Genomic DNA, 72,089 nt, shown 5'->3' on the forward strand with positions numbered 1-72,089 from the left:
TTTGAGATTGGGCAGCTATGAAGAAGTAGGTAAAACTTGACCCTTACTTGGCAAAAAGAAGGGATCTGGTGAAGAACTGAAAAACCCTATTAAACCCTATAAAAACAAAAAGCTCCCTTTAGCACCCAAAGAAAGATGATTTTGCCACCTAATGAACCGCGTGCTGCAAAGACTCGTGCTCAAAACATGCTCATAGCTGAGGGCTCCCTCCTGCTGTCGAGGTCATCTGTTTAATCTGATGATGGCCCACAGAAAATGCAGAGTATCATTTAAATGTTTTTATGAGTATTTTTATTTGCCTTGGAACACATACTATACTTCCCGCTGGTGTATTCCCCACATATACTCTCCATACAGCACAGTGATCTCTGTGCCTTTTCAATAATTCAGGCTGTGTACTCTGGCTATGTCATTGTGGGAAAGAAGCCCAATGCAGTATTAAAGAATTAAAGAGCTGCACTTCCTATAGGAAGGAGGAGAAGGTACATATTATGGGCTCTCCCGTGTTTGCCATATCTTTCGTGTAAGCTTGATTTTCAAGCATATTTGCATCAGAAAGGTCCAGTCCCTCAGACAAAGGTCAAATGTTCTTCAGGGAGAACTCTTCCTGAAAGCAGACTGCAGAATCAAACTTTCCTGTGTGAAAAATGGCATCTTTTCTCACTGAAATATTCAATATACAGAAGCAGGATATTTTTGCCCTTTGCAATATAGTGCAACTGAAGACATGCTGCCTCCAATATGAGGCAAAAAAAAGAGGGTTGCTTTATTTTATTCCCAAGTTTTTAAGCTCACAATGGTTCACGTTTAGAAATTCAGTCAGAAGAGAGGATTGCAAGTATAGACAACGCTTGATGAACAACGTCTCACCACTGGCATGACCCAGAGATTTACACGGACCCTTGGCCTGACTCTCGCAGGATGCTCCGCGGGGGCTTTTGTGCGGCTCCGCAGACCGAGGGTCCCCGTACCCCCTGGGCCGCTGCCCTCCTCTGCCCCTCGCCCTCCCCGCAGGGCCAACCACCATCTTGATCGGCGCAACCTCCGGCGCAACCCACCGCGGAGCGGCTCTGCGCAACGGCACCCACCCCCGGCGCGGAGATCCGCGATGCGCCCGCAGCCCCCCGCCCGCGGCTGCGGAGCGCAGCAGGGCCGCGGGGGCGGCTCCCGCGTGGCGTTTTGGCTCCGCGGCAGAGGGCAGGTGCCGCTGGGCGGGTGCGCGCCTGGGCGGGTGCATGTGCGTGTGCGTGTGTGAGTGTGCAAGGCGGGGCCGTGCAGCAGGCAGCTCCGCGCCGGCTGGTGCCATCTGGGAGCCGGGGCGTGGAGCGGAGGAGGGCGCAGGAGGGGGACGAGCATCCTCAAGGCCGAGGCTCAGTTTGTCTTTCCGGGCTCGGCGCCGGTGAGCGGGAGGCTCTTCGGTACCGGCGAAGTACCTGCGGATCGGCTTCCCTTCTCCTCGCTTTATATTTTTGCTTGTTGTTGTGTGGCTTTTTTTTTTTTTTTTTTTAACCCTCCCTGAAATCCAGGGAGACGCTTTCGAAGCGGGGCGAGCGCTCATCTTACGTAAATGGTGCTGCTCTGGGCAGGGCAGCCCCCCTGCCAGCCCCGGGCCGGGGGAGCGCCCCCGGGCGCGGCTCGCCCTGCCTAGCGGCCGGGCCCCTCGCTGCAGCCCGGCCTGAGATCCGCACCGGCACCGGCGGGGGCGGGCGGCGAGCGGTAGCCGTCAGCCCGCATCCCCGTCCCGGCAGGTTTCGGCGCCTCCACGGACCGACTGCGGGGATGATGCGGCGCGTCGGACCCCGTGGCGGGGAGGGCGCTATGTCAGAGAGATAACGCGCCTCCGCCAGCAGCCCGGGGGCCGTCTCGGTGCCAGCCCCCCCCCCGCCCGGGGACCCGGCTGCCTGGAAGCCGCTCCCTTCTCGACGGCCGGACTGGCAGCGGCGGCGGGGCCGGGGAGCGGCGGGGCGAGGTCCGGCGGGGCGGGGGAGCGGCGACCGGCCGCGCCGGGGCACCCCGCCTCCGGGGAGCAAGAGCCCGGGAGGCTGAGGAGCGCAGATAGCAGAAGCGGGGTGGAGGAGGAGGGCAGCGCCATGACTCATTTGCAGGCAGGTCTCTCCCCGGAGACTCTGGAAAAAGCCCGGCTGGAGCTGAACGAGAACCCCGACACCTTACACCAGGACATCCAGGAGGTGCGGGACATGGTGATCACTCGGCCAGACATCGGCTTCCTCCGCACCGACGACGCCTTCATCCTGCGGTTCCTGCGGGCCAGGAAGTTTCAGCACTTCGAGGCGTTTCGCCTCCTCGCCCAGTACTTTGAATATCGCCAGCAGAACCTGGACATGTTCAAGAGCTTCAAGGCCACAGACCCGGGTATCAAGCAGGCGCTGAAGGATGGGTTCCCTGGCGGGCTGGCCAACCTGGACCACTACGGCAGGAAGATCCTCGTGCTTTTTGCTGCCAACTGGGACCAGAGCAGGTAAATGCAGAGCCACTCACCGCCTTAACCCCTTCTTTTCCCGGGCAATGCGTGGGAAAAGCTATGCCAGAGCAGAGAGAGGGTGAGTGGGCAGCAGGAACACACCCAGCTCTGCCCACAAGGGGCTGGACAGCAGCCTGGAAGGTAGAGGGAGAAGAGAAAGAAGGAATGTATTTGTGACTTAGGGCCTTTTCAAGCTTCTTATCCTTTAGGGTCTGAATTTCAGGAAGAAAGTAGGAGCTGCTTGGGTGCTCTTCTCAGCTGGCTGATACGAGGTTTACAGCCTTTTGCCTCCTCTTAGCCAAAGTGAGCTGGCATGGTAGATGATGTGCTTACTCCTCTGACAAAGCCTGTTTGCGATCCCTGTGTTGGTCTTTCTGCTTCAGCACACACACAGTTGCTCAGGTGCACAGGAGAAAGTGGGAGATGCTGTGTGTAAAACAGGAGTATCCATCATGGCTTTTGAGCTGAAAAGTTTGCCTGTGCAGGAAGCTGAGGCCCCGAATTCTTTGTGCTAAAGACAGCTCTTCCTGAACCACCTGGAAATGCCAGGGTAGAAGTTACAGTAACCTCTTACCCACTCACAGTAATCTCTTCCCCACTCACACTGCTCTAAGTGTGAATTCTCTGCATAATAGGATCCAAGTACACAAAGCTTTGGGAGCAAATTCAAGGAGGCTAATGGAGTCCCCAGAACAATTTCTAATCCTTTTTGGGACTACCATAGCCTGAAGATGACTTAGCAGGCTGACCCAAGAGCTGTCTCCCATCAAGGCCCTTTCTTTTAGCAATCGACTTGATATTATGTGACACTATTTTGTTATTCTAAATAGCTCACTGGGTGTCATGCCCAATTTCTCCTGCAGTCTAAAATTACATCCACAAAAATTGCTTGATTTTCAGCATATGTAAATGAATGAATCCATTCAGAGTGAAGTCTAAAGGCTATTTCTGTGAACACTGCATCATATCCCTAGGCTCCTAACCTGAGAGCAGGTTTAGTATCTGGAGTGCTTCTTAGTGAGAAAAATTACAATCTTGCTAGTTACCTTCACATAAACTCAAACTGTCTTTTGTGCAGTCAGCTCAGGCTGGGGAAAGGCAGTGCTGAGTGCTCAGTGCAGATGTCCCAAGCTCAGCTATTTTGAAACATGAGGAGGTCATGAACAGCTAGCAGTGTGGATAAATGACAAAATCTTGGGAACTGACATACTTAAGCCGACCCTTTAAGTGCTTGTGTAGCTGTCCTCTTGCAGGTTGTGTTGATAACCATTGCAGGGAGTGATCCCACAGTTCCCTTCAGCAGTCGGTGTTACAGCAAGGAATGGGTCTTTGCCCAAAGCACCGCTGGCCCACCATGGCTTTTCCCTTCTCCAGACAGGGTGGCCACATCCACACTGCCTACAGGGAGAGTTTCATGGCCCTTGCTAACCCGTGAATCATGCCTGGGGACTGGAAGAAAGCTGTGTGGCACAAATCAAAACTGCATACGACCAAGCTAACAACTGGGGCCAGGTTCCTTTCCCTGCCTTGGTTTTCTGGCAGATGGATCCAAAGAAGCTGAGTGAGGAAGCAGTGGTGATGAGGCTAAGGACTGAGTGGGCTTCCTCTGCCATATAAAGACCTTCCTTATTTCCCATGTAATGACCAAGTCAACTTTTTATTTTTAAAAACAGCTCCACAGATTCTTAAAAATCTCCAAACAAGGAATTAGCAAAGAAATGGATGGTTAGGCCTTTTATTATGTCATACATCTACCATGAAGAAGTTACCTTGTTAAACATAGCGTGAAATGCTGTCATTTCTCATTAACGGAAAAGACCCCAAAGCTTTAGGTGACACTTTTCAGATCATTAGTTCCTAGTGAAAAAAATCACCAAGAATTCAAAATCAGAGGTAAATTATCATTAAAGAAATAATTGGCATGCGAGAAGGTGAGGTTTATTTTCTTCTTAATTGTGGATGTGCTGATATTTAAACTACATGAGGTCAGCCGACACAACAGTAAATTTATTATGATATTTTTCTTGAAGTCCCATTGGTAAAATTATTTTTTCTGATATAATAGGGAAGTGACTGGGGTACACAGGATTACCCAATGGCCATGTTTGCAGCTGGGCCCCTATTGGTCTTCAGCTCTGCTTGCCCATGGTACGATTGTCTTCCAGAGCGAGGGATTTGTTTTCAGAGGGATCACTCAGACAAAGGGGAGCGAGCTGTGGGGAGTGGCTTGCTCCAAGGCACATGACAAGTCAGTGACAGATCTGGGAATGGAGCTAGGTCACTCTCTTTTCTAATTAATTTAGTGTCTTCCATTATCTGATGTTCAGCAGCTGAACCCGGGGAGCATTGTCTCTGGAACATATACTAGAACTGCTACGCAATATGTCTCAAGCTTATGCCTTAACTGACTTGAGACCTTTCTTACAATACGTAAACCCGTGCTCCTCTTACAGCAACCCTGGGAGGATTACTTTTTGAAGTGTGTCTTGTTAGGACTTCTTTATGTGCTTCAAAAACTAAGTTAATAGAGCACAGCAAGTCTCCAAATTTATAATGTGTGTATGACTTATTACAGCTAGCATGTAACAATTAGAAAGTTCCAATTTGTTATTTAAATGAATAGCAGACATACTATAGATGATTTATATAGCATCAGCAGCCTATGATTTTCATAGTTCCAATTAGAAAGAGAAGGGTGGGAGGCAGAAAATTCCTATGGTAAAACAAGCCTGTGTACTAGATATTAAATCACTAAATTTAAGCAGGGCCTGAAAACTGTACCAAATGTCCTGCCATCTGAACAACTAAATCAGACATGTATTTAAAACAAACAAACAAAAGAGGAAAGGTGAAGGATAATGTATTGAGTGGCCCAGCAGCTTTTCAATGGGACCCTGCCGAACTCTCCATCCTGTCTCTGATGTGGGGAAAGTGAACACAGGTGGCATTCCTGCCAGGAGGCTGAAGAGCACTTGAGGAGGCATCAGCCCTCCCTATTAGCTTCTAGATTGTTTATTTGTAACTGCATTTGGCTTGTAGGTGTGTATGTGCATTTGAAGACTCCCTTTTCTTAATGTGTCCAGCTGGTGGAGGTTTTTTCCAGTTAACAGCAGAATTAACTTCAGCTCTCAGCAGCAAGTGATCTGTTGTCATGCATGTTCTTCTATATTCTTCATGGCACCCGTACACAAATTCCCTAGGAAAATCAGTCTGTTTTGATGATACTTATTTGAAATCTTTCTCTGCAGTTATTTTCCTAGAAAGTGCATTAGAAAAGCTCAGTAGAAAATTGCAGTAGTGCCTAGTTCCTGTCTGTGTCACGGTGACCCAGTCAGCTCACACCATCCTCAGTGAATATGGAAATCCTCTGCGCTCCTTACTGTTAGCTTTGCTGTTGCATCAGATGATTTACAGCAGGGCAAAGATGGAATCTACTGTTTTGCTTTCAAAACTCTGCTTTCATGTGCAGAAGTGCTAGAAACTTTTCCTTCCATTAAATGAAAATTTAAATTCTGTATCTATTAGGAGGCTGGTCTGCTCGTCAGCTAACTGTTAAACGCAGGTGAGTTGACAGGGTATTTTTCAAGCTCTGACAGAGACAGTGTGACAAAATAAATAGCAATTCTAACAATAATAACATATTAACAATAACATAACACTTGGTTAATAGAGTCAATTTTTGTTTCAAAGTAGTATCTTTCAAATAATAATTATTAACTACTGCAACCACTATCATTTTTTCTACAGTTTCTCCTGATGACTGATGCTATCTTATTGTTTCTCAGATTTCCCACACGTATCCATATCTGTCTGTTAGCACTTGTATTTAGACTGTGAGTGTTTTGGCTAGGGATCTTTCTGATCAATATTAATGTAAAATTTAGATCAGTTGAATCTTCATCTGTGGCTGTGACAGTTAGACACCACATTAACATAAGGAGTAATGAACAGTATTACATCTGAATCTAAAAGCTAATCTGGTAAAATATTTGAAGCAGTTTCTATTTCTCTATCATTTTTGTAACACTGGTAGTGCTTTTTCTTTTTAGAATAAGGGCCCCCAGGGCATACTACCACTGTTTAAGCAGAATACCTGTAAAAGAAGTTTCGATCTCAGTCTTTTCAGCATTCAAATCTGTACCCAATCTGATGAACAAAGGAGATCTGAGGCATCATTTCTAGGTACTACTTTGTGTATCTTTAGGGCTCTTGTTTCACTGAAATTCAAAAGATATTAAGCCAAAGCAGTAGGTTAGAAATGGGATGATGGCTCAGAGACTTGACCAGTTTTCTCTTTTAAACCACAGTGGCACAAGAGCTCATTTGACAGAAACCTTTACTTGTCCAAAGAGTGATGGGCTTAAAATACAGATTGTGCATTCCTTACATGTTTGGGACCTTCAGGAGACAAGTAGTTTAAATTTAAGCAAAGGAGACTTACCATTTATCTCTTCTAGTTAAGAGTTTGCATCCTGAGAGGCAGACTCATGCCACACCATTTTAAGTCTCAAAATAACTTGAAATTTCTTCATATCGAGGAGGAGATGACAAATAGCAATGGAGATAGTAGGGTAACTCTGCCAAATCAGATTATTTGTTATTCAGTGCAAATGTGAATTGACTGGAACCAGAATCCGGTTAAACAAATGATGCGGTGGGTGCCACCTATTGTCAAGAACATAAAATATGGAAAACAGCTGACATGGCTGGATTTGACTTGAGACATCTGTACCCTGCATTCTTCCTGTCTCTTTCTGTTGGCCTGGTGGAAATCACAGTGGCCTCTGGGAATGAACAGGATGCATAGACCACATAACCAAGAGGTGAAGGTGAAAGATCATGGTGAAGTATTACCAAGAGTTGATAGCAGTGTCTGCCAGACTGTTTTTACCAGAAATCCTTGGAAATACTTTGAATCTGCTCATGTCCCATAGAAAATTCTCAAATAACTTTTCTGTAAAGGGGGAATTGCTGCCATGGTTAAATTACAAGAGACTGGGATACTCAGTTAATTGTTTGAGCTGTTCTGTTATTGACAAGTCAAGACCTCATTGAGGCATTAGCCTAGAAAGCTCTGTTGCTGTCATCATAGAAATGGTAGCAATCCCAAAGCATTTGAAATAATCATTGTCAGTGTGGCTATTAACTTGTCAGACCTTCCCAGGCTCATTGCTTTAAAGTCAACCCGAATGAAGAATTTCAAGAGGTAGCAGAGTGTGTCTGCACACCAGTCCCCACCTCCTTTGAACTCAAGCTGGGAGTCGCATAGGAGAGGAACATTAAGAGTGCATTATATATGTGATAACATATTTCCAGAATTTGTTATTCACGTTAACAACTGAGCTAAAAAAGTTGCCTAAGCTCTCAATTGAATTAAGCATGGTCCTATAAATAGAGGGCATTAAATACATTTAAATTAACTGTGAGTTCTCGATTATCCTAGCAATTAGTAATACCTTGCTGGCTACAATATGGCCTGTAAAAGTCTGTTTAAACAAGTGAATGCAACTGAATTTAGCCATAAATAAATAAGGATTTATTTTTACACAACCTAACTCCAGGTTACTATAGCTACTGCATCAAATCAGGCCTGGTGTACCCTACATACCTGACAGCACTGGAACAGTCATTGTAAAACTGGGGCCAGGCCAAAATGGGTAGCTTGTTGTCCCCTAACATGATGTTACTTAGCACAGAGTGGTAAGAATAGAACAATACCATCTTCCCCTCAGGCTGAACACCATGGTCTCTTAAAATTTAACGCTAATGTGTTGAAATTTTTTTTTTCCTCATTAAAGTAGAAAGACGGTCAAAGCCATCTTGGATCAAATTTATTTCAAACTCACTAGCTTATCTGTTTTTTCTCACTTTTGCTTGGTTATATTTCTGTATCTATATGGAAAGTAATTTCAGCATGGAATAAAAATTTCAGCAACACAATCTGAAGTAATTTTCCCCGTCTTCTTTTTACATATTTTCATCTCCCGAAAGTCCAGCCAAGGATGAAGCATGTTATGGCAGAGCCTGTGCATCCTAATGCTGATGTGAACAGCAGTAGCAGTGAAGTGAAATGTTGGACAACATGGAGATGGAGTGAATTGAAGATGAATCTTTATGCAAATAACTCTGTGCTTTGTGAAAGCTTCAGTATAGTTTCTCTAATCATGTTTCGTTTGCTTGGGCTGTTCAGCTGATACTTTCAGTACTCAGCTTGCCATTCACAGCACCTAAGATTACATCCATCACACCAGATTTACATTTCTGGCTTGCCTCAGCATGTCCCCAGAGGAAAAGCTGCTTTAAATATCCACTAATGGATTTGTCTTGCTTGCCTGGTTTTCTGTTCTATACTTAAGTAAGGTATCAAAACCAAGAGAAGAGGTCCATTACAAAATGAAGAATAGCTCTTATCTTCAACTAATTGCCCCAAAGGGTATTTGAGGGGGTAAGCCTGGTTGTTAGTGACATGTCCTTGTAGACTCCTGATATAGTTTTTAGACTTAAAGAGGACTTCAGTTACCTTCCTCTGACAGAAGGTGTTCGTGCCTGCTTTTATCTAGATGTGTGTTCTTCAGGACTTGTTTTCATAGAGAGGACAACCTTGTGTCTTTTTCAGTGAGTAAACACAGAATATAATCATTGGTGTTGGGAATTATTTCTTACACTAAGCAAAGCTGCAATGAGAGTTACAGTGATGTTGAATATGCCATAGACCATTGGTTACTCTTTGTGGTGGCTGAAATCCTGTTCTCAGTGATGCCTGACAGTTTTCCTGTTGACTTGAATGGATCCAGAACATAATTCGGTGTATTTGTGCTTACATGTACACATTTATATACGTATCAGGTATATATAAAAGCATTTTATGGCCAGTCTTAGAGACTTGATCTGCCTCATAAACAAATAATTTTTATGTCTAATGCACCAGATTTCTGTCAGTTTTGTGCCAATAGGGAGCTGTTAATCCAAGGCATGTGATGTCGTCTTAACTCCCTAGAGAGGACATTAGAGATCTACATCAGCAACTTGGGACCCATCTTCTTGGACTGGATGTAGGGTGCTTGCAGCAGCTTTCTGCTTCATGGACCTCTTCTCCTGGAGAACGAGATCCTCTGAATGGGGCAGCATAAATATCAAGTGAGTTTGAGGCTAATTTTAGGATTTGAGTATTTCTGATGTCTGTTTCTTGCATGAAGTCTGATAGATTATTTTCACACTGAAGCATTAGCTGCTCTCCCAGTGTCTCAGCTGATGTAATTGCCTTCCCAGTGTGACGTTTCCCATGGAAAGGCTTCTTACAGGGTGTATCTCCATCTAATTTCATGAAGCGATTAAAAATCAGTACTTCTGAGACCTCCACCACCTTGTGGAGGTAACTAGGGTTTAAAGGCAGTTGGCCACTCTCTGAGCTCAACCCTGACCCTCAACATGGCTCTGTAAACCTCCTTGCCTCAGGCTAAGCACCTGTTTTAATCTTGGTGCTGACAGTTGTGCAAAATGCATCTTGTACAGGGGATTTTTAGTTCCCATGTTGATTATGTGCCTTCCACTGTCCATGCACCAGTGTTGCACTGGATACGTAGACTGGTCTGCATATACACTAGGCAAAATAAGGCCTTTTTAGTGCCTGTATAACTGTCTATAGTCTTCACTTTGCCCAACACTCCCCACATGTCCCATTATTCATGTGCAAACTTGCTTGGGAAAGAGCTGATGAATGATTTCATTTTTTCTCAGGTCATTCCTTGCACTGTGGCCCTGGAGATGTTTGTTTGCTTATCCAGAGGCCTCAGCAGCAATGGTGGCATTTTCCCCACATGTCCAGCAGTTGGACTGGGGGGAGCTGCTCTGCCTGGGGACCGGGGGAGCATCAGCCACACTGTGCCGGAGATGTTGGCTCTGCCACGCCAGCCCTGTGCCCCTGGGCAGGTTTGCTCAGGACAGGTGGGATGCTCCAGGTTTGCTTCACTGTGCCTACAACAAAAACGCGATCCTGGCCTAACAGTTCTTTGATTATCAAATCGCACTAACAGGGATCCAGGTTTTGAATCAACATAGTTCTTAAAATCCTGAGTCTTCACCATGCTGCATATGTAGCAAAGATCATGTGTACCTATTTAGAAATTATATTAAATTATACTGAATTCTACTTGCTTTAATACAATGAGTACACCGTTCCGCTGTGTATATAACTACGTTTTGAAAGTGTCTACAAAAGGGAATAACACAAATGAAATTAATCTGCTCTAGCTGACTTCTCACATCTTTCCATATTTTTTTTTCAGCCAACTAAAACTCAATGAACTTCCCAAATATGTATTCCTAGAAAAGGGACTAGAAAAGGACTCTCTTAATGTCAGTCTAACACAAGTGAACAAGAGAAAAGGTCTTTTCCCCAGAAAACATTTGGGGAAAAATTGTTTTGTAAGATTCTTCTCTTCATTTTGGAGATCCTTATTTTGCTTTTAATTTTTGGTTTTGTTGATTGGCATAAAAGTTCTTTTATTCACTCCTCTCCTTTTCACTTTTCTGAGATTAAATTTTTTTCTGAGGTCAAAGGTTTACAGGAAGTTTGGTATGCTTCCTCTTTTTTGTTCAAGTTTTTTCAACTGGGAGAGGAAACAGAGCAAGAAAAATTCTTGTCTGTGATTTTCCTATGGAAATCCTCAAAATGCTGAAATTCTCTATTTCCTTTTGGCAGAAAGGAAAAAAAGAAGACCATTGGAATTTTGTCCATGGGGGAAAAAAGGACACACCTTTAAACCCATTTGAAGACTTTTAAAGGGTCGTATTTAAAAATATCTGCACAAACACTGAAGACTTAACTCTTTCTTTTGTTCCTGGAATATTTTCTTCTCTGATATTTTTTCTGGTATAACATTCTAATGCCACACCTGAAACGGTGGTGTGGACTGGAAAATTGACATCTATTTCTGTAACCATTTATCTTACTTTTAAAAAGGATTTTTAGGTATAAAACATAGTTAGCCTGGAAAACATAAACAGTTAAACTGCTACTTTCATATATCTTAAAAAAACCCCACCCCCCACATAATTCAAATGTTTCAACTTTTTTTTTTAAATTTATTTTTTTCTTTTTAATGCAACAAGCTAAACTGCAGGGTGATTAATAACTATATTATATGACAGTCTAAAGATGACATTGTGGTATATATTTAAGCTATTCAGCTGCTGTATTAGGTGCTTTAGCTTCAACAAAAGAAAGGTTATATTCAACAGGGCTTGGCAATATGGAATTATGTCTTCTTCAATCTAAGAAAAGATTATGTGCATATGTGTAAAACACATAATTACATATTGTAGGTGGCATCTTTCTAAATCCAAATTTAACACAGAAAATTCTAGGACTGTTGAGTACTTACTCTTGAAACCACATAATTTGTGTATACAAAGTACTCAGTACTCAGAAGGCAGTTAACTAACTCTTAAAAATTTGCTATTGCTCTTAACTAGAAGCACCTCAAAGCCTTAGTGTGTGTTACTTTCTGCTTTCAAGATACTTTAGTAATCAGCCTTCTGTAAACCTTTTGTAGATGTAAGAGAAAACGTTACCCAGGGAGAGGGACAAGGGGAACATGTGGAAATCTCCTTTTTCGGTGAAAATTTTGTAGAAGCTGTTATTTCAATACTTTGGAAAAATATAGGAGGAAATTTTGTATCTAGGCTTCTGGTGTTAAGGTTGAGGTTTTGGTATTGTTATGGTTTTAGAAAAATACAATTTTCATAGATATGTTTTGTACAGACATTTAAGAAAATGCATAGATATTAAAGCAGATTAGGAGACTACAGAAGATTTCAAATTTGCTTTGGTGTGTTAATATTGTAGTTTGTTCTGGCTGGCTGATGGTCTAGAAGTACATAATCCTGCTCAAGAGGATGAGTTCAACTAACTGAGCTCTTGAGACTTTCCCAGCTTTACATACCCACATGACTTCTGAGGATATGTTTGCACTCCTTTGATTTAAACTTTTAACGCACAGTACAAAGGAAGAACGCTCAGAACTTCTCCATGTCTGTGGTCATTGCTCCTTTCCTAACCAAATCTCTCCTTAACTTTCACAGGTACACGCTGGTGGATATTTTGCGCGCCATACTTCTTTCTTTAGAAGCCATGATAGAAGACCCTGAGCTTCAAGTGAATGGATTTGTTTTGATTATAGACTGGAGCAACTTCACCTTCAAGCAGGCCTCCAAACTCACACCAAGCATGCTTAGATTAGCCATAGAGGGTCTTCAGGTAACCTTCTTTTCTTTCTTTTACTAATTTACCTTTACTTTACAGTTCGTTACAAATCTGGGTGGTTAAAAAAAACCCAAACGGAACAAAAATTCAAGAACTTCTGAGCAGCAAGGTTATTGACACCTTAAAGTATGAGTGAACAGGCAAGCTGCAGTGGCACAAGCTTAATGCATGGGCTCAGTCAGCCAGCTGCAGTAACTCCTCACATGGAGGCTCCTTCTTTGCCATAAATAAGAGGTAACTTTTCTGTCTTCATTCCAAAGCGGCTGTCTTACTGTAAATTCAGACTGTAGCTTCTGCAGCAGCAAGTTAGAAGTAATCAGTTTATCTTGTCATTTTGCACAGGGCTAATGAAATATGGATTGCTCCTGCCATGCCAAGTTGTTTTTTTGGTTGATTCCATTGGAGACAGGCTCTACATCATTTGTCCTGAAAAAGCATGGGGCACTGTGACTAGACAGTTAGCTGGGGCTGTTTACTTACTCGAAGTTCAGCATGTGCTTGGCTTTTTTGCTGGGTCAGGATTAATTTGAGCAGCAGCTTCTGGGACTGAGTGCACAGTGTTCTAAATGTCTTTCTGTTTATTGTGAATGCACTTTGCATGGCATAGGCACATTGGTGGAAAGCATACTACATAACTCTTTACTGTCTCCTATGATCTTTAATGCTTATTAAAATGAAAAACTAGAATCTCTAAAGTAGTTGTTTGCCGTGTAAGCTTGAGTCGCTATGTTAAATATACTAGTAATTCACTCCCGTGGCAGTGTGCCTTGGTTTTACAAGGACATATATTCCTTTCCTGTGATGTTTTTATCATTTATACATTTTTATTATTCATAAACCAAAATAACAGCCTTATCTTTGAACTTCTTCAGTTTGATATTGCTATTTTTGAAGAAACTTGTATAGCAGTACTATGGAGTTTTGATCTAAATCTTTAAATGGCTTAGCCAGTATTCAGTCTGCTGTTGCACACAGAAGGGTAGTGGCAGTCCTGAGACAAAGATCTCTGTTTTCATTTTGTTGTGTTTCCTTATGCAACGGCATGATTCCATGGTCTTGAGAACTATACCAGAAGGCAGCAGTGGGATCTGTACTCTAATAGTGCTACATTTCTTTTTGATGCTTTAAAAGTGGTTCTTTTTGTGTGCTGTTTTTCAAAGTTAGCCATTGTTTACTTGTTTAGAACACTAATAAATACTTTAGTAGTCTTTATTTTTAAATGGTGATGTTTCTTCTTGGACATTAATCAGATATGGTTGTTTTGAGGAAAGCTGCAGTGGATAATTGCATCTGAAAATATGATGGATGACCTACCTAACTTCAGATTGTCTCTGAGACTCTGTTTTCTCCTGACATTGGTTGGTTTATTATTGAGTTGAGGTGAAGTCAATTGGCTTAATTTCTGCATGGCCCCAGCTTTGTATGTTTGAATATCCTGAATCAGATGGTGGCCAGCACCCAGGGTACCATTTTTTCCCCACTGTCTTCAGTCTTCTTGACTCCAGAGGTGTAAAACAGGGCATGAAATGCTTCAGAAGAGGGAATGAGAAAGCACTAAAATGACAAATGTGTGATAAAACTCTCCCAACGCTTGAGGAATCTGTCGTAATCCATGACAGGTATTGTAATCCATAAGCAGTAACTTTTTCAAGGCCTTTCAGCACAAATCTTTTGAAGAAATCAATTAGTTGGGCTCTCATAATACAATGTTTAATTTTCTGTGGAGAACCACTGAGGGAATGAGGGCTAAAATTCTTATACTAGCAAAACTGACTGACTCTCTAGTGATATTTTCCCAGTAGTTATGCTACTTGGGGGGCTGTTAATATTTAATTTCCTCTTTTTTTTTTTTTCCTGTTTTCTTTACTTAGACATTTTTCTGTGTAAAAATATATTAGAATCAATGGAAAGGACTAAAGACAACTGTACTGAGCATCTTGGAGGGAGAAGCTCACTTCAAAAACAGTTGTGATCAGGAAGGACATAAGAGGAAGGCATGGTGGAAAGGTGGTACAGAGACACCCTAGGCAAGGCATGGGTTTATTTGCACCTTCTTGAAAGATTTCATGCCTGAAATCCCTTACCCTCAACAAGGACTGCCTTTTATTTTGGACAGAAGTGTGTAGCAGAAGCATAATTCTAAATGATGTCAAAGTAAAAAGTGCTTAGTCAGGTAGTATGAAGAACAACTCACATACACTGTTTATTTATGATCGTTGCAAATACTCTCTGTTTAATCAGAGAAATGGAATTTACTTTGGCTTATAAGATTTAACAGGTCTCAAGATACTGAACCTTACCATTTGGGGAATTCAAATATTTGTGTTACTTGGGTGGAAAGGGAGCGGGAAGGTGGGATTAGTGACCACTGAATTTGATGTTAACCAAATCCCTTTGCTTCCTGAATAAAATCTACTAAATTTGCATTATATTTGCTTAGCTTCCATGGTGAGCAGAATATTCAATATGGTAACTACCAAAAAGAGTTGATTCCAAGCTGTGGTGTTTCTGGGCTCTTCACAACTGCTTATTTTTTACAAAATTCCTTTTGATAGTAAGATAAGTAAATGTATACTGAAGACAAGTTCTGCTATACAGTTCGTCTGCATATATATGTTAAATGGGAGTATGGAAAGAATCATACCTCTGACTGACTGGTATACATTAGAAAAACCTCATAGGTAGCTGTTTTCAGGAAAAGAGCCTTTTGACCATGGAATTTTTAATGTTAAAGCACAGTGCTTTACTGTAAACTAAAGTGAATTTCCAGCATATCCATCCCAACAGTGCTGTCCCAACCAATTTATGCAGTGTAGGTCAGTGCTGAATTTTAAATCAGATGGTTTTGCTAGCCAAAAAGTAAAATCCTTCAGTGGAGGTTAAGGCACTCAGCTGGGACTCTTGATGCTCCAGTCCTAACTCATACACTGGCCTTACATTTTTTGAAAAAAAAGAGCAATACTCTTCCCTGTGGATGCTGCTCGCTACAGCATTTATGTTACTCTTCATTAGTGAGAAGGAGGATTTGCACTTAGAGCCCCTGTACCTTGTCTAGTGAAGAATAAGAGCATGAGCAAATGCAACACACGATACTCTTTATTTTCTGAGCAGGGTCTGTCTGGATTAGGTGCCTAAGACTACTTAAGAGCTCAGAGCTGTGAAACATGAGCAGAAGGAAAACATTATTTGAGACATGAGAATGAAACCCCTGCCCTGACTTTGGCACCTTGTGTTGGCTCTTCCCAGTGTATTCAATGCGTGGGTGTTTGTGAATCCCAGTCTTTAGGTGCCCAGTTCTCCCCATTCATTGATTTCTGTAAGCCAAGCACTGATTTGGGGCTTGTGAAGGAGCTTATGTTACTCTAGCAGCTGAGTTCCTGAAAGCAGGGAGTGTTACAGCATGGTGTGCTACAACACCTAAGTGACTTGTATAAGTCCCTCTCCTACAAAATTTTACCTCTTTCACCAGCAGAGGGTTACAATCTGCATGCTTCAGCTACTTTTCCCATAGAAAGGAGAACTCTTGATTACTCAGAAAACCAGTCCTAACGTTCCACAGACAGTGATGAACTCTAAGCTCTTACCACACAAGAATGACAACTCAATGTTATGGCCTGATAAATATACATGTGAAAATATTATCTCAATACATAATATTGGTCAAGAAAACAAATCAAATGTTAGGATCTTTAAAGAAGGGAAGGGAGAGCAGGGACATGGTGAAGCCACCACAAAAATCTGTCCTATTGCTTCAATCTTCTATATTGTGAATGCTTCTGATTTTCTGTCTCAGAAAGACTACTGCAGGACTGGAGAAGGGCAAAACAAGCCAAAAGGTATGGGCTGGTTTCTGTATAAGGAACAACTAAGTTGGCTGGAATTCTTCTTGGTGGAAGAAGAAAAACTGTGGAGGGAAACTACAAGAATCTATAAAGCCATAAGATCACAGGATAATTCAGGTTGGAAGAGACCTCAGGAGATCAGCAAGTCCGACCTCTTGCATAAAGCAGGATCCTTTATGAGGTCAGACCAGGATACAAACAAAGTCATGCTTGGCTGGAGAGAGTGGACAAGCTGCAGATGTTCTTGGTTACCTCCATTTTAAGAAATGGGCATCATCAGATGATACTAGCAATATGCCTGGCTCTTTATGTGACACAGTGATTCTTTGTACAATATCTGGCTAAACTGTTGAACTCCTTGCCATGGGAAATTCTGGGTGCTAAAAGTTGATAATTATCTTCAGGGAAAATGAATATATTTGTGTAAGAGAAATGAACTGAGGATTACTAAATATGTAAAAACTACAACAAAGTTCAGAATTCCTCATGCTGTACATAGTTGGAGATGAGGTGAATGCTAAGTGAAAAGATCATATATGCTGTCTGCATTGTATCTGCTTTAGGCTCTCATTTTTGGCCTCTGTTAATGACAGGATATTGGGTTAGATGGATTTCTGGTGGGAGATAATTAAGTCAATTGTATATTCTATGCCCTCCTTCCCCCATTTTTAATAACCTTTCATTTTGCTGCTCCTGACACTCTCATGGCCCCTTCTGCCCAAACACTGATCTGGAAACACTTCAGCAGAAGGAGGGAGGAGATTCTGGGTATGATTCTTTTCTTGGTGGTAATCCTTCTATAGCTACATATATATATATATGTATCAAGAGAGCATTGTTTTCACAAAGCAGGTAAAAACAGTTTCAAGGACTGAAAATTCAATTTGAAAATTATAATGAAAGTTAATGTTTAGTATTAACTCTGATGGACAGCTTTGGTGATAATTATAGGTGAGCTTTGCAAAATGGAAGGTCGTGGGTATGCATAAAACACTAAGTGGTTAACTGATATTTAGGATTCTAAAATCTAGAACACTAAATCCTTCCTAAATACTCCATTTCTATTTAGCTCATCATAGTACTTGCATACATGACAGATTTGTTTTCCATGTTGCCATTCAGGCAGGCTGGACCTCCAAAAGCTTTGCAAAACTGTGTAGTTTTTGGTGGCTGAATATTAATGCTTGTCCTTTAGGTAAAAAACTGGGGAAAAAGAGATGATACACATTTAAACTGGGAGCCGAACATATGTGAACCATCAGCATTGTTGCAGAAGACAGAAGACTCTTGCTTTCGGGTTGAGGATGTTTACAGGCAGAGAAAGCGACAGTGTTGTGGGGGACAAGGCAGGTCTTTCAATTGATTGTGACATTTTTTATAACAAAGAAAGTCTTCATAAGCTAAAACAAACTTGCTACTGTGAACAGGAAAGCAAAATAGAAAGAACACAAAGACAGCATGCTTGCAGCTGCTATTGCTATCCAAAACATCTTTCAAACAGCTTTCTTGTGAGCTGTAAGGACAATATCCTCAATCAGATTTGCTGCAGCAGTGTGAGGTGAAAGTAATAGAGACCAGAGCATGTACAATCTGGTGATGAAAGGGACAGGACTTCCTACTCCCCTTTTCTTTAAGAATTAACTTATCTTACAGGGAATCTTATCTGAACATTGTTGTTGGCTCACCTTTCTATTTAGACATCCACAGACCGTGCTTAAATTTCGCTGTCTAGTTCTGGACTACATCTATACAACCAGCAGGTTGCAGTGTCAAGAACTCATAAGTTGGGAACTTCCAGAACTAATGATGCCTCTGAAAACAATGTTCTGACTTCATATAATTACATGGTCACAGGCTCTGTGCAGCGCATAAGATTGTTGATAATGAGCTTAAGGAACAGTTACTCAGTACTAGCAATGAGTAACAGTGAGCAGCAAACCACAAAAAAGCAAGACTTAAATGCCTTTGCATCCAAACTTAAAACCATAAAAACACTAATTTGGTGCTTGAATTTTTGCCAGTTTTTGAGAATAGGATCCTGACACTCCACATAGTGCTTGGGAGGCTATTAAAAAGTAGCAGGCTCAAGCTTTTAATGGAAGCATCTTTGCTTTCAGGCGGGCTAGTAAGTCGCATAGCTGCTTTCATTCAGTCTTTTATCAAAGAATTAAGCTGTATGTAAATGGTAGAGCCCCCTGAGCCCAGGACCAGCACAGAAAGTGGAGGAATGTGCTTGTAAACAGCACAGTTTTGTACCAGTCCAATGCATGTTCTGTAGCAGCAGCAAAATGGGATATTTTTCCTAAGAGCTTGCTATTTTACAAGAGTTTCCATATATTTCATCTCTAGTTGTAAAAAGTCCATCAAAAAAGGTTACTAGCAATTTGCTGTGGAAACAGGGTGGATTGGAAGTGATTGTTAGTTCTATTATAGCTCCTCACCTGCTGTCTGGATGGGCTTAACCTGCCAGATGAGAAAGGACTTGTTGGCCGGAGCTCGAATTCAGTTGCTTACAGGCATGTCTGTGTAGATATAGCCATTATTCAGTGCGGTCTCAGCTGCTAACCTATTTTCTGAAGACAGACTAATTAATTTTCTTGCCAGATTCTTTTATGATGCTCATCAATAAAAAATCCTTGAATGCCTTTCCAATGGTAATTTATTTATTCTCTCCCACACACACTTTTAAGACAGGGGGATGCTATTATCTCTTCTTTTTTTTTTTTTTTTCCTAGCCAAGAGCTGTTCCACTGGAAGATTACTATTTAAAGTGTCTGTTAATTTGGGGTGCCCACTGTGACAGGCCATGGTCTGATTTTCACTCACCTTTTATGTGTTTGGAGTCCAGCTGCCATTAATTTTTGATCAGGAGGATTTAAGACTTCTGAAGTCTTGATGCTGAACCTCCATGCCAGGAGCCCGAATTCTCGCATGGCCTAAATTTAGAGCTTCTTATTAGATGCTCTTTGAATGCATGTAACACTGTGTGGGCTGCCATCTCTTTGAGATAAATGGCAAATAGCAGGAAACTGAACTCCCCTTTCAACCCCAGAAACTCTGCCGTGTGGCATTGTATTGAAAATGCTTAATGGAGTTAAATATCCACCACCCAAACACTGCCACTGCAGCTAGTGGAGTAACTGGCAGCAGTAGATTGTCACCTCCATGTGTACCCACACAAGAAAGAGAGTGGGCACTTTGCCAGGGTTTGGCAGATGCGTGCCATAAGCAAGGCGGGATTAGTTGTGAGGATCTTGGCTTTCATTCAGGTGCTTTGACCTAAGCGGCACAGACTCTTCTGCCCGTTCCTCCTGCCCTCTGAGCAGCCTTTGCCCCAGTCTACCACTTTCACAGTTCCTCATCCCACTCCTGTTCACATTGCCTTACTTTGTATTAGTCTTCAGTGATGTGGATTTTTTTTTGTCTCAGTGTCCTGATGTCACGCTCCAAAACAATCACCATGGGTGATTGCATGGCATGTTAAGTTAATCTTAGACCTCTTCAGAGATCTCAGCCTCACTATCCAAATGCCCTCCACATCTGGCATCTAATCAGCTTCACATCTGCCAACTTCAAATCTCCTCTTAACCGATGTTCCCATTACTCTTTGTACCACTCTGGAAAGCAGCACTAGAGGGTTGGGTTCTGATCTGTTCACATATCAAGTCCTCTGGCCACCAGGCTGTTATGGAATCAGTCCTTGTAGTTCCTCAGACTGGAGCTGGTCTGCTTGTTGTATATGACTCGGTGCTCATGGGTGTGGATAGATGTTAGAAGCTTCTGGGGATGTAGTGGAATGACGTGGCATGATTTTTGTATCTATCTGAAGTTTTATTTCAATAGATTAGCCATGGTTAGTGTAGAACCCAATGAAAATGCTCATAGTTGACATTTTTCCATCAGTTCTGCCAACAGAGAAAAGCATCCAATTAAAATTATTGTAGCTTGAGAGAAAGAAAATAGAAGAGTTTCTTCTTGTGCATGCAGACTGCATCTTTCATAAGCTTTTGCTAAATGCTAACCACTTTTCTGTTTTATTTCTTTTTACTGGGAAATGGAATCTATCTGTGTTAAACAAAGACAGTGAGTGAATTGCCTGAATAAGCTGAGAAACTATTATTATGCTAAAGTGAGGGACACCAGTATGAGAAAAGAAGGGCTTGTAGTACAAACTCAGTGTAGGGAATTAACTCCTGGCACTGTGATTGACTTGCTGTTGTCTCTGGTAGGCTACAGTTCAACAACTGTATGGTTATAACCATTCCTCAGCTTCAAAATATATAATTATTTTTTGATGTGTTTTTGTCAGTCAAGATCTAGATATTTCTTTTTACTTCAAGACCATGAAAGGAAAAAATAGTATTCTTCCTTGTAAGGTCACTCGGAAATAAAACTAATTTGTTCTAAATCATAATGTCAGAGACAGTAGACATGTTTTAAGATCATAGTTCACCTTCCTGCTAAGGCAAGATTATCTCGTGCATTATATTTCCTTATATTTCACACAGTTTAATTTAAAATCTCAAAGGCAGGTCTGGCACTTTCTTTGGAAACCTTTCTAGACTGCTTGCTCTTCAGATTTCCTCTTGGTATTAATCCTAATTTCTGTATTTCAAAATGTCACCTCCTATAAGAACCTTTGCTATTTCACCATGCGCTGTTGAGTCCAAAGCAGGAATTGGTGTTTGACCCTCAGTATCCCAAAGAAAAAATTGTTTGATGGAATATCTATCTGCACCAGCAAGGAGCTGGAATTAGGACCTGGAGATGTTCTTCCTGTCTTGTTCGCCACTGGGGATACTGTGATAGGAAAATCGGTGGGATCCTCTTTGTTTGGGGAGCTTACGTTTACTTTTTTGCCATTTCCTGTGTTATCAATCCATTTTATATACACAACTTTCAGGTTTATCTCATAAGGTTATGCTGGATCATTTTTGGAACTATTTTCTGAAATCAGTCTAACCTTTGCGGTCTGTGATGCTTATAAATTCTCCGTGATCTTATTAGGCTATGCACAGTTGGCTTTGTGTTATTGTCTTCAATACATTCTACCTTTGCACATAGTCCCTGTGATACCAGCTAAGCCTTCAGTGCCCATTCCCCAAAACAAGAGTGTATTTTTTGGTGATTTTTGTTTATATTCCTTAGCAAGTGTTCAGCTCCTATAACAATTATTTTTATGAATCTAATTTGACTTTGGTTATAAGCAAAATTTTGACTTTGGTTACAAGTAATTGCTGTATAGGAAAAACACTTCTAGGATATTTGATTAGTGTTGAAAAACAGAAATAAGAAACTCCTCTAGGGGGAAGCACCATAAAAATGTGAAAACATATGTCTGGTGATGATTTCTCTCATTTCATGTTTCATGATCGTAAAAAAATTAAGAAAATGCGGTTCTCATGTTTTGATGGGTATAACTATGTTTAAAGAAGTGCTACTCTGGTGATGTAAAGTACTGCAGGAACTTAAAGTTTAGGTGTATAACACATAAAGAAAATTAAATTTCTTAAGAAAAATTCAGTATGAACTTTTTCTAAAACATATTCCAACTTGTATAATATATTTATTTCAAAATACTCCACCCCAAAACCTCAGGCAAAATGCATTTCTCCAGTCATTTCCTGCATATTTTGCAAAGATCAGTGTACGTTCTTAGAAAACATTTCTAACTTATTATATGGAAGGGGAAAATAGTGCTTGCAATCTTTTCCACTGTCTTCTGTAATAAAAAAGATAGAGCACCAATATTTTGTTTATATGTGATGAATATACAAACATGGATATCAGCTGAAATCTGAGGTGGCTGCACATATCAGCCTATTAGTGGAAAATTAGATATACATTCAGTCCAAAAAACAGAATATAACTCCAGCACCTGACAATGAGAAAGTCTCCTGTCAGCATCTTACCCACAATAGTTCTGGCTATGTTGGAGTGCTTGCTGGTTCTCATGGGTCACATTTTATGTTGTCCCTCACAGTACAGGCTTGAATTCTGACTAAAAAAATGTGGTTTGAGCCCCCATATTTTATGGGACTGACTCCAATACCTCACGGTGGCATTGGAAAAGGCAATCTTTAATCACAGATCAAAGATTGTGTTTTCAAATGTATTTGTTAATTTCTTGTGCTTTTAAGTTGGTTCTTAAGGATCTGTTACATCTGTTAGAATCATTTTGGGGAGGGCTTTTTGTTGAAGAAAAACTCGATTTCAACCCTTTGCACTTCTCTAATTGAAAACATTGTCTGGAAGGAGAAAGTGGTTCTGCTGTGATTCAGGAGAGAGCATCCACAGGTATGTTTAAACTGCAGTTGTCGTCCTTACCTGATGTTGCGTTGAATGTGCCTTATTACCAACAAAATCTTCTGAGTTTGTTGGGAGGTGCCTTCATCCTGCACTACGCTATTTGACTGACGGTATCATTTAGAGCACTGCACTTTCTGGCTGAAGGCCACCATGCTAAATCCAAAGGATCCAGGATAAATCATCAAGGACTGGTAGTTCTCCAGCATTCTTGCACATTTTTTGCAAGGTACAGCCAGTCCTGTGTGGTCTGCAGCAGATCTTTCACACCTTTATACAAAAGAAGCCATAGAGTATACTCCAGATACCAGTGAGTGCATACAGAAAAGTGGACACATTCACTAATTCAAATGCAGTAATTAAAAACTTCAGGAGGGATTTTCAACCTACAGGAGAGTATATGGTGAAAATGTAGCTTCATTTTGAGAGGAAGATGGAAAAGATTTTGAAGGGTAGTGCTTAGCAGAGGAGAAGAGGACAGAAAGGATGTTAAGAGAAGACAGAGTAATTATGAAGGATAGGGCAGGATATAGGGCAGAGTGGAGAACCAAAAACAGCCCTTCTGATTAGATTTTGAACTGTTTCAAAGTAGACAATTCCATTTCCTATTTTATGGCTGTTCCCAATCTCATTGAGTAAGTTGTCATTTCTAAAATTAATTTTTAAAAGCTGTACTGTGATACCATTACAAAATAAAGATTAACATTTTTGGAATTGTAGCTAACATATACCTGCAAAAATTAGCCTGTGTCATGCTGCTGATCTTATCAGTCCCCTCTAATTCTAGTCTGTAAGCAGAGTGCCATTACATGGTGACTTTGACAAACCAAATGTGCCTTGCAACTCTGTTCTTCCTTGAATCCTTACTCCGCTTTCCAGAAGAACTATACAGGTTGCCTGTATACCTCCAGCAATGGATATCCATTATGAGCAGATGCAGTTAAATCGTTATGATTGATGAGGGATTATATATCAGTCAGGAACTGGCTGAGCCCCTTAACCACTTATTTTCCCATCCTTTATCTTTGGGGGTTTTAGAGATACAGAATTGCAAGCAAGGTTTGATGTATGTTTTGGGCATTAGCTGAGCTCCATTGGCTTATACTTTTCAAAGCTTTTTGTTAGGAATATTGAGCAACTGATTTTCACTAGAAAACCTGAGGCCATTTTCATACTATTGCTACCAGTATGATCCAATTCTGTTCTCCACAGAAATTCAGCAGGGGTGCAATTTAATGAGACCAGTGAAAGGAATCTGACCGCTCTATTTATAGCACACTAATTGATCAGGGTAGCCATGATAGGAGGAAACTTCAGAGAAAATCAATGCAGTATCAAATGAAAGTAGCACTCAAGCCTTTAAAGAGAGCTGCATGGAAAGCCAATTAAGAATGAATCCATTAGACAAACCATGGGAACAGCTTGGACCATGTGTGTTCTTACTTTAAGTTGTAGAAATGAAATCACACCGAGCAGCATCTTACTTGCAAGGTGAGCCTTACTTTATATTTTCTTCTTCATTCTGTTGATATTCTGTCCCATTAAATCTTCTTGATGAATTGCTTTACTTTCATATGGCTACTGTAAACATCATCTTTTAAGAGCTCTGCTTTGACAACCTTATGCTTTTTTTGTTATGAGCTCTGAGGATGGTAGCCCCACTGTGTAGCAGAACTGGGCAGCCTTTTGGCTGTGTGTCCAACAGTCAGACACAGTCCTAGGTCTCATGGCTTTCACTTAAATGCAGGAGAAGGTGGTCTGTCTACCTCCATTCTCATTCCTGTCATCCAATTACTTGTAATCATAGCAGATACACAAAGCATAACTATTTGTACTCATTTCCATGGTTTCTTAAATCTATGTAATGGATCTTTGCTTCCTTTTCTAATTGCATTTTTTCCTCATGATATCTGCTAAAGTCCTGAGCAATCCCCTGTGCTCCATCCTCGAGTATTTTGGTTTTGTGGCAGGTATTTGCCTTTACTCAGTGTATCTCCATGCCATAGGGCTGACTGCCTTTCAGAACATTGCTTTTGGGTTGCTCTAGAAGGATAGAGCAAGCAATAAACTATCATAAAGGCATTTTAGCAGTAACTTACCTCAGAAAGAGCCAAAAGGGGAATGCACATATCCTTTGGTGACTTCAAATGTGCTTTTTGTTCTTGTGTTTGTACATACACAAAACTTTTATCTCTTCTAAAAAAGATGACAAACACAGTGAGGTGGAGAATCACTACTTGTGCCTTACAGACAAACCTGTCCAAGCTAGTAATTTGTGTCTCCTTCCCTTCAATGATTAAATGTGCTTGCAATTAAATTGATAAAACCCTTCCTTCATTTTATGGCATGTGGGATACAGTGCTTAGGTTCATTTTCTGAGGAAGAATGCACATTTTTTTAGTAGGATAATCAAAAAGTAGCTGCATGAATAATTCTGGTTTTCTGCTGCTGAATGGAAAAAAGAGTAAATAATCTCTACCTTCCATCAACAGTTAATTTATGTGGGCTAAATTTATATAATACCAATAGTTAAGCATCTTAATAGTGCTACATTTTCTGTTGATTCAGTTTTGAGCATATGTAATAGTGTGGAGTTGTGGCTTAATTAGCTAGATGAATAATGTCAGAAATATTGCCAATTATCAATATGATCTTCATCTTTCATTAAGCCCTAGTTGGGAATCCAGTTCCAAATGACATCAGCAGTTGCCGTGGTGAACTTTCACAAGCTAGTCTTTAATCTTTCATTAAATCACAGGCTAGGAAAGCAGACATGAGGACTGAGATGAAAAAAACATGCGTTAGCAGCACTAATGTCTTCTCAGAACAGAACAAAAAAAGAAGACATGCCTCTGTGGGTTGTTTTTTGGGTTTTGTTTTTTTTGTTTTTTTTTTTTTTTTTGGTGACGGAAAAAAAGTTTCCTGCATTGGTGACCACACTCTCTTGGCCATGTGTATCATCTAAGCAACACCAGGAAAGTAGAATTTTCAGGTTGTAAAGAGAGCTAACATGTGTGGGCCTCAAGAGAGGTCAAAATCAAATATGCCACTAGGGCCTGAATATGATGAATGACTCAGCTCCAGCAGTGTTTGAGAATGGAGGTAAGGGTGCCAAGTTTAGCAGCTCATCTTCTTGCTACATGAGGCTTACAAGGTGGACATTTTCCAGAGAACAGGCTGTGATTTTAAATTGTATAGGAGGGGCTGGAGAAGTGAAGTCCCCATATGAGCTACCAGCAGAGAGATGATGCTTGAGCTCACACTTGAGGAGGTGGGTGCCCTGGCTGACACATGGGGAGGAGAGAGAGAGAGCAGAATGCTTTGGAGCCCTTGTGGGTTTAGGGGTTCTTCTGGGAAACAACTCAGAGTTGAGAGGGCAAATAGAAACTGGGTTGTGACTGACGAGTTCCTGAGCATTTGGTGCACTGAGCTGAGGCTGGAAGAGTGGAAGTATGTGTGTCACTACTGCAGGCCAAAAAGGTGCCACCTATAACTGTCATTTTAGAACACCTCCTCCAAATAGCAGTTTGGGTCAATATGTAACTGTCTCATTCCATGCTATTTGGTCTACTGAGAGAAAATTCATCTTCCCCACGAATCTAAAATGCTGATGTCATTGCAGCATTATGGCTCTAAGAATAGCATCACTGTAGCTGTTGTTGGCACAGGTTGTCTCAGCAGTTTGTTTCCACCCAGGTCTTGGTCTACCAGTGCAAAGCTCTGCCCCCTGTTTCCTTGTCCTTGATGAGTCCTGGCCCCTGACTGGGACCAAATGTTGAGCCAGCGCTTCCATGCGTTCATGTTTTCTGTGGTATGGCTTCTATTTGGGAAAAGAAGTGGAATTGCAATTTCATATTTGTTTTCCTACACTAGAAATGGGAAAGCCATAATTTTACACTTTGAAAATGGAAAAGACTTTAAAGAAGCAGTAGGGAATAGAGACACAACTGCTTTGTTTTATTTTGCAAATACATTAATTGAAAAAAATCCCAGGAAACAGAAAAGCAGAATCTGGAGGGATTTCCCCCCCCCGCCCCGCCCCGACTTTTAAGTTGGGATTGATTTTCTTTAAAGTTATGCTCGCAAAGCTTTTATGCCTTCCCTGAAGCTTTTCCTTCCTGGAAAATATTTTCACAATTTTAACTTAGTCAAAAGTAGTGCACTAAGCTATAATTTATGTTGCCAAGCATTATTTCCCAAGGTCCTGCCTTCTTACATGTAGCAGCACACTGGTGAAGTTACAGAACAGAATATCTTTGCCCAAGTTGCAAAATGAGAAGTTGTCCGTGAGAGCACTCTGTCATGTTTTCCTACCAGCACCAAGTTTGCACTTATGTTCCTGAGAAATAGCATTTGCATGGATGACAGACTGTCACAAAGCTGGGACATAGGTTATTGCTGTGAGATGGGAGCCTTTTGGAGTTCTTCTGAGTCACTGACACCATCTGTCCCCCTTCCTGAGGTACGGCTGGATGGAGCCAGTGGAGCTCTGGCATGCCATTCGGCTTTTTATTTGGCATTCCTGAGCTTGCACCAGTCTCAGGCTGATAGGGAGGTTGATTTATGAAAACTTGATTTGTTCCATGCAATGCAGCAAGTGCCAGGCATAATCTCCTTTGATCCATGTATTGTATTGCAGGAGTCATGTCTTGCTGCAAAGCAGATGTTTTCAAAATGATTGTTTTTGCTATTAGTGCATCACATTGGTCTAGGTGTTGCTTGCTTGTCACCCCTCCTTGTTCAGAAATCTGATTGTTTTTGAACATACAATAAAAACTAAAAAGGGGATTCAGTCAGATTCAGTCAGGATTCATGTGGATTGCAATTCTGGTTGCCCAAAAAGTGTCAGCCTGGTTTCCTTTTCTGCTTTTCCTGGTGGAAGACATGTTCTTGTGCTTTCTCTCTTGGGTTTGACCCCTTCCACACACAGTGAAATTCACAGCCCTGGCCTCATCAAAAACAAATTGATCAAACCACCCCAACCCTTAAATTGAATAATTTTTAGACAACAAAAAGTGTGGCAGTAGACTAGTAAAGACAAAGGAGTCAGATTCCCCACACCACTCTGTGTGTGGGCGGTTAGTCTTGCAGCAGGAGCTGTGGTTTTAGAGGAGAATGTGACTTTACAGATATTCCCAAGGATGTGAGTTTACTGTCTGAGTGCTTTGTAGGGATTGCTGTAGCACTACAGAAAATAAAAACAGAGAGAATTTGAGCTCAGTGCGGCTGGTGAGCTTTTAGCCATGTAACATGATGAGTGAGGCTTGGCTGTGGTAGACAGAACAAGTGGAGGGGTGTGCATTTGGGTACAGGGATGACAGTGAAAAGCACGTGAGTGAAGGGAGCTGTCCTGATGTTCAGTGGGAAGACAACAGGGGAAATGAGGGCTGAAGTCTTTGGGATGGTATAAGTTGACCTACAGCATTGAAACCTGGGGAGGACAGTTTGCACAGAATGGGGAGACTGGGGAGGAGGTAGAGAAAATGGGTGGTACAGCAACTAAGAGCATCTCATTTCTTGAGCATTAACAATAAAAAAGAGACAGGATGAAGAGTGAGTTATTTCACAGTGGAAGATACTGTAGTGCATTTATATGCTAAAGAAAAGGAGGAGTGAAAATAGGAGCCATCAGTGCAAGAAAATGTCATCAAGAGTACAATTAGAGGAGTTGGTGCTGAAAAATCAAATCTCTGAGTTTCTTTTCAGATAACAGGCGAGTATGTTGGGGGCAGATGAGGCCCAGGCCATGGAGTGTGACTCAGGGGTAGAGGTTCATGTTTGGGTGTGCTGTTTGTTTTGCCCTCATTTTTAGAGTCCTAAAATAGATCTCACTTCCCTTAGTATTATATAACGGTGAGTCAAACCCAGCTTTTAAACATTGCTAATTAGTTTTAACAATCACATTTCTAGTCAACACGTTTAATGTAATGAATGCTGCTCTCCATCCTTGCCGAAAAGGCTCAAAGGTTTCCTGCAGTGAGGGTGCAGGTACCTTTCACCAAAAGTGACCCAAGCCTCTGCCACCCTTTTCCATCCTCTTGAGCTAGGCAAGATGCTCCAGTGCAGGAGGTCAGAACTTTCCCATCTGTAATGCTTATGCCTTTCTGTGTCTTTACACTTTCTCTTCCCCTATGCCCATCTGCAGGCTCCTGCAAGCTCTGGTGTAGCCTCTTGTGCTCCTGAAGCCCTGCGGCTTCGGAGAGCTGGCGGTGGTCACTTGTCCAGAGAGATCACCAGAGATGGTGTCAATTTGATGTGCATTTAAACAAAGCTAGGCACCACAGGTTGGACATGGAGTTACTTGCTTGTATTTCAAAATGTTGGCTTTTGGTCTGATTCTTGCTTCAGGCATTATTTCAGATCTCACATCTGAAGAGGAAATATCTTCTCTACCTGGCTGGGAGCCATGTCTTGGGCAATGCAGTATGATCTTCACTGGGAATACTTTTCATCTGCAGAAATGGTAGATGATGCACTTAGCTGCCCACATGCTTTGATAGCAAATAGCATCTGTAATTTTTAACGGTTTGTGTAGTAGTGAAAAACACACCCTGGTATGATGGATATGGATCAGGCAGGAATCCTGTTTTATGTGGACTATATAAAACTGTATACAGTCTGCTTATCGCCCCACAGTACTTTTATTTTATAAACTTGGTGCTCTAGTGAAATGCACATTACATGCTTTTTGCATTGATGCTGGGTTATATTAATCTGTCACCACTCGTTTAACAATAGCACTTTAGAGAAGATAATTTAATTTTTTGTGAACGCATCTACATCTATATTTACTTATGTGTCAAAAAAACATGACGAGAAAGAACTTTATTCCAAAAAACACTTGTAAATTGATTTTTCTTCTTTGAAACAGAAGACCATGAAAAGTTCATGATCACATTATTTATTTACTATGCATTCATCTTCTCTGTTAGCCTAGCCCCTATTCCAATTGAGGCTGTGCAGTTCATCCTGCTGATGATAGGGGATACATTGTTTTAATTATTGTTCTTATTAAGCCTGTTATACAGAAAAAGCCTTTGATACATACTCAATAGTGGAGAACTGTTTCCAGACAGGTACATTGTTTTGAAAAAGGAAAATTTCAGAGCCCAGATGAGTTACTCTTTAAGACCATCAGAAATAACTATTAGTGTCAACTTTTACAACCCTACACCTTAATTGTTATTTACTTTGGATTTGTTAATTGTGTAATCAGATGGACCTGATTCTCATCTGATGCAGAGTCTAGCTCTTCAGAAGCAGCTGTGTTGCTGTAGCTGAGGTTCTCCAAAACCCCTCCATGCTCTCACCAGATCTGCTGGTCAGTAAGCGCTAGTGTGTCTCACTTGCAGCTTATGTTAAGGGCTGGGCTCTTTCTGCTCCTTCACTTTCCCCAAGTACCAATTTCATTATTGATCCCAGTCTTTTAAGGTTGAAATCTTTGAGTTACCTACCGAGTTAATGGGAATAAGGACAGAATTTACTTAGCACTTAAATATATGGTACATTGCTCAATCCTGTAGGAAAGGAACTGGCATGTGAAGACCTGGTGGATAAGAGAGTATTATTAAGTATTTTTCTTGGAGTATTGTTATATCTTTCAGCCATTTCTAGTCTGCATTTCAGACTATACAAAATAAGAAGCATGTGTGTGATACTAATTTTCTTAAGAAAAAGCTAATCAGTAGAGGTCACTGCAGTGGATGCAAAGAGCTCCCAGGACTCCTTAATATGTATTTACACAATAGACCTCATAGTGCTTGAGTAGCCACTCTGTTTAATTAGTGGTATTTAACAGATTTAATCTGTGTAACTGATAGATTTTAAAAGGTCTATAGCTTACATTTAAAAGTTAATAAGTTTGCTTGGTATGAAACATAAAATTTTAAATTACTTCATATTTTCATGAGTTTCTTGCTGTTTTATAATGGGCAGCTGCCAGTGAATGTCTCTGAGAGAGTGTAACTATGTCTATAGTTATAAAATAGACATGCCCATGGCTGCTCCCTGCTGCTGGTGTGGCTGTGTCCTGGCTATTAATGTTTTTGTTAACCTAAACAGATAGCTACATCCAAAGAGCATTTTGGAAATGGTGTCTGACTTCTGCTTGTCTTCCAAATTGTTTGGAAAGTGCTAGGTGGCTTTGACTTCAACTGTTTAACAGTATATATGAGTTTTTCCTCTGTTAGTGCTTCTGGATGCTGTTAAATGCCCAGTATAAATGCTGCTTGGGTTTTGTAAAATTTTTTGTGTGTATCTTGGTATTTTTTGTGATACATTTTTTGTGGTGTGGCAAAGCCCGTATCTGTAGTCAGAGATTATGGAATATACCTCATGCAGTCAAATTGGTGCAAGTCTCTGGTGAGTTCAAGTCAGTGAGCTGTATGTGAAGAACATTGCTTTGGAGATCTTTGCACTTACCCCTGAAGGCTGGTGGAGCAGGACTGGAATGTCAGACCCACTTGCTATTAACTTTTATGGATCTTCTCAGGGTTAAGTGTTTGTAGTGATGACACAGTCACATCTTGCATTGAATAAATTGTCATGTCAGGTGTTTTTCAATGCTTGGTGACACTTTGAGGCAGCTGGATGCTGCACTAAAAATGCTGGAGTTAGCTCAAAGTATAGAGAGAATTAAGACAGGCAGAATGAGATTATTCGAGTTGTTATTTGACCAAGACATTGGTGTTAATACTTCTGCTACACAATAGCACCATGGGACTTTATACACCCAGAAGTGGTCAAGACCTCAGCTGCCTTTTTTCTGCTGGAAGCTGTTGACTCCGGCAAGCACAACAATTCTGTCCAACTGTGCTGGAGCTCTGGGGCAGAGCTGAGTCCAAAGGAGAGGAATGAGTTACTGAAATGCCACCACCATTGTGCAGCACTGTGGCTTCCACCTGGAGGTTAACCTGCATGGCCTCGCTTCACAGTTGAGGTCTGTCACAGTCACAGAACTGGGTGATGAAGTTTCCAGCAGTGTAACAGCTCAAAATAACAAAGCAATCTGTTTGAATACTGAGGGTGTCTTGGGACACATGGATAGTGCTTGTCTGTAATTTATTTCGTCATGTAACTCTCCATATCAGGTCTGCATGAAATTCCATTTCTGATCCTGGTGTAATCTTATATTTTGTATCATCATCGCAAATAAGAGAGCGGAATCTGTTAGTATAGCTCCAAGGTGCTGCATTCATATGCACAAAAACAAGGTCACTATAGTTCTTTTAAATTAAGTTTAAGCAGAAACATTGTAACCTTTGACACTACAGCTTTTCTAAGAAGAGTTGCAAATATTCCATCAAGACTAAATGAAAATGTTTATGTAAAATGTTTCCCTTGTAGAGATTTTTTCTTACCGTAGACAAATATCAAATGGGTCAAAACTGAAACGTTTCAGTTTGGGAAGGCTGCCAGTATTGAGTGGAACATTCAGGCACCTCACGTCCCCATTTACCTCTAGGCTGCATCGTGTTCCTGTCTCCAGGAGAGAATACTGTGCACCGTAGGAAAAATATTTCAACTGAATAATGTTGTCTTTGTAAGGAAATGGAAGCTTTGAGCACTCAAACTACAGCTCCTAGGGCAGTAGTAATAGCTAGCAAGCATTTTAAGATTATTCCCCCCTGCACTTCTTTTTTTTTTTAATGTCTTCCTTCCTCGCCTCCATTCTGTATTTCTGTGAACTCAAATTCTAAGGTTGCCTTTGCCTTTTGTATACTGTCAGTTTTAGCTACTGCATTCTTATCACAAACCACTTAAATATTGATGCTGCTTTTAATTTTAGTGCTGAAAGGCTGTAGTGGATATGATGATGCAGGAATTTGTGATCAGAAAATGGAAGACTTTTTAACACTTTGGCTATGTGTGAAGGTTTATCAGCCGGGTGCCAAAATGAGCAAAGCTGACTGGAGTACTGCCTTAAATTATCTATTTCAGTAAATACACAACCAGGATCTTTAAATGGTTAAGCATACAGCTGGTATCTGATACCTAGAATGTGGCTCTAAATGTTGTTCATTCAGGATGAAAGCAGGTATTATAGATCTGTAGTACTATAATGCACAAATATTTACCCATCAGCAGATTTCTTTGCCTGAGTTAAAAAAAAGAAGAGTAACAATGCAACATAATAAAAATAATCTTGTGGTTATTCCAAGTGGTACTTTTTACATTTAAGGGAGTTTAAATGAATTATCTGTCCATTTCTTATTTCCATGTGTGCTGGCAGTAGGGAGCTTGCCTGCATTTGGCTGATTAATTGGCCCTTGCTTGATCTGTTTTCCATTTTTTTTTTTTTTTCTGTGCAGTTTATTCTAGTGCTTTCCCTTTTTAATATGGTAACATCAAATTTGCTCAAGGTCTGTGAATAATGTAGATTAAAAGTCAAGCAGCAGCAGCTCTAATGCATAATTGATCTACCAGTTGGACACAAAGAACCGATTCTGGTTCCTAGATAGGAAATGCCTTCCTTTTTTGTTGTCTTGTGCTGATAGTTTGAGCTTTTAAATCTGTTTTAAATTAAAATGAATAGTCTACTGGAAACTGACAAATTATCCATGGTAATAAATTATTTAAGAGATTAATTTGATGTTTGAGGTGTCATGATTTTTATACACAGACACACAGACACAGTTTGACACATTCTTTTTAGATTTCAGTGCAGTTCTGGTTACTGGTACTTGAAAATACCATATGTCTAGCAAATATTGTGCACTTTGGGTCTGTATTTGTCTCTTGCTGTGACCCTACACCTGTTAGTACCTAACACGAAATTTTGCTTGCTTAAACTATTTTTTGTAGAGGTGAAAGAGCTTTGTGACATACTCTCCAGATACTCTCAACAACTGCATCCCCTTGTGAATGGACAGGTTGGAAAAGGCCATTTCTACTTACATTAACCTTGGCTCTGATTTTGCTTCAGCTTGTCATATGTCACTTTTCTTAGTTGCTGAGGAATGACTCTTGGCTGTTCAGTTAAGTGGGGGCAGAAGCTTGTTTAAGTTTAAGGTTTAATGATACTCTCACTGAAGTGAGGAGTTGTGTATTTTCGGGCTCTGAGGTACACGTGGTGGTCACAGCAGGGTTATTTGCAGCTGTAGCCTGAATGACAAGTGGATGATGGTTGCACTGTTGTGTGACTAATAGCATGTATGTGTCGGGTGGCATGGCATGATGCAGTGTGTGGTGCTAATGGGTTGGAGGCAAGCGACAGCCATCAGGGTGTCCCTCTCTTCCATTAAGTCCGTTCAGGCATGCCACATGTCATCGTTCCTCTACTGGGGATTTAATTCTCTTGTTAGCGTCAACCACTAATGTTGGAGCGATAGCAATATAAGAAAGCAGAAAATTTAAGCCATGCTGTGAAAGAGGACTGCAAATCAGAAGGTGACCAAGTCAGAACAGTAGAAAGGAAAGAGGAAAAAGTAGGGTCTTTTTGTGCACATTCTTAAGCTGTCTGTAAAAAATAGGTTACACTGTTTTGGTATACTGCATTGGACTTAAGATGCTACAATTTGAATAACATTTTAAGAGTAGAGCAATAAATATTTTACAAACTAGTTATAAACATTTTAAGATATTACATATGCAACAGCAGTATCTTTTGTTACATGATGCTATATTTGCAAAAAGACATAATTTCAGATGCAACTGTCCTTTATTAGGTTGGTAGACCTAAGAGCGTAGCAGTAAACAGTCAGTCTCAAAATGGAAATTGAACTTATTTCCTAGAGGTTTTGTTAATGAATGGACTTAATCTGAGTGTTTCAGGCTTTTCCTGGTCTGTGAGCTGCCTGTGTTGCCCTCTGTGACATTTCCAAAAAGCTGGGCTCACAGGTAGTTGTTGAGGCAGAATTGGGGGAGCAGTGCATTCCCAGCCTGTGGAAGCTGTTCATGTTGTGCAGACAGCTTGGCTGTAGCTGCATTTTGTAAATCCTGGTTCAGAGAGTGTGATGCATGAAGCTTCTGAGTTTTCAAGTGAGGTAAGCCTTCGTTTAGGTGGAGTAAGCTGTGCACATTTTCAGCAGTCACTTGTGATGAAAAGTTGAGTGATCTTAAGCAACCCAAGCAGCTTGATTACATTACATAAGGTAAATATTAACTTCTACCCACAAATCAGTTTTTATTGAGTTTCAGAAGTCTGTCATCACATTGATTACTTTGGCTGACAATGAACTTCAAAAAGTAGCACAGCTCTGGGAAGTGAACTGTTTTTGGAAAATACTAGCTAAAAAGACCTCGTGTAACCTCAGTGATTTTATATTTTTCATCAGTGTCTCACTTGTTCACTACTGTGCACTGCTACATGGTTTCCTTAGGTTCAGAAGGACCCTCTTGTGTGTTGATTTGCACCCATTGCCTCTCGTCCCATCACTGGGCACCACTGATAAAAGCCTCGTGCTGGCTTCTTATACCCTCCCTTCAGGTATTATATATGTTGATAAGTTCTGCCCTGAGTTTTGTGTCCTCTGTGCTGGACATTCCCAACTCTCAGCCTCTGCTGACATGAGAGGTGCTCCAATCGCTTAGTCATAATCATGGCCTTTTGCTGGACTCTTTCCTGTATATCCCTGATTGCTTTGTGCTGCGAAGCCCAGCACTGGACCTGGTGCTCCAGATGGTTTCAGAGTTGAGTTCTTTTTCTCTGTGAGTATCTGTGTAATGTAGACTGAGACTACTGTTATTTTCTCTTGCTGAGGATAGATTCACATGCATTCCACTTTTATCTTAGCAGGAAGAGATCTGCATGTCTGATTTTGATCTTGCAACTCCTTGAACATGAATTTTCAAGGGTTCTGAAGTGTGAGTTTGGAATAGCCTACCATCACATTCCTTCATTACTGGCACATCCTGATAGTATAGCACAATAAACATATTAGCTTTGTCATAGATATGCACGACAAAAAAAAAATATTTACGTGCCCTTTGTTTTTTTTACTGGCAGAGTTTCCTCTGTAGCAGCTAACACAGAAACAGCCATGCTTATATGGCTTTAAAAAGACAGAGAATTAATGTCTGAAGTTAGAATTCAACAACAGTGATTTACGATCCTCTAGAGTAATAACCAGAATGACAGTTCTCCTCCAAACAATATTGAAATTCCCTGGGCTCCCAGGAGCATTTTACGTGTGTACCACCAGCAGTTGTTCAGGAGTGTGGAAGAAGAGGGAAGCTGAGGTGGAGTTTATCTCGTAGGAAACCATGTCTTTTCAAGCACCTTTGTAAAGATGAAGCGTAGCTGAACAGTTCAGACTGTGGCTTTCTTGAAGATGAAAGGCTGAAATAAATCTCTGTATTGTGTATTGTGGCAAAGACATTTGAACTGTTTTTTTGGAACTGGAAATAGTTTTGTACTGCCGGGAACTGACCTCCTGAAAATTTGTATGCTGCATAATTCATGGTACCTCTACTTTTAATTAAATATAATACTTATTAATGGATCTCAAGTCAGTTATTCAATTTCCTCAGTAATTTACAGCTTAATTATGCAGCATTCTAGATCTCGGTGGCTGTCCTCAGCTGATTTTTCTTAAATCACTGTCCCTCCAATTTTACAGTTCAGTTTAATTCTCAGGACTCTCATTTTCATAGAGTGACAGATTAAAATTGGATGGCTAAAATGATTACTGTTCTTAGTGCCTACCGCAGTGATAGAAATTGACTTCTTATAGTATGAGGAAACATATGGCTCATGAAATAACTCTTGAATCACTACAGTTTTTAGTCTATTGTATTATTGTAAAATGAAATTGCTAAAGTGGTAATCCAATTTTAGTGCATCCTGTCTGAAACTGAGAATTGCATTTTTGGAGGAGATTTAGATAATAAAATTTGTAGGCAACGGTTTAGAAGTTTTCCATTTCCAGGGGAAAAACCTGAATATTCTGGTTGGAGAGTTGGTATTTTAACTCAGTAACTTGTTGACACTGCAATACTACACAGTGTTGTTTGAAAGCTGCCGTAACAAGGAAACTTGCATTTTTGCTTCTCTGTTCACCCTGTCCATCCACAGATCTGTGCACCCTGACGCCTGTACAGGTATACTGGTATACCATTAAGGATAGTCAGTTCACTGTAGCTTCTTGCAAATTTTAGCAGAAGCAAATCCACAATGAAAAATCCATAGGGTGGCTATGGTTCTGCTGGGAAATTGTCAGTTGGGATGATCTGCAGAAATTATGTGGAAGGCACAAGATTTGGTATTTACTTCTGCTATTTGAGTTTAGGTCTGCAAAATCAGTCTTGACTTGTGACTATAAAACATGGATCCTCCATGTAGGAATAATTTACATTTCTCTTTCTTTGCCTTTCACTGCAAGTTTTGAGGAGGAACCAGAAAAGGAACACGGTGAATATATTTTTCTCTTGTGTCTCATAGTATTTTGTCTATATCCCTCCCTGAATTAATTTTAATTTAGTCTCTCCTGTTTTCCTCTGCTCCTTGCTTTTATCTTATTTCTATGGCTTCTGCCTGGTCATTGTTTCTTTCAGTCCTTGTCTTAACATTATCCTAAGGTTTCCCTTCCTTCTGCAATGAAGGAAATGTGAGATAGCACAAGAGATTGCATTTTGATTCAATAAAACAGAGTGAATAAGTGTGGCTCCCCTAAGGCAGTTCTAGATAAGGTGCTATTTAATCTACTCACATTTGGAAGTGGTCAGGCACAAGGGGAGAAGGGGCTATCTGATAACTACTGATGCCCCTCTTTGAAATGGCCTCAGGGCTGTGAGAAGCTTTGTGCATGATGAAAAGCAACATGACAGTAATCCTGTGGTCAGTGGTCTTGGCAGAGACCATGGGCTCTTTGGGCATCAGGGTAGGCTCACTGACTAAAAGAGGGTGACTTCAGGAAGAGGGTGGCACAAGGTGAGATGCTGGTGTGGCATTTCATCTCCACCTGTACTGGCTAAAGACTTTTGACTTCAGAAATTTAAGTATGACATTTTTATGAACAATAATTCCCGGCATTATTTTTTTTTTTCCACCAGCATTATGAAAGTATTGTTACTATATTTATGTACAACAGTTTGTAGTATAGTAGGTTTTTTTCCATTTGTCTATAATCTTAATCTGATAAGACATTCACAAGCTGTCTGGAAAATGTTTTTTTCTTTTTTCCCCTTATGGGAATTTCCATAGAGGAAATCACCATCTGATAATTGCCTATTGTAAAGGATGATTTTCATCACGGGAAAAGAAAACAGTATAGAAGAGCCTACTTCTACCATCTTTCCTTCTGTTTTTCTGGCAATGCCGATTTGGAAATGCTGTGAAAAAGTTTTTGTTTTTTTCCTCCCTTTTTAATATCTCACAGTCCAAATAAAGTGTTACTTAGAATTAAAAAAGAGACAGAGTTTGTAGATAAAAATAAAATTGTCCTTGGAAAACAGCATTTTTCATTTCCTCTTTAAAAAGAAAGCCTTCCTTTTTCCAGGTTCAAACTAAACAAATGAGCCAAGGGAAAAAATATCTAAAACTCCAAGCCTCTGTCAAAACAAGCAAAAATTGCTAGAAGAGTTTCACACGATGGCTAATTAAAACTTTAAAAAAATCAGACCAAAACCTCTTGAAGTTAATTTGCAAAAATAAAGTATTTCCAAAGAAAATAAGAGGTTTTATACAAAATATTTTCTTTATTAAGCCCATCTAATTAAAAAAAAAAAGAGAGGGATCTGAGCCCTTTATCCAAATAGTAGAAGCACAAAATCTATATAGACTTTTAATTTTATTATATTTATATATAAACTTGCAGACACATGTGGTCAGATGGCTTTTAAATCCCTATCCACCTAATTAATTTAACCAATATTTAGTTTTTATGGGTAGCATAGTGAAATGAAAGATGGAAGATTATTTGAAATTAAAAGAGAAACTGCAGTAAAAAGAGCAATATTCTCACTGGATGGATACCATCTCCTCATCTCATTCAATTTAACATATTTCTCTGTGAGCTGTAAGATAAGTGACTAATAGAAATGAAAAGGAGGATTGCCAAAAGTCAAATTGCTTCACTGGAAGCTTCTTAAAAAACGACAACATCCAGTTCTAGATAATTAAATCTTGTTTTGTAGGAATGTCACTGAATGATGTTAATTTGCTTTTAGGTAGTGCTCTTTTGGTTAAACACAGTAACAAAAATTTATTTGGGCACTTTTTGTCTGAGGAATGGTTCAACATTGTTTAATAAAAATGAAAACCTCAATTTGCGAGAGAGCAACATCATAGCCTTACAGAAGGATATCACTAATGCAGCAATTCCAGGGATCAAGCCAAATTTTGCCACCATTGAAAACTGAAACATTTTTTGATCTGAACCATAAGAAGCTTTAACACAGAGGGGCAGAGGTGAGATCTCCTGTTGTTACAGACAACCTGACTGTCAGCTTCCTCATAATTTAATAATCTTTGTCTCAAAATGAGCTATGTTGCTTTGTCTCCCCCGAACTTGAGGATGTTTAGTGATTCAAAGCTGTCTAGCGCTTTCCAGTCTGACTTGTTCATGCTGAGCTTTTTCTCACTTGTTTGGGTGTCAGCATTGTCCTTTGTTTTGAAAGGGTTTTTCCTCACCTCTTGCTATTCTCCCTAGCGTGTTTATAGATAGCATCTGCCTTTCAGTATTGGTTTTCATAAACAAAACAATTCACATTATTTTAGACTCCACAAATACACTTTTCAGTTTCTTTATCATCCACTGGATACGGTCCCAGTCTAAGGTCATGCGTTTGGCACAGATGATCAGTCTTGACAAACAAGTTACTTTGTTTTGAGACATTGCAATTACCCTTGTTGGATACCTGCAGGAATTTTGGTATTAGAAATGCCTTGTTCTTTCATACCTTCAGTGAAAGTTACAGTTCAAGAACAAGACTTGGATTTCCTTTCCTGATGTGGATGGCTCTGGTAATTCAACTCTTGTAGTACTAAGTAAAATATTCCTTCTAATCAGAGCTTTTCTTTCTCTGATTTCACATATTTCCTCTTTAACATACTAAAAATTAAGTTTAGTTGTGCTGCATCTTGCATCAGACAGAATATTTTTGTATCTTTCTAGTGGAACTTTCCATTATGAAGAATATTTTGGTTCATCGTAGTGATTATTTTTTTCTCCCTGAAGAGCCTGACTTTTTTTGAACAGCTGGAGGAGACCTGAGATAATTACCTTCAGGCATAACTCTTAAGTGACATTTAAGATACTAATAATTTAATGTGCTATCATCTTTGAACTTATAATTTTTGTTATGAAGATACAGTTTGCACAGTCTTGACCCTCTAGTTTCTTGTTGCCTGCAGATGCTACAGCCTGAATTAAACACAGGACTCATGCACAGTCTTAAGTACAGTGTGTGAGGTGTTAATGATATTTCTCTAGCCAGTCCTTTGAAGGATGCCTCTAAACTGTCCACAAAGGTGGTTTCACTGCCCGTAAGGACAGCAAAACCTCAAACAAACATGACCTCAGAGAATACGTGCGCAAGCACTCTCACAGTGTTAGTATGTGGCAAGGTGTGTCCAGACGGGCCATGTGCAGGTGATGTGCAGCACACTTGTGAGGGCTTGATGTGGCTGGGCTGCCAGTGCATCTATGGGCACACAGTGACCCCAGCAGATTTTAAGACTGCACTTCTAAGAGCTGTGCAGACACAGCTGACTTCGATACTGATGTCAGCTAGGGGAGCTAAGTCTTTAAAATTAGACTTCAGAGGTTTAAATGTAGACATGGTACCCGAGGAGGGAAGAATACTGTGAGCTTTAAGAAGTTCTTTAAGATTTTGCATTTGGTAATGATGAAAAAGATGAGGCACTTTTATTATCTCTATGCTAACAGTTCTGTCACCACTAAGAAGACTCACACTGATTTTTGGTAGGGGTTTGGCACTTTCCTCTCTTAGATACTGTTGAAAATGTCATATACTGGTTTTGCTGTTACTACATGTGCTGTAAGAATTTTCGTGGGCCACAGTGGAGAGCAGGACTCTCTATGAAACCCTGAGAGCTGGCTCAGGTGATGGCAGAGCCCAGCACAGGGTGGGATGTGGTGGCCAGCAAACAGAAACCTGGCTTCCTAGCATGTGCCATGGGAAGCAGCAGGCAGCAGCAGTTGGGTCCTTGGAGAGGAACCTTCTGGAGACAGGTTGTATAAATTGTGCACAGCAGAGAGCTAAAACTGCTGTGCTGTGGGTGAGCAAAACTGCGTAATGGGAGATGGAAACCCAGTGAGGCAGTTTGCTTGGGGTCATTCTCCAGTGTTGGCTTATAGATGTTTGAGGAGAGGGCAGTTAGTACCGTGCTCTAGTAGTCACCCTGACCTGCAAACAGCAGTGTCAGGGTCTGCCTCTTCCTTGGCAGCCCACTGTTAATTGCCACTTGTAAGCCTTGTATCACGAGGACCGTGGTCTCTTGTAGTAACTACGTGCTTGTCTGAGTCTGTGAAGTGGCCATGTCCCAAACTGTTCATCAGAGGTACGCTTAGGTTGTGTTCTGCTGCATAATCAGAGGTTATTGTGAACACTAAAACAATCCACACACTATATATATATATAATCAGTTCTTTTCAGTGGTTTTGTAAAACCCTATCAGATTTATCACCTCTCCAGTCAAATGCACAGCTCACTTCATGGCTGGTCTCCATTTCTTACTGTTTTCCGGCATGGGATTGCTCTTTCTTAGAATTCATATGATTCATGGGTTACAGGCTTTTCTATTGAAGTGCAATATGTCTACAGAGACAGTTGTGACTGCCGCCATACTTGTGACTTAATCTATGCAAAAACCTCCAAGAATCAGTGATTTGGAAGAAATTCCTACCTGCTGTTTGTGTAGGATGGCCATATGGCAAATCCTCGTGTGGAAGTCAGATACGTCTGAGAAAAGCCAGACAACCTTCTGATACTTTCTCCAGCAGATGTAGCTGCTTATTCCACTTTTTAATTTTCTCGCCAGGTGCTGCTGAGGTTGAGCTTTGAATCTGCATTCAGCAGCTTTTGAATTCTAGTCTGTGTATACTGTGGGATCATTCTGACAAATTTACATTTTTCAGATCCAGATTTTGGGAGTTCCTAATTACACCTTAGGAAATGCTCCTGAATTTGAGCACCTCAGATCAGTTACAGAAATAGATAAATACCCAACTTATTTAGTCAGTTCTGGAAAATGCCTTTAAACTGTTGAAAAACACTGAGACAAATTGGCTTTTAATATTAAGCGACATCTTCTGTTTGAGAATCATTCCACATATTTTCATGACTCTTAATGTAAATGCATTCCAAGATGCAGAAAAAGACAGTGGAAATGTCAAAGTGGTACTTGAGAGGGATACTGCTTTTACCTGCTAGAAATTTAGCATCTTCAGAAATAACAGTATTGATAAGCCATCCATTCTGAGCCCACAGTAGCATACAAATACTTGTTGCCTACTGAGGTCTTCTCATTCACAGATTGTCCTCAGCTTCTGTGTGAGACATCTTGTGAGCAATAAAGAACAGACACTTCATAACTTGGTGTGTCTACGTTTTAGGGCACTTGTGTTAATTTGAAAGCTTATAAAATCATGCAAGAAGGCATGCAACCAGTAACAGCTGGTTTGCTTTTCTGTCTTCCGTAGTGCCTACATTATAAAAACTGTTACCATCCAGTTAACACAGTTGACCCCCCGCAAGGGGGGTCAAACACAGTTACCATCCAGTGTTAACTGTGAAGATTTCTTTGAAGACATCTGGATGAAACTAGTAAAAGATGTCTTCTGCAGCTCTGGTGTATGCTCCTTTGTGCATGGCACATGGCATGCTGCACCGGGCTTCTTTGCTGGAGCAGCAGCCATGATAAACCACATAAACACAACCTTCTGTAGATGAATGGTATCTCCTGCAACTGAAGGTTAAGATGTCATCCAATAATTTATCCTTCCTAATGGATTCGTTTGATTGCTGTGATAAGGACATAATTTACTACCCTTTGTACATCAGAGGTTGTGTTCTCAAAATGAAGTTTGGGGATTTACGATATTGAACAGGGTGAATTACATGTCAAATTATCAACCATCCTGTTTGACATTTAGTCAGCACCAACAGGAACCAGGCATTTAGCAAGATGAGGCTTCTGTAGCACAGTCTTTCAATAGGATTGTTTTATTTCAAGGCTACTGTTAATCAAATGTTTCTAGAGAAAATCTGTAAAACAGGCTGTTAATTGCATTGACTGTTGTGCTGTGGCCAGCCGTATATTAGTGGTGTATGTTGTAGCTGTTACCCTTCCTGTAAATGTTGTCAAGGCGTTACCTCCTTGATTGAAAATATTTCATCTGGTAATCCACCAAGTCATTTCAGTTTGGAGGCAGATGGCACCCTGAGGTAAAGACTCCCAGGGATAGGAGTGCCTGCCAGTATTTGAAGGGTATTTTTGAGAGGAGCGAGACACCTTCATTATTCACACAGCTCAGTACACATTCGCAGAACTAAGGAGGTTTCTTGACATGTGCACTTTTTCAAAGTATATTCCTATCTGGAAACATTTTAGTAAAGATTTCCTTCCTACAGTTCCTGCCTTCCTTTTCTGATGATTCTCTAAAAATTGATATAGCTTAAGATTTTTTCTTGGCCTTTTTTTTTTACTGTGTGCTCTGTGACATTAAATCAGTATGCTTCAAATGCTGCTTTGTGGATTGTATCTAGACTGTTGGATGCTTCTGTATGGGTTGCTGTCTTGTCTCCTGAGGAGACAAAATATATCTATTTGCACGTAGTGACCTGTCTCATCATTTGATTGCCTCTTTTTGAGCCTTGATTCCACTGGCACAGACCTGAAGCTGCCTTGACTGCATCCATGCAGGAGGAGAAGGAGGTGTAGCTGGGAAGCATGTCCTCATTTGTATCTGTGTTGTCAAACTGGAGTTGCTGCTGCTGTGAGAAACCTATTTTTGGTCTAAATGACTACTGTGGCTGCCTAGAGTGGACCACCTGTTGAATAAGGTTCAAATGAAAACCATTAATTTAATGCCTATATACACAAACATGGAGAAAGTTCTGACATAACTCGTGATAACAAAAGGAGATGAGTGTCAGTTTACAAACCTGTTTCCACCTCTTATTTCCTTGCTCGGTGCTGTAACTCTAGGCAGCACAGGAGATGGGAGCAGCTTATTGCATTGAGTGTATGATCAACCAGGCAAAGACAAAATGAGGACACAGAATGAATTTGGCAATGGTGTTCCAGGACAGAGTGTCTGCCCTCTTCAAACTGCCAAACCCTTTGGTGTATTCTCTTGACTTGGCAAGTGAAAATGCAGATCAGAATCTTTCCTAGTGAGTTGTCTGTCCCTTGTGTTTTTCAGTAAGAGAAAAGTTATTGCTTCAATACAGATGCTCTATCCTTACATTTAAGGTCCCAGAAGGCCTCTGACTATGTGACAAGAATTAGTGTCATGGATATTGCATAACAGCTTATGCATAATGTTTAATGTATTCTTAGTTTTATGAAATATGGATAATATTTGAGACATTTTGAGTAGTAGTTTAGATTTACACTTTCTTTTTAAGGTGGAAACAAGAGGTACATTTCTAGTGCTTCTCAATGACACTGGAAGAGTTGAAATAGTTACTATTAAAAATGAATAAAACCCATAGGAGTGGAAAAGAGAAAAATACATTGCATAGATGGATTATGGGAAAACCATAAATGTTTTAAGCATTTCTGGAGATTAGAAATGCTGTACCTTTACCTGAATACCATAGCTGTCTCAGCATCCTTCCTCACTCCTCTGTCCAGAGTGTGTTGCTGCTTAATGTGGAAGGTTGGAACTCAACTGAAAGGACAGAACTTTGAAGAATGTTTTTTTTTTCCTGTTTAAGGTTTATTATTAAAATGAAAGCATTCAGAAAAAAAATGATGTGTGTGCAACTTCTGTTAAGAGTCAACTCACATTGTGTGTATTTGTTTTGTGACATACAGGACAGTTTTCCAGCTCGGTTTGGAGGAATACATTTCGTCAACCAGCCATGGTATATCCATGCCCTCTACACAGTTATACGACCCTTTTTAAAGGAGAAGACACGAAAAAGGGTACTCTTCTGTTTAATTGTCTGTTACCTGGCAGTCGTAGTGAGCAGATGCATCATACTCCAATAAAGTAGATACACACAATATATCAACTTGCTATTGGTGGAAAGTATTTAAATACATCTGCATTGCAAAGAGTGTCTTTAACTGTTTTAGAAACTTATGCAGTGTTATCCTTTAAGGACACAGTCATGCAGTGCACTTAAGTGTATTTTGAAATGTAAGCATATGCTTTCTTCTGGCTTAAATGATAAATATTGTCAACATTATGGTTTCTGTTAAGATTCTATTCTATTCTATTCTATTCTATTCTATTCTATTCTATTCTATTCTATTCTATTCTATTCTAGCTATTTGTGTCTTTCTTTTAAGAACAGAGGTAGTGAGTGTGAAGTCCTTTCCTAGTGTGATTTCCTTGACATTAGTATAAACTGAAATACACAGCTGGTGTATAGTAGTTTGCAAATAATGGTTTGAATGAAAACCCATGAACGGAAATTTGTGTGCATGCATCTGTGCATAAGCACGAGCAGTCTCTGAGATATTGCTGAATTTGCAGCATTTGTGTCACTGCAATAAATTAGAGCTTGGTGGTGATAGCACATAGAATGATATTTTTTCTGTAACACAAAATTTGTCATCCAGGAAAACACAATCAGCATAGTGTACAAAGCAACTACAAATAATGTGATTTTTTTTTTTTTTTTTTTAATGAGATCAGCTCTCTAAGTGATTCTATATTTTCTCTCCTCAAACACAGCATACAAGGCCACAATGATTCTTGGTGTTCAGCTGTTTTTTACTAACAGATTATGCTTGAGAGACCTCTGGTATTCACAGATTTTGAACTATAGATCCCAAAGCCTTTTATGTAATAACTGTTACAAATATGTAAATGGAAACCCATTCAGTTGCACTCTGTTGACTACAGCTTCAACAAAGAACATTATAGCGCCAGATATGTTTGAAGCCTTTTTAAGTCAAGTGTTAAATATGCATAACCAGGGAGTAAACTACAGCTCATGGGTATGTTACAACATTAAAAACAAGTGACAAGGCAGTTGGTAACGGGTGCTTATCAGTTAGCTTCTAAATTCCCATTTAGACACCTGAATTAGTGGCATACATTTCCAGAAACACTGGCATTTACAACTGTTATTATCAATACTGACTGTCTATAAGAGGTAGACAGGTGGTTAAATATTGATTTAGAGTCCAAAACTTAGTGTCAAAATGTGAAAGTTGTGCCCAGCACATAAAATTTTAAATCAACTTTAAAAAAACCTGTAAGAGACAGAACAAATGATTGTGAAAAAAATCCCAAACCCAACAGAATTATCTTCAGAATTCTATCAGGCTTGTTATTTATGTATTGTGTTTATCTTAAATTATTTTATACTTTTTTAATATCTCTGGTAGATTTGCAACTGCTAGCTATATTCAGATAAAGGTAGTACTAGGCATGTATGAAAACTATTGCTAAAAAGTGAAACATTAAGTTTGAAAGACACCGTAAAGATAATTAATTTTACCATTAATATTTGTTCCTTTACACAAGGATAAATTCCTTTCTGAGGTGGAAGAACATGACTGGGTTTGCATGGTTATAGTAAGCTTCTTGTCTCCACAGCTGACTGGAAGGTGCGCTGAAATAAGCAACATGAAACAAGCACATAGTTGGTCTTTTTGTCTTTCTGCCTTTTAAAATTTAACTCTTGATAAATCATGAGACAGGGAGCAGAATGAAGCCCCAATAATCCAAGGGGAAATGGTTAGCCACGTGCTACTCCACTTAGACACACACAGGTCTATGAGGCCAGATGGGATCCATCCAGGGGTGCTGAGGGAGCTGGTGGAGGTGATCACTAAGCCACTTTCAGTTATTTATCAGCAGTCCTGGCTAACTGGGGAGGTCCCAGTTGACTGGAAGTTCGGGAATGTGATGCTCATCTGCCGTTAAAAGGCAATGTGCCACCTTGCCTTCCTGCCTGTTTCTGTGCCACTCCATTAAAAGGGTTGGGCAATGCCATTCCTGCTGTTTAATTGTATGGCACTTTCTGGCAGAGCACTGGCCAGTGCCAGCTGGTGCTTTCTTGGATGTTGCCTAGTAACAATTTTGGGGATGGTGTGGACCAGTGAGCAGTATGGGTGAGATGAGCTTGTTCTGGAGGTGAAAGGGCTTTAACCATCTGCATATGAACTATGCCACAGCACTCACTCCCAGTCCCAAAGAGTGAATCCTGGCCCATCTTACTTGCTAGTCTAGAAGTAGCTGCTGTGAGCTGTCTGTGTAACCATACCAAGAGCAGCCATTTCCTCCCAGTGGAAGACCTGCAGGGCCCACGTGTCGGTGGGAGAAGGTCGTCCAAATCCAGAGGTGCTCTCTTTCTAGTGTTCATCAGTCAAACATTCCAGATCCAGAAGAACAAACAATAAGGTTAAACCTAAACATAAATACAAGTATTCATATACATATATGTCATATTAATATACATATATAAAAATGTGAAGCATAGTTGATAATCAGTCTACCTAAACACTGGTGGAAGATATCAAATAGTACATCAATTATTTCCTCATTGTTATCACAGAAATTATTTTACTGTTATTATTTACTTCATATATTGTCAAGTATGGATGGTAGTTACCAGTACCACCATATTAAGGAAGAAAATTCTTCCAGTGAAGTTTTCATTACACTGCACTATTTATCTTATTTATGGGACTAATGGTTCAATGCTGAAAGTCAATATATAGTCCTAATGTATACAGTGAATATCAATTTTATTTATGATTTATGTTCTTTCCTTATTCACCAAATTTAATTCACAGGATTAGAGAAAGCAAATAACAAGAGATAGACAGTCTGTCTGTCTAATTTTCAGTCCATGTAGTTACCAGACATCAGTTCTTACCCTCCTTAGGCCCCTTGTGATGTAAACATTTTAATTCATTTATACTTTAATCACTTTGTGTGTTTATGAACATAATATGACTGTGCTTAAGACAGAGGTGATCTCTGTGAGCCCAACACAGCCAGAATACTGAAACTGCCCAATACCCTCTAATAGTGATGATGTAATTTGGGTTTTAATGATATTGCTTTGGTTTTACCTGCATGTGTACATACAGATATTCCTGCATGGTAATAACCTCAACAGCCTGCATCAGCTGATACACCCTGAGATCCTGCCTTCAGAGTTTGGAGGAATGTTGCCACCCTATGACATGGGGACGTGGGCAAGAACACTGCTTGACCATGAATACGACGATGACAGTGAATGCAATGTGGACTCCTACAATGCTCCTGCAAAGGATATAGAAAAGGACCTCTCTCCCAAATCCATGAAAAGGTGGGTTAAAGGTTCTGTGGTCTTCTAGTATTGCTATAAGATTAATGTTTGCCATCTCCCTCTTTTATGAAGCTGCAGATAGTTCCTTCAGTTTATTATATATGAGGACCCTTTTTTTTCCCTTTTCTTAATATCACAGTTGGTTATAGACCATAGTGTTGATTACTACCCATGAGAGTTGTGACCTCAGTGCAGCTAATTGTTTGGTGCCATGTAGGTAGTGTGTTTGGAATAGACTGATATCCCACCCTAGCCTATGGTACGTATTAGAGAAACAGTGCTAGCTGGAGTGAGCCTCAGTGCAGAATATAAATTTGGGCCAATTATCCAGCTGGGCAGTGATGATAACTCTTACCTTCCTCCATCTCACAGCCCAGTGCTTGGTATCTACAAGCCTGTAGGTGCCAGGACATTTACAGCATCTGAACTATCAGTCACAGTGACTGCACACAACATAAGAAAAAGTAGTGAGGAGAACCAGAACAAAAATTAGTGCCCATCATTATACTCAAGTCTGGCAAAAATCCTGGTGTTCTGATATTCTCCTCTTTGAGAAGACATAGTCTAGTTGCTTACTGCATTTTACCATTGAAAATCAATTAAAGTCTAGGGAGAAGTTGTTATAGTTACCTCTTCAGTAACTATGCAAGCAGTGAGGTGATTCACTTGGATGGGGTAAATCTGGGGTAGTAGAAGGGAGAGGGAAAAGTTTACAGCAGGGTGATAGAAAAGGTAGAGCTGGGCAACAAACGTCAGAGAACCGCTTATAAGGGGTAGGCCTAGCAGTGAATCAGCAGAGAACAAACAGAGCAGAAAACAGTATATGAAGTCATTAAAATTAAGTCAGAATATGCTAAGCTGAGAATTCAGTTTCAAGAGATGGCATTTGATGCAAAAGAGAGAGACACTCTGGAAGCAGATGAAATAGGATAAAATGTTTTCAGACTACTCAGCCAGGAAGATGATTTTGGCTGGAAAACAGAGGACACAGATTGAGGAGGACAGTGCAGTTTGAAAGGGAGGTATTTTTGGGGAAATAGAGAGGAAACGACAGGAGATTTTCACAGGAATAAAAAAAGAAGAAAAGCAGTGAAGTTTAAGGATTCTGTGTTGAAAAAAATACATACAGTGCAAGTGGGAAATAGGAAGAGACTGGATGGGAATGAACTAGGATAAGGATAATCTAAAAAAGGTCCTGAAGCCTTATGACAAAGATGCAGTTAACACATGTAATGAAGAAAATGAGACAGCAAAGAGCCAGAGGAAGTGAAAAAGTGAGCAATACAATTATATATTAATTGCCTATAATGCAGGAGTTATGAGACAATAAAGAAGATATCTTGCAGAGAAGGGTGGAATTTAGCACCTGAAATGCAGAAGTCTTACTGTTACAAAATGAAGACATCAGAGTAAATAGATTCATCCAAGGATGCAGCAAAAAACCATGAGAAGGCCTGTGACAAGACCCTTTGGAGCAGACTTTTCCAGACTATCCTGGGCAAGCACATTATTAAATAGCAAAGCAGTGGATTGACAAGATTCTGCATTCTTTCTCAGAGAATGCTTTCTCATGGTTGCCTCTTCTCATTTAACTTATGCTTGAAAAATCCTTCATGCAGAATTACACTACATTCTTTCAGTTTGGGATAGCTGACACAGTGAGCGACATACTGCAGAAAATAAGCATGTTGAAATTAATATCTATATTATATTTAGCTGAAATTTCCTTACCTTCTTCACATTCTTTTTTTCAGTTAGCATGTCTACAGTGCCTTCTGGAATCCTTCTTCCCTGCTGTTGGATGTAAAAAGTACTAAAAATAGACTTTCTGTGCTAGTACTGAGTAGAAGGGAGTGGTAGTAAGATGGACAGAGAGTCCCGGTACTTTGATTTATTAAATGCACAGACTGTGTTAAAATGGACTTAGAAAAGTTAAGGTAAAACAGATAAACCCTATTTCATTAAAAACTAAATTTAACTTGAATTTGGCACCTGATGGATTGTTTAACTCAGTTTAAAACCACAGTCAATGTGGTATGTTACTACAGAAGAAGGTTTTTAACATATAAAAAACCATGACAGTAAGTCAATGAAAGTGCTTAACTTCGTAGAACAAATTTCACAGGCATCTAGCGGATCTCCAACAATTATCTTGTTTAATTTGGCTTGCAATTTTAAAATTGGTTTATTGCTCTGAAATAATATCCTTCTTAAACCTGCTGAGAATTCACTTATTTGTTGCTTATTTTTACTCCTATATGAACCAGTCATGCTCCTTCAGATCTCCTTGAGCTTTTGATGTGTCCATCCATGACTCTCACAGCTGAGTCACCCAGGTGGAGCTGCCCGGACCTGAATCATGTTTTCAGCTAAGTCCACAGGGCAAATGTCTGTGTTGATCAGCTCTGCAGTATCTGTGTGTGGCTTTGGTTCCTAACCTCTGCAATGGGACTTTGTAGTATAACTCTGTCCTACTGTATTTTCTGAGAATTTATTCAGTAATGTCTGTAAAGTTATTTGGGAGATATAGATAGAAGGTGCTATAGACTTAAACAAATGTTTTTCCTTTTACATGCCTCCATTCATGAATTGCTGCTGAAAGGAATGAAACATGACAATAGATGTTGATTTTAAACTGATTGAAAATTATTTCTCCTTCTTCAAGGCATTTAAACTCCTGAGCTTACAGCCCATAGACCAGGATTTGTGCAGTTCCATTTTCACATCTGTCTTAGCATCAGACAGTTTGGAGACCCTGGGAATTTATGGCCAAAAATGCTTCACTGGGAATTTGAGTCCAGGTTTGCAGTATTTCCAGCTCACTTTCACTTCCTTGGATGAGAACTAGGAAAAGGCTCATTCTCCTATTAGTACTTGCATTCGATTTGGACTCCTTCAAAACTAATATGCTTCCACAGCATTTATTTATCTTGATGAACCAGATTTTCTAGGAGTACAGCTTCCCACCAGAAAATTTTCAATCAGCTTTGCATTGGCATGGTACCTTGTGAAGATTTTAAAAAGCATCTTTAATTCAGTGATTTAGTTTTCTGCCTGAGGAACTGAAGAGTGTTCTAGATTAGGGTTATTGTAGAGTTTTAATTAAAACTTTTAAATTATGTTTATCAGAAGAGAGACCATAAAATTTTTAAATCTATTTTTCTTGATTTTAGCATTAGTAAGAGAATGGCTAAGTATTATCAGAAAATATCTTTGTGTTTTAAGTTTTCACATAGGCTTTATTTCAGATATTTTTTCTTGAGTTTTTGAAGGTTTTATTTAGATTTTTTGAGAAAGACCAAATTGTCTTTTGCTATCAGCCTCATCCATTGGTTTCAGTGGATGATGCAGGTTTATAAAAGTGGGGAATTGACTCTGTATCTTAGAAGAGAACAGAATTAGTAAAGGTTTTTCTCTGTGCTGTTGCTCTCCAAATGGGCAGATCTGTAGCAATGCTGCAGTTAGAGTGTGTTTCCACTGATCAAAAATAGAATCCTACGTTGTAGAGATGTACACATGCACTACCCATCTCAAGACTTTACAAAGGGAGAAAGACTTTTCTAGCATAAGATTTATCTCATTAAAGGAAACATCTAACAAGGGTTGCATTTATTGTACCTCAGAAGTGCCTGCTTTTTGACAAAGTGAGACATAGGTGATGTAAGACCCACCTTAACACTTTGGACTTTGTTTTTAATGGAACATTTGATTTTGCTGGAGGTTGCGGTTTCCTCTTTTAACCTCACACATGGCTGTTGCAGAGTACCAGTACCAGTGTAATACTTCTGTGCTGAATCAGAGAATCTGGAGAAACGTTACAGTCATCACTGAATTTGTCCTTACCATCCTTCTCTGCTCTGTTTAGTTGAGCTGATAAGTGAGTTTGACAGATGTGTCCGTTGCTCCAGAAATCCTGCTGGCCATGGCAGGACTCCCTAGGCTTGGCTTAGGAACTCACAGTGTTGCGCTTAAGTGTCATTCAGAAAAGGAGCAACTCGTCCTTCCAGCTAACACATGCCACTGATTGCAGTGTGCCATTAGCCAGCTGGGTGGCTGAATTGTACCTTCTTTACCTACCAGCCCAGTGCCATATAACTTCCTGGTAGAGAGGGTCAGCGCTTAAGTCAGTACAAGAGAGCTTAGTTTGCCCTCTGTTGTGTGCTGAGGATGCACTGTTTCACTGAAGAAAAGAGGATATGCTGTACTCCACCTTTTGCTCCTACATCCACAGACCAGCACTGAGCCTGTTAAAGCCATATAATTATTCCATGAGGGTATTTTCTGACTGTTTGCAATGATCAGATGCTCAGGTAGTGCTGTACCACTATTTTTAAGCCCTGGCAGAAATTAAAATAAACACAAAAAAGCTGAGGTTTACCCTCATTTTTCTTGATCTATAAATGTCAAATAAACATGTTATCCTCCGCAGGTCTCAGTCGGTTGTGGATCCTGGGGTGCTGAAACGCATGGATAAGAACGAGGAAGAAAACATGCAGCCTTTGCTTTCACTTGACTAACAGTTTCTGAGCATTGAACATGAACTGAGGTGGAAGGCACTGCCTCTCAGCAGCAAGCAAACCTTTGGGAAAGAGTGTACCAGCTGGAATCCTATTTACTCATGTTAATGTAGCATAATGGCATCAGGCAGCAGGTTTTACTATTCTGCCTGAATTTTGGATGCCCTGGGGTGAAGAAGAAGAGGAGAAAAAAGGAAAATAAAATGACATAAAAAATAAAGAGGAATCAATAATTTATTCTGTAAGTGCCAACTTGTTTGTAAATACAATATAATCCTCCAATTTGACTTTGTAAGTTATGGTAAACAAATGGTATGGAACTGAGCGACTATTAAATATGTCAATGAAGTGCACCATAAAAAAGAGAAGAAAACGTGTGTGCGCTCACACATGCACACACATACACAGAGAGAAACACATACTGAACAAGGAAGAGTATCAAAGCCAATTAAATGTTGTCCTTCTTATAGGAAGCCATATTGCAGCTAGAATATTGACTGCTGTTTTGTTTTCTCTCTGCAATGCTCATGTAGTGTGCAGAGTAAAAGAGAGAATATTAGAACTTGGAGATGCTGCAATCAGTCAAATATTTCCTAACTGTAGGAATTGATTTCCCAAATAACATTGTGGCTTAGGATTGTGATTTACCATAAACCATGTAGCATTGTGAAAAAGGTAAGAGATGAACTGGAACCAACTCTTTGACAGCCTTGTTGTTTGGCTGTATGGATCTGTGAGGTTTCTTCCTTAACTTTTCATTTAGAGTTCGCAAGTAAACTATCTTGTTACCCTAATCTGGGTATTGTAGTGTGGGCCACATTGGAGTTACTTCTCTTGCATTTTGGGTGCACATCAAGAATTTTTCCAGAACTCTGTTCTCCGCTGGAATGAGAAAATAGTCCTCTAAATAGAGTGTAATAACCAATATTCAAAAGTGAAGCCTGGCAGCAGAGGTGGAAAATCAATCACTGAATACTGTGCACTAGGAGACTGGATACATATATATTTTTACCAATCTCTGACAAGCATACAAGGTGACATTGTTAAACAAGTATATTTAATTGAAGGTTTGTACAAGAAATCATGCCTATTCAATGTACTTAGATATATTATAGATTGTATATTGAGACAATGTCATTATTAAGATAGTAAAACTTTCCATAAGACAACAGCATCCCACTCCAAGCAAAGATTAGTATAAGTTGTAGTCAAACATCTCAGCCTATGTGTTTAGGACACTTTTCTTTTGGTTGTAATGTGACTGTATATATTGAACATGTGCCATAATAGAGAAATACATTTTACCTCAAAAGGACAACAAGTTTCACTAGGGATTAGGTAAATAATATGAAACACAGGGGCTGTGTCATCTTTGTTGTGTGCTGGCTGATGTGTGTGCAGCCTGTTGTATGCCAAGACAAGAATGTAATTTCTTATTAGGACTTAACTCTGCAATGAGGGTGAGAAGACACAGGTTGCCCACCAAGACATGTGAATAGTTAGAGGCATTGTAAGACCATGTCTGGGCAGTGCAGGGATTAGTTAAGAATACACTGACCACAGCGGAGGAAATAGTTTGCAGCAACCCCACCTCTCAAGTTTAAAGAATTTCTTCCATCCACTTCAGTGATCACTGAAGTTTCAAAGTCACCAGTTGCAGGTCACCTCTCACTGCCCGGGATAATTGCAGCTGTAAGACTGAGTAGACTGGCATGAGTTAAGAGTGAACGGAGAGTGCAATCTTGGAGGCATGACATCTCAGAGTTTAGCTGCGGCTTCTGTGGTGGCAGCTTTGGCATTTCTCAGGGCTGAGACAACCGTGTCTCTTCCAGCACCACCCTTGGTTAGCCCAGGCAGCACACAGATAAAGCTTTCCTACTTTGCAGTTCATTTGCAGCAGTGATAAATAGAGTATGCCCCAACATATGATTTCAATGCAGGAACTTGTGTGAGCAAGTCATCACCTTTCTGCTCTCCTAATTATGTTTTCATGATACATGTCATGAAATGCAAAGAGAAAAGATATGGAGCCTGAATGTCTTTTCAGTCTGTCCTACAAGTGTTCATAGTAGAAACTGTTGTAATACTACTTCTATGGTTTGAGAGACTTGAAAGACTGATGAATCCTTACATATTATTTTCTTCAGTCCTATTTTTTACATACCTTGTAACATCACGCTGGATAGGTGAGATGTGTCTCTAGGGTTTGCATAAGTGCCATATTTGAATGTATGTTATACATGCCCACACTTATGGTTACTAGAATAGTGTATTGTCATTGATCTGATTTTTAAACCCTTTCAGATAAAACTCTAACATCATTAGATTCTTTTTCCTTGTGAGGGCTTCAGTATTTAGTCAGTATTCCGTATGTTTGCAAACTGTGACACAGTGCTGATCAAAATCTTGATGGATGCTTTTGGATACATGGGCCCAACCTTGGTGTAAAACAGCACACTGCTGATTTTAGAGTACACCAGCTATCTGGTCAGAAAATGCAAATGCCTCTTAGATCCCCACAGAACATCTTTGCAGGAAAGTGTATCTGCTCAGCTGTATGAAGCTTAAAATTTGTTTTGAAGCTTAAAATTTGTTGTGTTTGCAAATCCTTTATTTATGCACTTACTTGTAATTTATGTAATGTTTTCTGATGCCTGATTTCAACTTCAATTTAATGTGTATTAATATATTCTTTCCAGAAAGTCAAAGTAGTATATATTATAATTTTGTGTAACTGCGACCTCATCTCTCACTAAGAATAATGTACTTTTTCAATAAGATCCTCAGTGTTAAAGAGCTGGGCTACAGATCTTTGCAGCCGTGACTTTTATTTTTCTGAAGCAAATTCTAGTAGTGATATCTGCAGTTGTGATATTGGGTAAGAATATGAAAATGGTTAAGAAAACTAATTATCGTTTACACGCTCTCAGTATTTTTTGAAGGCATTTCTCTTTTACGCATCAGGGTCCATAAAGGATTTCCGCCTTTCTCTTGCTTCTTGTAGAAAATCTTTATAGGTAGGTCAATTTTTAATGGATTAAATTTGGACTGAAAACTTTTTCCAGTCTTTATTATTATTATAATAAGAATTGATGTCTAATTTTTATAGCAGAACTGAAGTGCTAAAAATAGAATTCAAATGCGTGGGAGGAGTTTCTCTTAATTTCTTACCTTTGTTGTATATTCAGTAGAATAAACGTTGTTGTAATTATGCATGCTGATATGCATATAAAAAAATCTTGCAATATGAGGATCTTAGTGGAAAAACTGGACACACCTGTCCAAGCAACTAAGTGGAAAAAGGGAAGAAAAAAGTGTAAAAATTGATAGTTTCAGACCTTTGGCAAGATCTAGAAATGTCACCTTTCTTGATGTCTCTTCCATGAAATAATGCTTAAAAATATATAGAAAAGTCATGGAAACCCAAAGCCTTCCTCCTGCCATCAGAAATGTCCATAGTCTCTTGGCTTTATAAAGACAGGTAATCAGTCCCACTAAGTTCCAACAAATACACAGGCTCCAATAGTTTTTAGCTGTAAAATATCTTTAAGAAATTTTTACAAAAATGTAAATTTACTGTATAGTAAATTGAAAAAGATGTTTTGCACTCTGCAATCATGCTGTGCCTAGTCACAAAAGATATTTGTAGAGACATACATAAACTGAACACAGAATTAAAGAAAACAGTAGTAGAAGGGACCTCAAGAGGTCATTGATATATGGAGAAGCAGATTCACTTTAATGTGTCTCTTAAATAATTGTTTTAGCTTGGTACCTTGCATGGAATGCTCCTTGTATTATTTAATCACAGTCACAGCACACAGTCACAGCACAGCCCAAGCACATTACCTGACAAAATTGTAACCTGACAGTATTTTGTACATGCCTTTTATTATTTATCTGTTCTGTTTGGCAAATTAAAAAGTTAACCAAGCATGATAAGAACTACCATTTATAATTACCTGGGAAACACTTTGCAATAAGCTTTGGTCATGTCCCTGTTATTATATTGTTTCTGTTATTAGCAGAAGATTTTTGAAAATGTCATGTTTGCGAGAAAAATTCAACATCAGGCATCAGGATTTTGTTTAGAATATTACAATAGGATTTGGTGGGCGTGGGACTGAGTTTGGTTTTGATAATATTTATTTTCCTGTGGGGAATGTCCTGCTGAGGTATTGAGAGCACTGGGTGCCAGCACAAATTTGGAAGGTAAATATCAATGTGAAAGGCAAGAGCAAATGTCTCAAAGGATTGTACTGAAAAATCACTTAGTCACGTGGCTAGCTGTATTGTGTCCTTCTAAAGAAAGGCATTTTTCAAGTAGCTTATGAGCATGTGTTTGTGGTGCTGAGAAACTTCTGTCCACGAAGTTCAAAGCACACTATGAAATCAAGAAAATAATAGTTACTCATTTTTCAGGTAGCAAAACAGAAACATAGCCAGTTAGAGACATTAAACTCTCAATGGAAGTCATTCACATTGTGTTTATATAGGGCAAAAATGACACTTTGATCACTCAGTCTGGTTTGAATTGCAGGAGAGAGAAAAATGTGTCCCTGTTTTATGTGAGAAGAATGTCTGGTTGTTATGCCTGGTTTCTTCAGAAACCTACCTAAATGTTTTACCATGATACCTTCACAAACCAAGGTGATCTGCTGTTCTGTGGAGTTAAATCTGAATGTACATTTTTCCATTTCTGCTGAGGAAATGATAAAAAGGCATTATGTCCTCCAAATGAAATGCCTTTCTTCCCTGTATAATCAATGGAAAAAATGTATTTTATTCTGAAGACCTCCAATAGGAAATCTTGGCCACCCAGTAAAGAAGTCTGAACTTGGTCAGGGAAGATCTCCTTTTGAGGACCTTGAAAGATACTTATCTCCATTAACTATACAAGGAATATCGGTGTTTTGTTTACAGGCATGCTTAAGTGACCACAAATGAAAATGCAAGCTGGGTAGATAGGACTCCATGACCTGCGTTGCCTTGTAACCTTGCATGATCCTGTGTCAAGGGTCTGCATTTAGCACATTGATTTGTACATACCCTTCAACCTGCATTTCAGCTTTCAGTTCTGTGGGAATTTTTTTTGTATCAGCTTTTGGGATCTTAATTTGTTCACTTTGTATGTGTTTGTTACCACACAATGGCATTGACCCCTGTTGGATTGCACAATGTGCAAAGTGATTTTGTTGTTAAAAAAATAACAACTTGTGGTATGCTGTGCAGTGGTGAAGTTGAACATAGGGCACAAACTCCCACTACTTTGTCACTCATTCTCAAATGTTTTGGGTGTGTAAACTATCTTAATACCAGGCATGCCAGACTCACATGATATGAGTTTAGAAAGAGAGAAAAAAGATGTTTCTGTAGTGAGTTCAAAATGTGAGTTGATGGAATGTCTGTGGAATGCAAATGGAAGGGAAGCTCTGCACACAGGCAAAATACAGACACCTCCAAGGGAAGATGCTCATGCTTCCTTATGGCACACATTTTTGTTAAAACATGGCCACAGTATTTTGTCTATGGGGTCTCTAGTCAGCCAGCTCTGTTGTTTCTGAATCAGTCACTTACAATAAGTCCATTCTAATAAACGTGTGACAAAGCTTCCTTTGGCTTTTAGTAGAGAATTTGCATCCAGAGAATTGGCATATCTGTCAATTCGCAGCAGATGAATGGTGGGGGTTAATTAAGATTTGTATTTGATATGGAAATGCTGCTGTGATTCCTTAAAGAGGCTGTCGCATTGTAGGCAACGCACAACAGTGCCTAAAGGCAGGCATCTCAAATCAGGTCCCTTGGTTAATAAAAATTTAAGGGGAGAAAAAATCAAGGGAAAAGATAATAGAAGATGATAGAACACAACAAAGAAAATAAAAAGCAGAAGCAACCCTGCAGTGGAAAGCCATATGAATGGCAAAAATGATGTGAGTGAACCTACATGAACACTTTCAAGGAGTGGATCATTAGCCTGTCTTGTGTCCCCCATCTACATTATGAACAGAGTTTCCGTTTTATCATGTTCTACATTGTATGACCATGGCAGAGTTTCCTAAATCTTTAGAAAATGCTTGAGTTACCATGTGAAATTGTAGGTGCAGTAGCTGAGCTTGTGAACATGGTTTAATGATCAGTACGTGCCACCAGATTCTCACCTGGGGGTGGGTCCCACACTGACTCAGATCTGGGTACCTGAAGGATTATGTGAAATGCCTTGTCCTGCCTAGCTGAAGAAGTTGTGCAGGGAGAGAAGGAAAGGAGCCCCATGCTTGTAAGGAAAGATAGGAGGCCGGTGAAGCAAATAGCATTGGGGAGTTGGAGTGAACTGATCAATCATTTTAATGTAATGGTGAGGGAGGCTTTCACTTGCTCTATAATATGAGGGAATTTACTAACCCCACCACACATCTGTCATCAGAAAGGAGAGAGAACATCATTCTCTCTTTCCAACACAAACTTGGTTTCGATACGTTTAAAACTGATGTATACGCCAGGCCTGAACTGCCTCTGCTGCTGCTGTTTCCACGGTGGCTCTTGGGATGCGAGTAGCGTGTAGAATGCAGGAGCTGGAAGGTGAATGTCCACTAACATGCCCACAGCAAGAGAAGGAAGGGATGCATTCTGCAAGTCCCTGCTGCAGAGGTAATTTTGTGAGAGAATTCAGTTCTTGCTCGGATTGAAGCCTGCCGTGCTCTGACATCAGCATCAGTGCCTGCTCTGTGTAGAAGGCTGTGAGTGTATGTGGTGTGGGAATCTCCCTGGTGCACCTCAGTGTCTCATGCTAATTATGCAGCCTTTGAACTGTAGCTGGTGATCTGTATCCTGTGTCTTTTAACAGTTCTGCTGGTGATGTTAATTGTAGCCATTAGTTACTCAGTATGCAGATGATTTAAAGGAAGCTGACAACTTTAAGCATTAATTAATTAATTAATGTCTAAAATTATTAAATTGGTGATTGTTACAAGTAATGCCTGAGATTATGAGTTTCAGGGTTTGGTTGCATTATATCCTTGATGAGACTTAGTGTATAACCACTTTCCCTTAAACATGTTTTTCCCTGAGATTCATGTGCATCTTTCATGCATCAGTGGCAGAAGACATTAAATAGTAGAAAATGTTATTCTAAAACTACGAAAATATTCAGACAGGCACATATAGAATACCTGACACTATTTGAAAAGATTGCTTTGCAGTTAACTAATGTTTAACTTGACAATAATGTCTCTTTTAAATCATGTGGTTCTCTAGCTCTTTCACTCTATGGACTGTTCTGTGAATTGTGTCCTAGAAACCTTTCCCAGCTCTGCATCCTACCCTCTTGCATTCAACATCATTCTGTCTTCTATGTGTACTTTATTCTGCAAATAACTGGAGAAAACTGTAAAAAAAAAAAAAAACAACACCCTGATTATCTGCAGACTGGAGCTTGGGGACCACTATTTTAAATATTTTCCTTAATATTTCTCTGGTACCAGGATGAAATGGAAATGAGAGCAACACCTGACTAATCAGAGAGAAATACAGAAAAGTCTGGCTAGGAGTTTGCACAGGTGTAAATAGACAGTCATCTGAGAGAGCTATAGTCATCTGGGATGTTACCTTCCCCTGGCTGTTAATTATCACTCTACAGGTAGGGACTACTGCCCCAGCATTTAAGCAACACCTGCTTATGGAAGTACTCCAGTCCCAATGAAGGCTGTGCACAACTCACTCTAACTCTGTTGGTTCTGCCCTCATGCAAATGTAAAAGGATTTACATAATTATTAATATTAATACAACTCTCTTATGAGAATAATGATTAACAGGGAGTCATGGCAACATCTAAAATTGCTAGATTGGCTATCTGTGCCTCAAGGCTCTCCTGATCTGTAGTACTTGTGTAGCAGTAACCACTGAATACATTTTTTTGCATGCAGCAATCTACTTTGGAGCCTTACTGAAAATACTATAGCACCATATAAAAATTTAAAAATAAATTACAGGGGTAATTCACAAACAGTGCTTGTATCCTCAGGATAAAATTTGTTTGTTTGTTTCTCAGTTTAGTACTACTAGGACTCAGGGGGTCTGAGATTTGTAAAGCCAGGACAAGTCTATCAATCAAGTTCTCTCTATGTATACTTTCAGTAACTATTCTCTTTTCACAACTTGTTGTCAGTTTGAATTTTATTCTTGGACCTAGTAAGCTGGTTACTTTTGTTCTGTTGTGTTCCAATCTAAAATCTGAAGATTAAGCAACTTTGTGAAACATGTCACTCTTTATATTGTATATTTAAATATCATCAGTTCTCTGTGATCGATGGGCTGCTTTGGAGAGTACTACTACTTTAAGTCATTGTTGATTACTGAGGAAGAATGACATTCTGTTAAATAAAATATGACCAAATGAAAATTAAAATACTTTTTTTCTTGTATGTGTGTGTACATGGGAGTGTTCGTCTGGCTTGCTTGTGCTAAAATGTGTATGGAGGACATATTTTAATTGGATGAACTGTACTTGATTTTTTTCAAAGTCTTGAATGAAAAATGAGAAATAACGGAGTGGCATATCAGCATGTAAGTTTTTTTTCTGGTAACACCAAATGTCTAAAGTTTTAGAGAGCTAACATATTCCATGTTTACAATACTGTTGTGAGCTGTCACTTTTTGGAAGTCTGCAGGTCGTGAATGTCCTCACAAATGAAGATCATGCAGAGATGCAACACAAACAAAGCTTATTTTCCTCTCAAAGATCTTTCCTACTCTACTGCCTCTTAACTTCTTCTGTATTGTGTTCCCTAGCATCCTCTCATGCTCATTGACTTTTCTTTTGATGCCACATCAGGGAGAAGTGGTATTAGCTCCTCACAGAGATGCCTCTTCAGGAAAATGTTGCTGTTTTCAGGAGAGAGTAACCAGGGTAGGACAGAACAGGCTATGTGGCTCTGAAGCAGTGCCTGCAGAATGACCATATTTCATTCTAGATTATATTTTTCTTGGGAGGGTGAGACCCAGTAAATGATAGCCTTGTGTTTCTGTGCTTCTCCAATGTCCTTCCTGTAGTATTCCTTACCTGAGGCATAAGGATACTTATTCACATTTTATGTCTGTTTTCCATATCTTCTGTTTATGTAGATTAAAAAAAATACACTGCAGTGTTTCACACATTATCTCAGTGGTATATTCCAATGTATTCCTTATGCCAATTCAACAAGGTATAACTTCCCAAGAAGTACAGATTTCCCAGTTACTATGTTGAAAAAATATGGATGGTTTCTCCTGTAGTCCTTCACCTCTCAGGTGCTACATTGTTGTGTACAGTATATAAGCCACTGCTGCACAAAGATGCATTTCATCATTACAGCTGCGACAAGATAGCTGTCAATAAAGCTCTCTGCTCCCTTTGAAACCCCTCACATCTCTCTTACTGGGCAGAATTAAAGCCTCTGTAAGCTGGTGTGGTTTACTGCAATACCTCACTACAGTGCTTTGTGTTACAATCAATATCCATTTGTATGTTCCTGGGCTGCTTTTCCCTGAAAGCGATGTGATCCTGGTGTGTGTGTGTACCTGTCCACTTGTCTCCCCCACCTCCCAATTTGGAGCCCTTTTACCAATATCAGTTATCTTTGGGAAAAAGACAAAGGCCTCAAAGTTTGCATCTGTGTTGACACGTGACAGCACAGTGTGACCATGCCCAGGTTGCCTGGCCCAGATGTGGGAGCTGACTGGAGCATCCTGCATGTCCTGTGTGTCTCCAGCACCCTCAGTTCCTACCAGAGGAGACCAGACTGGGCTGGAGGATGGAGGAAGGAGTACCAGAATTGCCTTTACTCTGAGCAAATTGGGGTACAAGTACCTACACCAGGGCTCCGCAGAGAGAATGGACACCTAGTACCTTAAAAGTAGGTATGTCGGCAGAGGAGACCAATGCTTTTCACTCCCTGACGGCAAGCATAGCGAGCCCTTGCTGTCAAGCACCACTGTTTCTGAATGGGCAGGAGATTTTACATGACTTGCAGCCAAATGTAACCCCCACCGATGTGGAGGCATGGCCAGCAGGATGCGCAGAACTATTGAGAAGAGACTCATCTGGAGCATTCATGACCTATCAATCTACTACAGCTTTGGTGCAGCCTACAATAACACTGTAATAGTGTAGGATACAGGACTAGATAGTGAAATTGGGAGCAGTGCTATTAATATTAATGTCAGTAGTACTGGTGGTGTTTACAGAACCTTGTAAGTGTCCATCGAGCATGATATAAACATAGTAAGTGTTCACGAAGCTGAAAGAGCTCTATGACAGTAGAAAATAAAATATTTTGCCTCATTGCTTGCTCATGTCTTGACAGTGCTGATTTCATTCTCATGAGTTGAGTAGTGAGGAAAAATAGCAATTGGCCTTCTAGACGTATACAGATGGTGGGCTGGTCAAAAGCCTTTCCACTACCTGAACCCTGACTGACAGTGTCCCTTCCCCTCTGGACAGATTACCAGGCTGTCAGGCAATCTTTCTTCCCTTTCTCCATCAGCTTAACTGTTGAATACTCTGAATACAGCTGAGAATGTGCATATATAGCAAAAATGTGTCACACTAGTCAAAATGGGGATTTTTTTTTTAAACTCTACTGTTCTATTCAGAGCTGCAACTTTTAAAGTTTATTCTTTTGTGAAAATTTAATGCATTGCCTCTTAAACTTTGAGAAAGTTTCCTCTTAATTAAATATCATTGTTTAAATTTTATTTCCAGCAGTATTAATGCTAGTGGATTCATTTCAATCACTGGAAATAACTAATTTCTTCCTTATGAAGCAATGAAGTAGGAATCAGACTGATCTGACCACATCGAGTTCTCAAAATTACTGCATAAAGGCTAAACCTGATGAAAAAACTGTGTTTGAAATGCTGATCTTAATCAGAAACCCCCCCCCCTTTTTTTTCCTTTTAGTTGATGCATAACCTGAAACTTTATAAAATGTGAATATGAAATGTCATGCTTTTAGTTAGTTTCTAAATTAAAACAATGATGAAAAATGGTAACATATTCAAAGTCTTTACAATTCTTCCATATTTTTATTTTTAAACACATATGAACTTCCACAGTTTAGTTACCAAAAACAAGTAGAAAATACCCTGAAATCTTACGTGCTCAGAATAAGGTATGAGGTACAACTATGCATCATACCATCAACTGGAAAATTTTTGCTATAAAGGCTTTACATTATTATTATTATTATTATTATTATTATTATTATTATTATGTCCTTTAAATGCTCATATAGCAAAGACCTCAAGGAGGAATAAAACATCTTGTTTGCAGAAGCAAAAAACAGAAAAGAAACATGGAACTGGCATGCTACTGCTTATATTGAGCTTTATTGATTGAATTCCTCATATGTGTGACTTTGTTCTTTAAAAAACCTGTAGCCCATGTGGTGCATCAGGGTGATCTCACGTGTAAATTGCACATTCCCCCTGTACAAGTGTGCTAAACCGCAACAGCTTCTTCTGTTATTATAGTGTCATTAAAGACATTTGACATATAATATAGTTTGAAAAAGGTTATAGGCTAAACTCGATCATGAAATCAAGATGCAGCACTGTTTGGAAAAACCCTTGCAAAGACACCTGTTAGGTATGTAGTTCCTTCAAGTGTGGTTTGCAGTCACTAGGACATGATGGTCTTCAAACCCCAGAATTAAAGAAAGGGCAAAATTAATGTGTCTGTTAGTAATACATGTAAATCAGCTGAATTAATAAGAGAATATACTATGGAAAAGCCTACTGTTAAGTTCTCACTATGAGAAAACCGCCTTATTATAAGGCTTTGGTAAAATGCAGAGGCAACTGCAGAGCAGTGTGGATTAATTAAAATACAGGTGTTAACTGAGATTGACCTCAAGCCATAATTCATGTGAGTAACTTCCAGCACTTGCTGTTTTTGTGGAGGATCTCACAGAGGTTTTCAGGGAAAGTGGGAATGTAACCTACGACCATTGCTTCTTTGCCTTCTACTATATAGGAATTTCTTTAGTCTTCAGTTATTGCAAATTCCTTGCCTTCTAATTTTATTGATGCTGAGGTAGTTTTTGTGTTAGGGCTTTTTTGGGGGTCCATTTTAAGGTAATCCATCACATGATGTTTTCATAATCCTGCAGCTGCAGACAATTATTTTTGATTGTTTGGTTCTCCCAGTTTATTATTCAAAGATCAGCTGTTTATAATGATTAAACATAAGTATCTCAGAAATGCATAATCATGCCAATTTTGTGCTTAGTTTCCCTTTCCTAGAAGCACCTTATCAGTGCAATATAAAGCCCAAGATAACAGCAATTTACACCTCTACAGAGACAATAAAATGCAAATAGCATTGTTTACCTTGAGCATTTTTCCCTGGAAACAATTAGTTTTACCTTCTCATTGTTTTCCCTTGTGCAAAAAAATATGCTCTAATAAGATGACTGCTTATTTATTTACTTATTGAAGCTCAAATAAGAATTTATCTATTTAAAATGCCTACCGGGCAATGCTGTGTATTTTTTTTTGCATGCCACATAATGAAGAGACACCTGACTGTCCCATTTCACCACTGGTTGTTTGCAGAGTGACATTTGTGAGTTTCAGATTGGAGAAGTGAGTTTGTGTTATGGGCCAAAGTCCTTAAATAATGAGGCACCATAGAGGCCAGATGTGGCAAAGTTCCTTCGTTTGGATTTGAGACACATAAACCTCTTCTTTATAAATGGTACTTTGTATGGATTTTATTTTCTTTGGGTTTTTTTCACAAAGCCTCACTGAGCAAAACTACTGCACACTAGGGAGAAAAGTATTGGTGCTGTCAGAGAACTAATTTTGGGAAGGCAGAGAATAAAACTGTCAGCTTTCCAAGCTGAAAAAGTTTCCCAAAGAGACTTTTTATTTTGTGAGGAAAACTACCAGAGGCTTGTAGCATTACTGGTATTGATTTTAATGTTATAGTTTGCAGTCTTTACTTGCAAGAGCATTTTGATTAAAATGACTTGTCTTTGATTTTCCTTCTCAAAAGGAAATTTTATAACAATTTATAATGTATAACTATTTTTTTAAAATAAATCAAACCCACTATTCCAATTATTAATGTTAAAATGGTATTATGAATCTGAATTATTAACATTATATTTTTTGAAGGAAGTCTCAGGTCATGTTTTGTTCTCAGGTAATGTTTTGTTCTCAGGTAATGTTTGCTTTTGTGTCTAATAAAACTCCAGTGCCAAACTACCACAATCTCTCATGGAAGAGAAACTCTTAGACTGAAAATGCTCTGTTGCTTCACTCAAAATGTCATAGATAGCGAGTATATTTCAGTTCCTTTCACTGATTCACTCAAATAAGATTAAAGAGAACAAGAGGATACTATAAGTCACTTACTTGCTGATTTACTGAACTAGAAAAATAATCAGATCATTAACTCCCATCTTAAAATGTAAGACTAGTCTTCTGAAAAGTTTAGTTAATGCTTGCACCTGCTCTATAAATTCAGGCAACTCATCCCTCAGCTTTATTACCTCCATGACATCCACATGCAGTGAACTCCATAATTCCAGAGCACAGATAATTAATGTCACCCTATTTGGATTCACAGGAGGGAGGGTACTGTTTTAAGCCTTTGAATTTTTTCCACAATGAAGCTTTGCTTTCCTTATTCTTTTGAGTGAGAATTTGTCCAAGAGGCTCTTTCCTTCTGGAGATTTTGGATATAGTGAAGTTGAAATGTGAAACCTTTCAATCTCATCAGCTTAAATACATTTACTTGGATACAGTTTTTCTTTTGTCAATGTTAGTTAAAACAATAACATACAATATTTCTGCTTAAATCTGAATATTTTATTAAAACTTTTTTTTAAAAATTTTTACACTTTATTATTTGAGATGAATATAATTTCAAAATCCATAAATTGTTCTGAGGAACAAAATTTCCTTTTTTATTTTTTGGTTTGTATCAGCTTCTCTAGTTTGCTGTAGGTTACTTTCAGAAAGGTCATGATTTTATTAGTATATGCCTCTAGCCGTTCATAAGCATATTCGTCCATTCAAAGTTTTATTCTTTCTTTCGTTTCTCGTCAGCTATATCAAAGTTTCTGCCTCATCCAATTTCACCTGAGAACAGCTGAAAAGATTTTCTTCTGAAGCATGTATTAAGTAAACAAATTGGTGGTTTTCCATATTTCCATTCAAAATCATTTAATTATTGGACATACTATGGCAGAAGCACTTATGAATGTATTAACCATGTGTAAAAATAAACACATTTATTGCTACCATAATAGACAAAGAACTTGTGCATATCAAGAAACCAAAAAGAACTACACCAGAGAGTGAGGAAGTGGGGATAAGAGAAGAAAAAGTTAGGGAAGATCCAGACCTGACAGTCATGGCAAGGAAGTCAAGTGTTAGGAGAACTAATGCTATGCTTTAAGTGTTATTTGAGGGTATAAGGGTCTCTGATCAACTAATCGACTGAAAATCCGTTTACTTCAGCAGGGAGCACATCATGTGTTTTTGTGTTATTTACAAAAAGAATTGTATCCCCTTTTCGGTGTTGTTGGCTGCCATCAGCAGTCAATCTAGAAAACACATTTTGGAGCTGGCTCACACAGAGAGAACGTAATAAAGCTAAAATTCACAGAGAGTGACAATAATGATGATGTAATGATATCTGCACATGGAGAATAAATGTGCTAGGACAGCTCAGCCCTGAAAATAGCTAGTCGCGTGTGAGGCACAATGAAAGCCTGCAAACTCATGAGTGGCTTGGAGAAGCTGAATGGCCTTGTTTTCCTTTGTACAAGAGTGAAGAGTCATCACACAAAATGATCAGACTGTGCATTCAGGATACACAAGAGGAAGTGAGTTTTCATGCAACCTCTAATTAAAATCTTTACCTCATTGCCACAGGGCACTGTAGGTCTTCAAAGTATATATGACTTCAGATAACATATTCATTAAAGAATTATTCATCTAGTGTCATTGAATGTAAAAAAAAATGTAAAAAAAACCCACCAAAAACAAAAAAAAACAAGGCCCCTGGTTCAGGGAGATCTTGAGACACAGGGCTCCAAGTATTCCAGCAGTTCACCAGAGCACCATCAGTTCCTGCTTGCATTGTTCTCATATCCCTCCTGGCCATCAGCTCCTGCCCACTGTCAGAAAGAGGACCAGCCGAGACTTTAGTATGGCTTTTCCTACTTTGACTAAAAATAGCTTGCATGCTACAGATTTATATTGCATCCAAAACTGTGGTGGATTTAAGATTTGCTTGTTATAAGAGCTGTCTTCTTTTGTGATTCTTCAAAGGCTATTATGCTATAGGGGCTTACTATCATTTTAGACAGATGTGGGGTATTCATCTCAATCAACTTTAGACATTTGCATGTAAGATAATTTCCTGGATCCCTGTTCTGATCAGGGTGAAGAAAATGCATGGTCAGGGTTGTGTCCTAGGTGAGATGAGCTGTGTGCTATTCATCCTATGACTCTCTGCCAAGGGAGCCAAGTGACTAACTCTCATGGAGACACCTACACCACAGTAATCAAAATTTGGATATGTAAACCCCACTATGCCTGGAGCTAGGTGATGGTCTAACTAGGAGAACAGATTTCTCCACATCTAACCCCCCCCAGCTTTTAAAATCAAGAGATTTCTATGAGGAGGGCCATGGCCCTTGATGGGAGTTTACACTCAAGATAACGTGAGAGGAGAAATGGGAAAGGAAGGAAAGAAGGAAAGAAGGAAAGAAGGAAAGAAGGAAAGAAGGAAAGAAGGAAGGAAGGAAGGAAGGAAGGAAGGAAGGAAGGAAGGAAGGAAGGAAGGAAGGAAGAAATAAAGAAAGAAAGAAGGAAGGAAAGAAAGAAAGAAGAGAGCTGTATCCTGGTTCTGCTTCCTCCCTTGTGAAGTACATTGCAGAAAAAATGGAGGAAATGCACCTTTTTTTTATTTTTATTTTTTTTTCCCAAAGTGATATTGAGGTATTTTCTAAAACAATAGTGCAAGGGCAAGCCACCTGAAAAGCTGCCTGGCATGCAGACTTTTACCAGGTTTGGGGTCCACAAAGGTGTTAAAGACAGGCTTTGTTTTCCAGAAAGATCCTTTGTTTTCTTCTTGAGAGTAGCATGTCTGCAGAAGATAAATAAGACTGGAGAATACATGTTAATTGCTTTATTGTCATGTCGTTCCTCCAAAATCACAGTTCTACAATTCAAAGGGCTAGGACTGAGAAAAATGCATTTAAAGCACTTCTGGTTCTTAAAATCCCTGTTATGGAAATGAATGGTGTGAGACAGGAGAAGTACACACAGTGGTGCATGTGAATGGCAGCACGAGGAAGGGTGGGCAGCTACTAGGTTCAGAGGAACTGGATTGTGTAGCTCCTGGTGGTTGAATCCGTTCACAATAGAATTGTATTCAGGTATATGACATATGTGATTATCAGCATTGTTTCTGTTTTCAAAATAATATCAGATATCTGTCTTTCTGCCACATGGAAGCTTGTTTGTTACCTAATGTTTTTCTTATTATTGGTGAAGTATAACTTCACAAAGTCTATCTGTATCTATACTTACAATTATACCTATACATTCATCTACCTGTATACATTTTTCCAAACTGAAAAACATTCTTTTCCTCTTTGTCTGCATCTATAATGGGTTATTGTTTCATGATGACACTGACATTACTCACCACTCCTTCAGCCAAATTAAATGTACCACCATGCTTTGAAGATACTCCATCTACCTTGAGATGAGATTCTTCATATAATCTATGCTCCAAATGTTATGTTTTGTGTTGTTAATCTGACGGGAACTACTTGCTGTTATGATGTGAACTTTTGATGCAAAGGTAAAACTACTGGATACTTATGTGAGGGAGAATGTACAATAAAACCAGCTCATAATTATCATGTGAGTCGGGATTCATTTGACCAAATGTAGGCTACATATGAGCCAGTTCTATGCACCCTAGTCAATAAAGAGGAAGAGTCACTTGTAAGGCACTACTCATCACATCCTAAAGCAGAAAACTTAGCTATGGGAAGCTGTTGGTATGACTCACAAGGGAGGCATAATGGCAACCTGAAACAGCATACATGGCACACAGTGGCAGTACAGAGGAGAAGAGAATGTTTTCTTTGCAAATTACTAAACAACAGTAGGAAGCCCTTTCACACCTTTTATGTGTCATTAAAAGGTAGGTCTCAGAAGGAAAATGCTTGCTTAATAAAATATATTTAATTAGGACCTTAATCTTCAAAGAGGCACCTTTGCATATCTCAAAGAAGACATGTTGACTCATGCTGTGAGTACTGAAATGTGCACAGGATACTCTTTCCAGGGGCAAGGAAAAGGAATGTACTATGTTGTGACATAACGCCTTTCCAAGTTGATCTTTATTCAAGTTGATTCTTTATATTCAAGTGCTCAGAAGTGTGAGGTATGTAACCTCAGGCTTCCAGAACAACTGATCTGCATGGTAATGGATCAATAAAAGGCATTGCAGTGGATCTTAAAAGTTGCCCCTTATCACATTCAGTGCACACTTAACATTAAACCAGCTTTTGGAATGGCCGTATAACACAGTTTGAAGTTTTTCCTAATTTCTTAAAAACAAAAATATCCCCAAAACATTGTGTCCTGTGCCAGATCTAAGGACCCACTGCCTGTAAATCTTGAGAACAGTTCTATGGTCATCTCAATTTCTTCCTTGAAAAAAACAGCAGCTGTTCAAACAACAATGGAGGTTCAAAGCCTTCCTCCCAGAGGCTCTACTCTAAGGTCTCCGTGTCTCTTTTGCTAACCGTGTATCACAATCCAGACAACCAAAGCTGTTTTAAGTGGTGCAGTTGGAACCTACCACATGTTTAAATTCTGATTTACTCTTTATTGCTCATAAAATGCAGGATATCTTCAGAATGTTTATGTGTTTGGGATTGTATTTACTGTAATCTGGTTGGGTGGTATCACTAAGTTAGACCTCTGCTTTGAGCAATGACTTTGTGTGTTGGAGCACTGGCTGAACATTGGCTTGTGTGGACAGGGGATGAAGATGCAGCTCTGATTCTTGGCCCATCAGTCTTCACAGGAAGGTTTATTGTTTGCTGCTTGCATTAGTCAGCAGAAAATTCTTTTGGTACCCACTTGTTCTGTAATTTAAAACCACAACTATCCTTGTAAATGCAGGCTCTAACGGGGACAAAAGAGCAAAAGGAAAGTGAGAGAGGACATGACAGCAAAGCACTTTCAGTATTAGGATACGTGTCTTAGTGTGTGAGTTGGATCTTAATCTAATGCTGGAGGCTGCTCTGTAAGCATATACTCAACATTTGCCATAGGCTTTTGAAAACAACCAGAGCCGTTGCTAGCTGTGCAGTCAGACACAGGAATCTGAAGTTGGACCAAGATGTCTATGCCTCTTCTTCAAAAGAGACAGGCTGCATATCTAGAGCAAAAGCCTGTGTATTGCTGATTTATCTGAATTTGGCTATTTTTCAGAAAGACTGAGAGTAGCATCAGAAGATTTGGGAGCCTGAAAAACAAGCGTGCCCAGACAGTATCTATTTCATTAGGAATCAAGACTTTCTGAGTTCCAAGTTTATTTCATAATGGCAGCTTTCTTTTCTTAGCAATTAAAAAAACCCCGTTCTCTGTCTTCTCATGAACATCAAATAGCTCTTACCCTACTGTATATCAGTATACTACCTTCTTCTGGCTCCAGCCATGCAAGTGTCTATACTTCTGAGTACATGTTGTACCATTATCTTATGTCATATTTCCCTGGAGGACTGGAGGGTAACAATGATTACTATACATATTTGAACAATGTTTTCTTGTTTTGTTACGGCAAATCCGTGGTAGGGTCACCTGAGGCCCTAAAAAATAATAAATGTTGTCAGTGGTGGTTAAAAGGTAATTCAAAGAGTTCACAGCAGGAAAAGAAAATGCTATACACAAACTAGTTGATAAATTCCAGACCTTCTTCTTAGACAGAAGCAGGTGGTAGCTTCCTTATTGCGAATCCAAGTCTTTTCTATTATAATTCAATAATTTCTTCCACAGGTATCTGTTCAAAACTGTTAATCATAGCAATCTATTGCATCTCACTGAAAGGTTTTGCAGCAGTCTGATCTGGACTCGTATTTACCAATGATTCATGAAGGCTAACATCTCTAAAAGACATTAATTAGCAGTACTCCTACTGTGTTTTATTTCTTATATAAAGACATTGTATATTAATCACAGTTTTCCTCTGGGA

At 39.6% G+C, this 72,089-nt stretch overlaps 1 protein-coding gene across 1 annotated transcript; it reads left to right on the forward strand.

The window, feature by feature from the left end:
• Positions 1-991: 991 nt before the first annotated feature.
• On the forward strand, positions 992-52,818 carry CLVS2 (clavesin 2; the record flags this gene model as incomplete). Its single annotated transcript, XM_080341658.1, has 5 exons — positions 992-2,479; positions 12,566-12,740; positions 44,841-44,951; positions 48,081-48,301; positions 52,731-52,818. Exons 1-5 carry the CDS (start codon positions 2,091-2,093, stop codon positions 52,816-52,818), a joined length of 984 nt encoding a protein of 327 aa, XP_080197784.1. The 5' UTR covers positions 992-2,090.
• Positions 52,819-72,089: the final 19,271 nt, after the last annotated feature.

The sequence above is a fragment of the Nesoenas mayeri genome (assembly GCF_963082525.1).
Source record: "Nesoenas mayeri genome assembly, chromosome: 3".
In the NCBI taxonomy this organism is placed as follows: Eukaryota; Metazoa; Chordata; class Aves; order Columbiformes; family Columbidae; genus Nesoenas; species Nesoenas mayeri.